This window comes from Ictalurus punctatus, chromosome 19 (assembly GCF_001660625.3).
Source record: "Ictalurus punctatus breed USDA103 chromosome 19, Coco_2.0, whole genome shotgun sequence".
In the NCBI taxonomy this organism is placed as follows: domain Eukaryota; kingdom Metazoa; phylum Chordata; class Actinopteri; order Siluriformes; family Ictaluridae; genus Ictalurus; species Ictalurus punctatus.
The window spans coordinates 6,778,399-6,850,487 of NC_030434.2; the positions used below are offsets into that span (position 1 = coordinate 6,778,399).

A 72,089-nucleotide genomic window follows, 5' to 3' on the forward strand; every position below is an offset into this window, starting at 1 on the left:
TCCAGTGAAAAACAAATATAAATGTTTAAGGGAAAGATCTATAATAATGTATAATGGGGCATGTGACTGTAGTCAGAATGAATCAATCATAATCAATCTCATGTTCAAAAGGAATTATCATACACCTGTCATCTATTAAGTGATTCTGATTAACCCCAAATAAAGATCAGCGGACTCTGTAGGATTTTCTTGACATCTTCTTGGATTCATCAGACTGCTGATTCCATTATTCACAAAGAGGTTGTACTGGATTTAATTGTCGAAAGGTATCAAGCAGAAGAGGGGTACAAAAGAATTTCCAACACATTAGATGTACCATGGGACACTGTGAAGGCCATCATCAACAAGTGGAGAAAATGGAGCACCACAGTGACATCTCAAGCACAGGACGTCTCTCCAAAAACTGATGAAAGAACAAGAAGAAAACTTATCAGGGAGGGTGCGAAGAGACCTACAGCAACATTAAAGGAGCTATAGGAATATCTGGTAAGTGCTGATCACTCCCTGCATGTGACAACAATCTCTCGTATTCTCCACGTGTCTGAGCTATGGGGTAGGGTGACTGGACTGAAGCCCTTTGTCATGAAAAACACATCCATGCCTGCCTAAAACTTATAAACGTATGCAAAAACTAGTCAGCTTATCACCCAGAGAACACCATACCTATGGTGAAGCATGACGGTGGCAGCATCATGCTATTGGTCTGCTTCTCTTCAGCTGGGACTGGAGCTCTAGTCAAGCTAGAGGGAATCATGGATAGCTCCAAATACCAAACTGTTTTGGCACAAAACATGCAGGCCTCTATTAGAAAGCTGAAGATGAACAAAAAATATCATCTTCCAAAACAATAACAACCCAAAGCACAAATCTAAATCAACTAAGGAATGGCTTCATAAGAAGAAGATAACCATTTAGGAATGGTCCAGTTTAAATCCTTTGGAATGACCTAAAGAGGGCTGTGCACAGGAGATCCCCTCACAGTTTGATAGATCTGGAGCTGTTTTTGCAAGAAAAAGAAAAAAAAAACAAAAACAAATTGTGTGGTAGACTCTTACCCAAAAAAGATGCTTTAACAAAGTATTCGTTAAGAGATTTATTTTTTTCTTTTTCTTTCCCCCCAAAATTCTATTTGTTAAATTTTGTTGCTCGCTATATCACATTACAGGTGGGAAAAGATCTAATCTGATTGACCTTGATTTAATTTTTTACATCGCAAAAACCTGACTTCAACAGGGGTGTGTAAACTTTTTATCACCACTGTAAATGGTTTAAGGCAATCTGTCTCCTGAATTGATTCGTGTGAACGTAACTCGGCAGGTTTTACAGTGGAACACTGAAATGTGTTCTGGATGTGATATGAACTCTCTGCTCACTTCGTGTATAGTATGACTGCGCAAAATGTACAACTTGCCTCGCTACACGTGGATACGGAAAACAAACAAACAAAAAAACAATGACAAAATGTTGACACTTAGTCTGATTGGTTTATTGGCTGTAAAGACCACAGAGTCACAGAGTTAGGTATATTATTACCAGTTACAGGACAGTCTGAGTCGGCAATAATTGCCAGTTCTATACACAAGAACACATTTCTCCACATTACAGGCTCTCTATAAAGATAAAAGAGGACTCATAGTGTGAACATACAGTACACAGTACCTCAACATTAGATATTATGGCTTGAATCACGACACAGTCCTGTGTTTTCATTAACAGTAAGTTTTAGTTTAGAATAACGACTTGTTTGTCTTCACAGGGTGAAACAAGTGGACAGTCATGGTGGCTGTACATGACACGTCAAATCTGCAGCACGGGCTTGTCTTATTATGTTTATTACTGTAATAATAGAAAGATTATACAGTATGTACAGATTATACTAGAAATATCTATTGTAGCAGTTCTGCTGGAAAGTTACATGTTTTCCACCACAACGATCATGTGGATTAGCAATAACGAGGGAAAAAAATGTTATTGACAGGTTAATACGAAATAGTGGAAAATAGCTACAAACAGTAAGCCAATGTACACTGACGCAAAACTGTTTCTGACTGACCGGATTTTTCTATGCTACACACATAATCTAATAGAAATTCACAAATATAATTTTTAAAGCCTCTGTATCACAAATAATCAGAATTTCAAAAAAAAAAAAAAAGGACAATACAAAAAAACGTAAGAAATGTTCGTCATTATACAACAATCGTCCTTCCGCCTCTCAAAACTGAACACTTTAGCAGCAAAGTCCTAGTGTAGTTCAGAGACAAGCTGCTGACGTAACTCTAATAGCATTATCATACAATTTCTCCATGATATACCTGTACCTCACTGATCAATTCAGAGCAAACTCATGGATAAAACATGAGTTACTCAAAATGTAAAGAAAGGAAATGGCTTAAAATGTATCATTTGGAGGAAAGATTTGGACTGGGCAAAGGAACTAATTCAAGATGTAATTGAAAGCTATGGGACATTCCATATCAGATCACCTGATCTGTAATACTAAATGTTGCCTTCTTTCACTTACAGGGTATAAGTAAAATATGGTATTTATGCAGGTAAAAAAACAAAACAAACTAGACAAGCGACAGAGTAAAAAGTGAAAAACACAACAAAATGTATTGTATATGAACATCTAAGACAAAATGTATTTAAAAATGTAGGGTGCCTAAGACTTTTGCAAGTATTGCATATCTTAGTCACAGGTTCACAGGTCAAGAAATCAATATAAGGTCTGACAGCATTCATGTAGAAGGGGTGTTCACATTTTCTGAAATTAAAAAAATACACCCAGGAATATAATGGTGCTGGATTCGTGGAGCAGCACGCAACTTCCTGATTCAGTGCAGGAAGTTTACGTAAGCGGGTGTTGGCATTTAGCTAAAAGGCATGGATAAAATGGATTTAGAATGAGCAAAGGGTGGAGCTGTCGCAATGCTTTACATTCCATGGTCATGGTTAAAAAAAATAAAATAAAAAAAATAACAGGGCAGGGGAGGGCTTTCCTAAAATATTGATTCAATTGACAAGTGAGTCCAGGCTCTAAAATGAACCAAATCGCAAAGAAAGGATTTGATGATATTTCATCTCTTTGAACCAAATGATTCAATAAGCCATCGACATTTCCACACACATCACGTTGTAGGAGGAGATTTAACTTTTTTTTTTTATGACATGGACATTTTACTTCCTTTCTTCCTCAAGTCCTTAATATAGATAAATGTATGGATGTTTCCTTATTAAATAGAAAAAAAGAACTCTAAAAATAAAAATATTAAACCAACAGTTATTCAGGGAAGATCGTACAAAAATAATTATCATTTTTTACATATATATTTCAAACTCTGATATTTAAAGTACAATTATGTATATGCGTACTGCACCACTGGCATTATTGAATTGTATTGTATAGTATAACCACCTCTTTTACAAGGGGTATGACAATAAGTGAGCAGTTTTCTGGCGGATGATCAAATATTAAATGTTTTTGTCATCTTGTTGTCGACTTGTTGGTTTGGGCCAAAAAAAATGTACAAATCTGACATTTACATTCATACTGAAATCTTTTTGTAATCTGTTTGTTGGTGTTTATTTGTGTGTGTGTGTGTGTGTGTGTGTGTGTGTGTGTGTGTGTGTGTGTGTGTGTGTGTGTGTGTGTGTGTGTGTGTGTGTGTGTGTGGTTATTATTATTATTATTATTTTTAAATGATTATAGGAATTGATAACACTTATATTCACACATAAGTCCAGCTGATGCGTCTAACAGTCATCAAACACCTTGTGCACATTAACATAGTTATGTGTCTTGAGAAAAGTGTTAATCATAACTATACACATTTTGAATTGAGTACTAGGACCATCAGCCATGACGTGGATCCAAACCTGGAGGTCAGCGGGCAGGTATACTTGTACAGTATATCAAGGTGGACAGAGCGATCACATGAGTGAAGAGCACATCACATCTGCTGAGATCTGTTTCTGAGCGTGTAAGTGCAAGACAGCTTCAAAACAATCCCTTATATTCTAGATTGTCTCCTGGTATGAGAAAGAAAAACTCTTGGACCCTTGAGAGATTGTTCTTCCTAGTAAACTTGAAGTTAAAAAAAAATCCTTGTACCATCTTCATCTTGCCTTCGTTTGTGTTCACTGGCCAGGGTCTGCTGACAGGCGGCCTTCGTAGAGACTCAAGGCGTGGTGGACAAATTCATACTGTTCTCCGGTTTGGATCATTCCACCCCTAAGACACAGGAGTTACTTGGTGTTACTTGGCACTCAACTGCAATTTAGCATTCTTCAGCTTGTCATGGTTTGACTGACTGATTTGAATATGTTACTGTTTCTATAGTAACAGCTCATACATAAGGTCTTATACGCCAGAGGCTCCACATAACCTAATACTAATAATACCCTGCTTTTGAAAAAAAAACGTTAAACATGTAATCGTTGATGTTTGTTACGTCTGGCAATACACAGCTGTATTTGGTCTCGGAAAGTTGTAGAAAGGAATGCATTTTACATTATTTACCTACTGTGCGCTTAAATCAAAGAATATGTGATTTTATTTGCAAATGTTAACATGTTTGTTTCATCTGGTTACATTACATTCAATTATTGACATGGAAACATTTCCTAAGCTCCACATACTGTATTCATGCACTAATGGCCCTCCATTTAGGTTTTTCTCGTTTGTTTTCTGGAACTTTTGGAAGTGCACTGCTTTAACAGAGCATTGCATAGAAAAGCAGTCTTCTTGTAGAGACTGAACATAGAATGCAGAGTGCTTGAGACGTAAAAGCATGTTTAATGATGCCTGTACCTGTCTACTCTCAGCTGGCACACGATGCGTAAAACATCCACCACTCCTTCCAGACGCAGCTGATGACAGCCGATAGTCGTGGCTATGAAACATCCTGTGCGACCAATTCCAGCACTGTAAATCATAAAGAACAGGGTTACAACATGCTAAGAACTGACCAGTGATAATCGATTATCTATATTCTTTTTATTTTCATATACAAATGCAGACGCTTGATGGGTTTGGGCTACGTGTCTCCCATCCACTCTGGCTGCAGCTCTTTCTGATTAGATTAAACATTAAAACTGTACAGACTGTACAAAATGTCTAGTTAACAGAGAGAAAAGGACACATTGAAGAGGTGTGACATCTTGTAGCCTTTTCAAACTGGCTTATTCAAAAAGGCACTGGCCATTTACAGTGGCATGGCTGATATCTATCTACTGCTGTTGCTCATCTAGCCCCGTGAGTCTGCATGGAGCTTTTTTTAATTGTGACTCACTTTCCGGGTGCTAATTAGTGATTGGGAAAGATGGTGATCATTGATTGGTCATTGGGAAAGATAGTGAACAGCAATTGGTTGTAGGGAAACAGTGTTAATCATTGATTAGTCATTGGGAAAAATGGTGATCATTGATTGGTCATTGGGAATGATGGTGATCAGTGTTTAGTCACAAGCGCAACACAGTCAGCTTCCTCTCAAGACATCTAACAAATCTGAATGTATCTTGTTATGTTGAAGTAAATAAAATGTTTAGTAAGTGTCTTCTTTGGAGAAACTGTACACTGAGAACTGTCAGTTGTGGGCTGCTCTTAAGAAGACAGACTCTCATCTTACTAAGAAGCAGGCATGCCAGTCCAATGCCTCAGTAACACAAGTAGTACCTCGGTCACAAGACCACTAGAGATAGTCAATTACTGTTGGAGGCCGTTGCAATGAGTTTCCTGTGCACTCTGTGCTTTGTTAACTGACATTCCTTCTGATACAAACAGAAACACTAACTGGAAGGTTTTGATGGTACAGTATGCCTTGCCTCTCAATCTCAGTTGTCAGTAAAACTGGTAATATCATCATTGCAAGGTCAAGTCTATGCGTCTGTTTGTGTTTTCCAATTTCAATCAACCGAGTAAAATTGTAGCAATGAATCCTTGCAGTCATCCTCTTTGCATCTGTAATGCATAACAGAATGTCTCCTGAGGTTCTCATCCACAGTGTCCATTAAGTTCATGTTCTGATTGTATGTAGTGATTTCTGAAGAGAATAGTGTCCTAGTGAACCATGAGGTTCACTAAGGCACTATTCTCTTCAGAAATCAATAACAGACAATGACACCCAGTTCACTGACAGACTTGTTTTTAGAGGTGATATCTACTCCCTTTCCTCATTATGAGGGGAAGCTCATAAACTGCATTCTTGCGTGATTGGAACGGGTCAACAAAACATCCAACTGTGACCAGGAACTGAGAAAGGACAAATTTAGAATAAAGCCACTTGTTGGAGAACAAGTTCGCTACTGGAGGAACTACTGCAGGAAAGGAGACAGGACATTCACACCATTGCCTTTACACACTGACACATTGGACACATCTCTAAGGAAGCACTTAAACACTTTAAAGGAAGACTCTATTGTGCAGAACAATGATGGCACACACACACACACACACACACAAAGGATGTCAACAAAAGAGAGTGTTTGGTTTTGATCCTTTTGCCTTGTGTTTTGATGTCAACTGTCTTTAAATGCAAATGTGTCACGTGTTCTTTACTACCAGTGTGTCACAAAGTGTCAGTTCAAAGAATGATAAGACTCACTAAGGTCAAAATGGGGGCAACGTAGGGCAGGAAGGCACCGATACTGGGCAAGAAATATATGAAAGGGGGATCCGAAAGAAATCAGAACACTTCAGTATCCTCTCTTCCTTGCCGTAAGGCTGATAAGCCATTATAGCAGATGTCATAATCATCATAGTTACAAAGAAAGGTCTGGCATCATCTATAGAGGTCAGGAAGTCATCATATGGAAAAAAAAGGCAGGGAATAAAAAGAGCCATTTTAGTCAAAAGGATTTCAAATATTTTGCACGTGAGTGTTAATAAACATTTTAGATGTTTAGGAAACACGCACTGCTTTTCATGTGTGAAAGCCTCTCTACTGCTTTTTCTCCAACTTCCCTTTACACTATATCTGTTGTACTATATTGCTTAAAATGGTGTACCTGCAGTGAACAATGACAGGTCCGTGAGACTCGGAAGCCTCTCTGCTTTCCTCTACATCAGTCATGAGCTGCAGCAGAGGTCCTGCGCTGTCTGGGGTTTTATGATCCGGCCATGATGTGTACCAGTAATGCTGGACTTTACGACTTTGGCCAGCTTGCTGAAATTATATAAAATAAAATTTTTAAAAATACACACATACCCATGAGACTTTCCTAAAGAATGTATGATTTCTGTAACAGTTTATTTGAAGGGTACCTTTATAACACATTCATAAAAAAGTGCATAAATATTATGTAAAGCAATGCTGGAGAGTTTATGGAAGGCTTATGTCAAAGATAACATTGGAGGTTTTATGCAACTTTGTCGTCATGACACTTTGAGTAAGTTGGAGAAGGTAAACGTAGTGCTTCGTAAGAATGTTATGTAAATGTATTAAGAGTAAATGTAAATTTGATTAACACTTAAGTTTGAAGGCTGGCATATGGGCTTCATAAAGAAGAATAAGAATTTAACATAAGAAGTAGATACCATAATAAAGTATTGGCAAATATGTCCATCTTATGTGCCATGTTACCTTCTGTGAGGTGTACTTAGAGTATCTATTTCTTATAGGAGCATGGAATTAAGTGCTCAGTGCATCTGTATTATAATGATTACAGAGCTCCATTATAATACAGCTTCTTATTCACGAAGACCATATGCCAGTCAGAGAAATGATTTTAAATGAATTCATAACTCTCTTATGAAGCATGTGTACCTTCTACAACTTTCTCAAAGTGCCATGAATGCTCTGTTAGTAAATACAAGCTAATACCTTGTAAGACATGGATACAAAAACGAGTAGCACACTCTTAATCAGTAAGCTCATAATGATGATGGATTATTGTTTGTTCTTCCATGACTTTTTTGGAATAAGTCTTCCATAAACAAGTTGGACACATTTAATCCCATTAGATACTATGAGATTACAAACCGACACAGAACATGTACTTAATTACTTTAAAAATAAAGGACTGGTGTCGCACACTGCCAAAATGAAATAAGCGTTGGAAATGTAAGAACGATGAACCACTCATTTCAACAATGTCGAGCTTAATAAGAAACAGAATTCCGTACTTTGAGTGTGAGCGTGCGGGCAGTGTAATGCTCACATTCCCTGACACTGTTGATGAGGACCTCGACCTTGCCATAAATCCCTCGTTTTTCAGGCCAGTACAAAACACATTTCTGCAGCAACAAATAGAACATGTTAATCACAAAGTTTTTTTTCCCCCCATTATTCTGTACTAAAGGAAAGAGGCTGAATTGTGTAGCGCATCACCTCGTTCTTCTCTTTCAGCTTGGTGATCATGACGATGACGGGCGAGTCCTCCTGCCAGGCCATCTGCCAGAAGTCATTTACTGTGTTGATCATAGGACCTTGTGTGGCAATGTATGACTTCTCATGTCTGAGGTAACCCTTGGGTATGAGGAACATACAAACATTTCTAATAAGGATATTATTAGAAAGAAAAAAGACCTTGTATCATGGTGGCATTAGGCATGGCCATTTTCAAAATTGTACTTTTTCTACTTATTAAGCAATTACAGGAATATTACAGGAATATATATGGAAATACTCGTGTCTTATTGGCTGACAGCTCGCAGTTCTGGCAAACGCTAGCTCACACAGTCAGTGTGAAGAAAAATGGATATACAGCGATTTATTTATCTTTTTAAACCAGTAAAGGGGTTGAAACACTTACATCCTCTGATGCTGAGCAGGAAAACAAGGTGTGTAAATGTCTGAGTTCCAGTTTACATGAACATGATATGAGCAGAGCATAAAGAAAGATAATGTACTTTGCATGGCACTGTAGCAGCTAAACCCATACAATGCTAGCTTAGCTGTGACTCTTCTCAGCTAGCGACACCAAACTAGCCTAGTTAGAAAAGTTTGATATTTTATCGGTCTGGTCGTCCTACAAACAGTAACAACACCGAGGTAAGTTTTATGATAAATCCAACTTTTTTCTGATCATGTCATACATTGACGCACTAAAATTATTGAAAGAACTATGAGTTTCTCTTTGTAGTGTTGTAGGTTTGATAGGTTTTGAAAGTAACTTGAAAGTAAGTTAAGTAGTAATTAGTAATCTGTAGTTGATTACTTTTTTTGAGTAACTTATCCAACACTGCTACTAGGTTTAAATGTTAGGAATTTTATTGTGGCAGTTGTATACGATGTTTTACTATCCAAAAATCTTTAGTTGTGCTGCCAGTTTTATCTCTGTACCAGTGTTATTGTGTAGAGGTGTGAATTGTTTGTCCAGCAGGGGCCCTAACATTCCTCACTTTTCCGATCGCCCTGCTCACCAGCAGCTAAACACTCTACACACAGAAACCCAACAGTGTCCTGATTAATCTTATAACAGATCAAATAATTCACTAGTTTATACTGATTGCAAATATCCTATAAGTTGATTGTACCGTGTACCAGTGTACTGTAAGAAAAGATTAACCAATGCTGTAGGTGTCATGTCATACGTTCATAAATTAAACATTGTAATCATTGAAAATCGCTGTGGAATAACACACTTCAAAATGAAAATTATGCACTTTCAGGGTGGTAACGGGTCACTCCTTTATAATGTAAAGATTAATTCAGGAAAAACTGCAGCCGAAAGTAAATGTCCTGCTGGTACATATAGCTCTACTGTATGGAAGGCTAAAAGTTCATAAGTTCCTGTTGTACTTATGTCTCTATTCTTTATATGAATGTTCACTACCATTTGTAGTTGGTGACAAAAAGGTACTAAAGGTGAAGAATCATTAACAGAAGAGTAGATTTCTAATCTGTGAGGGGGGAAAATGAGTAAAACTGAAACGCAGCATTAATGTTAATATTAATGACTTACTCGTATGTAATTGGCATTGATGTAACTGCTGAGAGGATCACAGCTATTCTTGTTTTTCAGGAGGACTCTGGAGTGTGGATCTGCAAACAGAGATTATGGTTTAAACATTGTAAAGATTATAACTGTATACCGTTTTTTTGGGCAAAAAAAGCCTCGAAACAATAACTGAGATGCAGTACAATGTAATGGTGGGGACAACATGAAGGTTCAAATACGGGATTTTGAATTAAATAATAAAATATACTGCCAGCTTTATGTAAGTTTATTTTATATTTTATAATGTTATCCATTAAAATTTTGGTACTGAGCATAAACAATTCCACAATTTCTCCTCTGATGTGTAAAAATAAAATACAATAAAATAAACCCCTTTTTTTGTGGACTGATAATAGTAATTAATTAATAGTGTTATATTTATGTATCCAAGTCCAAGTTCAGACTCTCTTGTAACTTGTTTTCAGTAAAACTGCGTTCTCTGGGATCCAGGCCTTTTAATTGCTTTTGCAAGAGAACTACAATCAGAAATCAACATAGAAATGGCTGCCGGACACAAAAAGTTTTGTAATGACCGACTCCACATGGATATGAAATGAACTGAACTGAAGAGGGAAGTCCACATGCAAAAAAGTCTAAGAATATAAAGGAGCCTGAAAAGTGCTACATGGAGGAGTGTTAGAAATGACAGGAAGTGACTCAGTGCTGCTATACTCTCAAATGTAGGAATGAGTATTTAATGTTTGAATAATTCTCTGTTATAAAGCAGAGTGTATCACACACACACACACGCCGATACTCACCAATACAAGGCTATTACGTAGTATTAATAATAGTTTTCACAGTTAGATTCCACAGCCAAACTACTTTTGAACTTCCTTGAGTAGAGTGATATTTCTTTAAACCCTTTTAATGCTTTTCCTACTGTGTAAACAGTTTTTAGTTCACTCCAAAGCCACTTAATCAAGCCTTCTGGATTGCGGAAGGAATACTGCCTTGTATATATTGATAAGGGAACTCCTCCCATGCTTGCTCAGTGAAGAATTTGTTCCCAAAAGAGGAAGCTATTAGCAGCCAAGTGACCTAGAAGGTTACGTAAGGCAACAAATATAATTTTATACAGGAGAGCCTCAGAGAACAAGCTGTTCCTTAGTCTAATTGCTTTGTTCAAGAATGAGATGGGGAAGAGCCTTTTAACCCCATGACCTACACCTTCTCAGCCAACAGGGAGGAACCAGGGCTTCCTCTTTAAATCTGGCTCGGAGATGGGAAGAGCATCGAGGACAATTCACTGTTCAGTACAGTTGAAAAACCAACCTACACTCGTAAGATAAGTTTTATCAGTGACCAAACGGAATGTCACGTCAGCGCAGGAATGAGGTGTAGTGTGTCCCCAGCATTTCCTTATTAAGGTATTAAAATCAAATTTAGCTCCAGTCTTAAAGCCTACCATGGGAGCAACTCATATCTCTGTAAAAAAATTTTAAATGATTGTACGTAGTTGATTTAATCATTTTAAAATACAATTCTGTAATGCAAAGGCCACATCCGGTTGTCCAGTGTGAACAAGAATGTGCAACCGAGTGACTGGCACATGAGCTGAGAAGGACTCAGTGCACTGCATAGCCTCTTTTCCAGAACAAGAGAGGCAGAGAGAAAAGAGTGAACAAGTCAAAGAGGATGAAGAGTCATAAAGGATGAGAAGGTGAAATGAAGTTTCATCACTTTGTGTGTTTGAATAAATATGTTCTCTTTCTCTCTCTCTCTCTCTCTCTCTCTCTCTCTCTCTCTCTCTCTCCCTCTCTCTCTCTCATTTTCTGTGTGTGTGTGTGTGTGTGTGTGCGTGTGTGAATAAGGACTAACATTTGTTGAACTGCTGATATAAATGCCCCTATGGACGAGCCGCCACTGGCCATGAACTCTGCTTGTTTTGTTGGAGGTGGATGTTCTCTGAATACTTAACATTCATTGCCCTTAGGATAGCTAGGACTTGGTTCTCTCTCGCTCTCTTTCTCTCTCTCTCTCAATGAGTGTGGATGGACACACTGATATTCTGTGGCTCTGACATAGTAATGAAAAAGGAAAAACCAGCTTAATCTGATGTGCTGTGCCAATGCAGCAACACTTCTTCTGGCCTAATGAGTAAACACCATGTAGATGATGATTATGATGATGATGATGATGATGATGTAAGATACTATACAAGCTTGGGATTTCGGTGTGGAATACTAACTTGGCAAAATGGTCTTGTATCTGTTTTTGGTCCCAAGACTGGGGATGTCCAGGTCCCTTGGATCAACAAAGTTCATTGGAATTTCCTGGCGAGGGGAAAATATGCACAAGATACATTTTCTTCATCACTGTCAAACATACAATTATACAAATGAAAAACAGTTTATTATGTGAAAAAAGATGTATGAAACTGTACACACACATTAAAAATCATCTCTATATCTCAGGTGAGGAGTACATGTACATGCGTACATAAACACATTGCTTGTCTGTACAGAAGCTCTCGATAATGTTGAAGGAGCGTGACTCACAGCAAACTCAGCATGCAGGGCCCGCGTGTTGACCGTTGCGTCTCTGAGCTGCTGGCGTGTGAGGACTCGACTGCCCGACTGCAGGTACTCCTGAGCCACCCGCTCACGAGGAGTGTTCACTCCACAATTCAGAGGCTCCACAGAGCCGAGCGCACTCATATCCAGCACCAAGGAAACGTTGGAGCCTCGCCTGCAAATAAAAGAATACAGATATATACACACACATGCTGTTAGAGAGAAGAAACTATTCTTCTCTTTTGCCTTTTAAATACATACAAAAAAAAAAAAACTTTTTAATATTTAAATACGCAATAAATCTTTTATTTCAGCTCACGGGTTTTGCCATTAGCCTTACAGTACTATATAAAAATGTATGCAATGCTGATGTGTTTATGTGACTGTGGAATATGTGCTCATAATTAGTGAATAAGATATAAACAGAAATTTGGTATGCTAATGTAACAGCACTTAAAATTGCTTACTATAAATGAAATTACATCGATAGGCAAAGTAGCCTTTTTTCTTTAAAAAAATAAATAAATAAATAAAAACAAAACAATTTTCAAAAATCTAGCTAGCAATTAGCACACAAATAGCCTGTGTTAAAAATAGCCAGTCATTAACGGCGGCCATGTTGCTCTCTGGTTAGCAGCTGGACCACTTTGTCTGTGTAAAACTTTTTTAATATAAGAAAAAACACAAAAACTTTTGCGTATCTCATAAGCCTTACATAAATCATGTAGTATTTCTTTATAAAACATTTATGCAGTGTTTATGTGTTAAGTGTAGCAAGTGCAGGTACACAAAAGCTTTATTTAGAAAACTATCAAACAAATCCAAATCGTGTGGTAAAGTTAAGGTACAGGATCAAAAACCAGAGAGTCCAAGTGTGTGCAATCAGTAAGACGGTTATTGTGAATCAGAATAGTTCAGTAGTCAGGGCACTGATCAGGGAGTTGGCCATTTTAAAGGTTAACTCAATCACAAAGTCCTTCCAGTGCACTGGAATGTTCACTGCCTAAAAAAATCCCACAATGCACCACAAAAACCAGGGAACATCTATGCTCACTATGTTTCCTTACTGGAAATGATGTTGTGTTTTCTGAAGCCTTTCAGCTCGGAAAAAAATGGCGGACAAACTCTCAGCCAACTTCCGGCTACAAATGGAAGTAGCTTGTTATTGTTGCTGTAGCTCTCAAACAATTACTTACTTTACCGATTTTTTACTGTATTTGACGTTCTATTAAGTTCTATAAAGTGTTTACTAATTTCTAAAAAAAAAATTAAAAAAAAAATTCCACAAACTTGCCTATGATTTTGCTTGTACCATGGCTCAAGTACCATGACAGAAATGTCTGTGATTAAGCTAATAATTTATATAACATATGAGACTTTTTTAATTTCATTTTTGGTGACGTTTTACAACGTGAATACATAGTCATGTTGCCAGAAATTGAGTCATCAGTGACCCAATATGTAGTGAGCCAGGGTCCTTACCAGTGCCTGAACTCATGTGCACGATTTACTGATTCACCACCTAGGTAGCTGATCGAGACACAACCTGAATTTTGACGATTACGGAGTATGTGGTAGTCATGTTTGTAGGCCACGTTATGTTCTGGGAAGTGTGAGAGTGTGACACCGATTCCGGCATTGACATTTAGCAGGAACAATGTAGGACCTTTCAAATAAAGTGTAGTGAGATGTTGATCATTACTGTTTAGATTCGTTCATAGCCAATTCGGATAAAACAACTATAAAAATAAAATAATAATAATAATAATAATAATAATAATAATAATAATAATAATAATTTCTTAGATTTATATAACGCTTTTCTAAGCACTCAAACGCTTCACATTGTATGGACGGGGGATCTCCTCTACCACCACCAGTGTGTAGCATCTACCTTGATGATGCGATGGCAACCATAGTGCGCCAGAACAACACCACACACCTGCTATTGGTGGAGAGGAGAGAGTGATGTAGCCAATTCAGGGATGGAAATTATTAGGGGGCCATGATAGATAAGTGCCAATGGGGGAATTTCGCCAGGACACTGGGGTTATACCCCTATTCTAATAATAATAATAATAATAATAATAATAATAATAATAATAATAACCAAAATGAAATAAACATAAATATAAACAGACACTGGTTTGTACTTGGCTGCATCTTCATTTGACACGCAGCTCAAAAATGTGTGATGTGTTTGTTCAGGATCTCAGAGCAAGCTGTGACAAAGCACCTGACACTGATCTCTTCACGCCCCTCTCTCTCCCTCTCTGTCTCTCTCTCCTGCGTGCCTGCTAAATAAGTGAAACGACGCCTGTCTAACTTTCTGCAGCGTGTGAGATTACACAACAGAGTGGGCCTGATTGACTCACAAGCTAAAAGGAAGGAAACCGTTCATCAAGGCAAAAAAAAAAAAAAATACATGGAGGGATATAAAACATTTGGTTCGGCTGCCTGCTGCCTGTTATCATCACTGAGTCAGTAGTCACTGCATCTTCTTCACTTTTTCACAGTGGATATTTCACTTCATCATAGTTAATGCGCTAAAGTGAAATGTAAAATAAATAAAACGTGTGTCGTGGACTGTGTGTGAGTGTATAAATTTACAGGGCAACTTCTCGGTATTTCTGCGCCACAGGAAGTCAGATGCTGCTGCCCTTCTTCTGTGTAGATAAATTAGACCGTAACTAAAATACAGCATATGTGTAGGCGTATGTGTGGGCGCGCATATATGCAGCGGTGCAAACCACTTGAGTAATTGCTCTTCGTTATGATACTTAAGTTGTTACTTGAGTATTAATGAGAGTGAATACTACACAATGTAGTTAACTCTATAACTATCAGTGTGTGTTTGAAGCTGATAATCCACCAGACTGTAGTGCTGAACTTGAGCATGAGTGCTCCTGGCTCTACGTCTGTAAAATGCTTCAGTATGCTGGAGTAAACAAACACTTGTATAAAATGATGTCTTTGCTTTCCCTCCCTTGAAGCCATGAATGCCATATAATTTTTTTTTTTAAAAAGCATGTTGAACATATTACTGTAAGTATCACTAACTTGCTCACGTTAACTGCCTGTATTTAACTAAGTTAGGTTTTTTCTTTGCTAATGCCAGGTTAGACAATATTGATTCCAGTAGCTAATGTAACTGACAGTGTTGCCTGTAACACGTCTCTGTAATTAAATTACTTTTCTCCTGGGAAAAAAAAAAGTAAAGTAAGGGATTACTCTCCATTGTTAAGTAAGTGAATTAGAGTTACTTACTGTATGATGTACTTCTGTTACAATCTGTAAAGACTTTCAACAATTCTGTATAAAACAATATTGAATTTAAAATCTAAATATATCATCCAAAAATAAAATTTGTTTTCTAATTTAACTTGGCCCCTTTAAATTGAAAGACATTAGTTTTGCTAAATGGAAATATTCCTTTTTTTTTTTGGACACATGTAGACAAGAACATTACAAAACATCATAAAATTCACAGTAAGTTATGCCTGGGGGGTGGGGGGGGGGGCACCCGAAGTAGTATCTCTTACAATTAAGCCAGTTTATATAATTTCTTTGCATGTTTGTATTAAAAAAATGGTTTAATAAAGCAATGCTTTACAGACTAAACTATTCCATGTTTAAAGGAAGTGTTTCATTTCTATTGTCCATGTAGTCAAGGTTGATGCTGATTTTAAGAAGTAATTAGTAATGAGTAAAGTAATTACTTTTCAGATACAGCAATTGGTCAGTAATTTAAATACAACATTGATGATGTAATTAGTCATTAGTAATGAATTCCTTTTTTTGAAGTAACTTACCCAACACTGGTAAATAGTAACGTGATTCATGTGATATTTCACTTCTGATTAATTCATTATTAAACTACGTAGCATTAGTTATGAATATGATCATAACTTACATATATAACACAACGAGTATTTAAATGTTGTCTAAATTTTACCATCGTCAATCTTACGCATTACTTAAAGTCCTATATTATATTATAAATGTCTGCTCTTTGCTATAAATGTCTCCGCTTTTTTTAGTTTGGGTAAATTTCTCAAATTATTATTTTTGTTTGTTTTCAATCACGTCGATACTTTAACCATTCTGGTGAATTTATATCGGACTAATAAAAAAAAACAAAGCAGCCAACTAAATTGTGCAATTGATTGTAATCCACAGATATTAGTGCAAGCAAAAAAATCCCATACAAAGAACAAAGATATTTTTCAAGGGCTTCACAGCTCATGAAGCTTTTCCACAAGCACATTTATTATGATCTACTCTGCAGTCCACACGTACTCTCATGGTCACGTCTGACCCCTGTCATTATTTAAGACTATACAGGCCACACTGTTGCCTTCCTGAAATAACAAACACTTATGGAAGATGGAGGATGGCAGTGTGGAAGCTGATATTGTTATATACTGTAACATGGCTTCCACTTATTCCATTCAAGTCAGAGAGAAATTATGTGCTCTTAATTAGTGTGATTTTTGCCTCTGTAAACAACATAAAACTATATTTTTATTTGGGAAGTATTATTAACATTAGTAATCAGAGTAATTTATGTAGACCTTAATGATATGACAGGCATTACATGAAGTCAGAGATATGGCTAGTAACATTTCAGGCCAAACTGCATAGCCAGAAAGTGCGCATTGCAGCTAATAATCAGAATTTAAAATGGCTGCCGTTACAGACCAGCTATTTTTAACACGAGCTATTGGTATGGTAATTTTGCTACCTAGCTTGTTTAAAATAAATAAATAAATAAATAAATAAATAAATAAATAACTGTTTTGTTAGGGTTTGTTTTTATTATTTTGTTTTCTACACTTTAACCCTTTAATTACATTTACATAGAAAAGTTTTTTTTATGAATTAGTTCTAAAGTAAGTACTAAATATATATTTTAAAAATCTATCTATCTGACAATCTATCTATCTTAGGGGAAGTAGTTTTGCAATGGTGGAAAGTATCGTGGACAAATATAACACAATCTGTATGTATTCAAAATACATACAAAAATTTAGATCCAAGCATGTTGTGGGTGAAGTATCTTTTTAATTCAATTGCAAAATGTCAGGAAAAGTAGGGTTAGGGTTAGGGTTAGTTAGGTCTGTAAGTTTTTCTTACTTTGAATGTGAAAAAAATAAATAAATATACTATTAGAGGTGTTTTTTGCTATGTATGCTTGTTTCAATTTATGAATGCACATACCACAGTTCCATTATCGCATGTTGTTGCCATGTGGCAAAAATTAACAGAATACTCAAAATATATAAACTTGTTTAAATGACAAATTCATATTAACTTATTTCAGATTTTTTCTTTAAGATGTTTTGCCTAAATATTGAAAAATTAATAACATTTTGAGAGCCCTCATATGATGAACTTCACCATGCCATGTGACTGCAGAAAAGGAAGTTCAAACAGCACTTCCTGGTCATGTGACATGATATTTTTTGTTATGTGAACGTTAAAGCCTCTTTTACCAATTGTAATGGGTAATGTTGATGTTACTCTGTGACTGTCGTTCTCAGTTGAAGTCATTTAGCCAAATTTCTAAAGTAAATGCTTAAAGTAAATACTTCACTAAATACCAGTTATTTATATTGGTTTACAATCATAATAATTTGTACACACTGTCTGAGTTATTCTCATATTTTGAATAGTTAAGGCAGACCGTGTATTCATCTACATTACATTGTATTGTATAAATTTGGATTCATTCATAATATCTTCTCAATTTACATGATAAATGCTTCCACAGCACAAGTTTTTTTTTTCTTTTTTGAGCTCCACTATCATACATTCTGTTACCTAACATTATGACAAGTATCTAATTAATATCCATATCCATATAAACCATCATGACTGTAGATGCATACGCTTGTAATGATCCCATTATAAAAAATGTAAACCAATAAATAAAACCAAACATACAACTAAACAAATCAAAGCATTTCAACGGTGTATTGAAGGAGCCAGTGGGAATATTTCATTAAAGGTATTCTGATCGCTGGACTGAAAATAGCTTTTGATTCATTTTGGAGCCCCCTTTGAAATTGATTAATGATTGTCTACATATAATTAAAAAGCAGACTGGCCCCTCACCTCTCTTGCAGACCGGCAGCAGGCTTCATCTTGAAGGGCGAAGGGCTGGAGGACAGACAGGGTTTGAACTCAGCCACAGGGGGGCATGGGGTGCACGGTGGGCACTGAAACTCAGAGGTGGGCACAGTGGTGTGTGTGTGGGTTGTGCTGTGGTTGATCTGGGTGGTGGTGGTGTTGTTGCTGTTGGAGGTTGTTGTGCTGGTGGCAGTGGTGCAGGCTGGTTTGGGGGTTGGGCTTGCCTGCACCATGCTGCTGGTGAGGGTCAGGGGTGGCTGGGTGGCATGCACAGACACCGGCGCACCCAACCCCTTCAGCTGCCCGTCTGAATATTCAACCTTCTCCTTGAGTCGGTAAAGCACCTGAGGCAAACAGAGACACACAACTTGAACTTAGACAAGCATCTGAATTCAACATGGCTGCATTCTTGAATCTGATTGGTCAGGAAGTGTGTTATTTTTGTATAACCACACAGTTTGGACAGCATGATAGGTTCATATTAATGCGTTCATTCTAATACGTTACAGTTACTATAGTAACAGCTCATACACAGGGACTTCCAGATGCTCCACATAATCTAAATGGATTTGGAAAATAATGTCTTGTTCTTTAAAAAAGTAAAATGTTTTTTTTTTTTTTATTAAAAAATAAATAAATTAGGAGACATTAAAAAAAAAAAAAAACATTTGTAGAATGAGTCTACAGTGTCAGCACTTTGCAAAGTTTCCCAGCATGTGAAAGTCTTCAGGTCAGAGGACAGAGTTTACACTTTCTGGTTTCTTGGTAACATGATACGTAATGATGGTAAAATGGCAGGCTGCATTTTTTCAGAGAGAGAGAGAGAGAGAGAGAAGGAAAGAGCAAGGAAAGTACTGCTTATTGCAGATATAACATAAGTGAGAAAAGGAACCAACTTGTCTCAGATGTTCTGCAACATTGAGTCTAACTATAAACTGCAACATGTGTTGTGTCACTCATTAATAAATGAAAGATTGTAACTGATGACAAATCGCTGTGGTACAAGCGGAATAACACACTCCAGACTGTGTGGTTATACGCGTTGCATCATGCTATATCACACCGCCCCAGAGTGGATTATTTAAGTATAATATAAAGTATAAAGTATAAGGCCTGGAGTATGTTACTGCGTATAAAGTATAAGGTCTGGAGTATGTTATTGTTTACATAGTCAAGGCTGGCTGTTATAAATATGCTAGCATGGCTAAGCTTTACCTCTTGCTTAATAAAAGCAAATAAACATAAGGTTAAATTTTTGTCATTGTCATTGACATCATCATATTTTCTGTTTGAAGTTGATTATTTTATCATTTTGTGTAACTAAAACATACACAGAATAGTATAGGATTAGACTCAGAGGCTAATTTCTTTCTAGTGCAGACTGTACATTCAGCTTACATGCAGTCATATAAAGTGATTACACTTGGTGAAACCTTCTAGATGTCCTTTGGGGCTAATTTATTTAAGTTGAAATACAGTGGCAGGATATTTTGCACCTGGCTGTAGTTTTGCACCGTACCATGTTGTATTTTGTGCACGTCATCATCACTGACGTTGTTTGTACTGCGTGTTATTTGCTAATGTATAACTTTGTCTAGAGTAGTCGTTACCAACCGTCTTCCTTGAGATCTACCTTCCTACAGGTTTCATCTCCAACCAAAATCTAACACACCTGTTTTAGTTGATCAAGAACTTCTTAAGGCAATGATTATATGGTCACGGAGGCACAATTATGGTTGGGGCTAAAGTGTTCAGGAAGGTGTTCAGGAATCAATCAATCAATCAATCAATCTATCTATCTATCTATCTATCTATCTATGCGTCTATCTGTCTATCTATCTATCTATCTATAGATCCATCCATCCAACCAACTATCTATGAACATAAATGAGGTGAATTATGTTCTCACAGCAAACACTTTCCGGGACGAATGACAGAACCGGAAGTACACACCCGAAGAATCAATGTGATGAAAACTCTACGACTTAAGAAAATGAGGAAGCACTGCTTATTTGTGTTTCAGTGAGTGTGTTCCTGTGTGTATGTGTCATATCATGACTTCATAACAGTAAGCGTGAGTTACTGATGGATAGTAGACATTTTCAGCCATCACCAGACGTCACTGTTTATAGAGTATGCCTTGGCAGCGCTAATAGCTGTTGTATGAGAAGCGTTCTCATGCCATATAACACTTTATGGAACAGTGTCAAGTGGAAGACGTATGAGCAGGAACAAGTGGAACAAACACAAGGTTTAAAGGAAATTTAAAAAAAAACCCTGTTTTCTAAAAGATATGTGATATGAGTCTCTGCCTGTCACCGAGAACAGCACTGTACCTATTTTTAAAAAAATGATTTTTAATCTATCAGTACGTTACAATAAATAGTGTTAAAATATCTAATCATTCCAAATAAATGAAAACAATATACAGAATATTAAAATATCACACAGTTTTGTGATACATGTAAATGTCTGTATGTCCTTTTGATTAATTGTAAAGAGAACCTAAAAGTTATTTGAATAAATTCTTGAACACTTATACTGTATGTGTGTTAATAACGTACTAATCCCGAGTCTTATACCTTCATGCGTGAATCACAACTTCCTTAAGCACGTTAGTACATGTTTGTTAGATAATGTATTAATTAACATGTAAAGAATATGAATTAAACGTGCATCATTTCAAATTGTTTATATCATTTGCCATATGCAGCTGCATACACAAGCACCATTGGATGGCGCTATCCTCTGATCCTCTGATCTTCGTCACTGTACATAGAAAGATGCACTAATAATAAACAGCAATAAATTCATCTCAACACCATCCAATGATGTTTGTGTACACGGCTGCAGGGCAAATTATACAAACAATGTGTAATGATGCATATTTGATTCACAGTCTTTCTTATAGAGCATGTTTGATTTACCCCTACATGTTAATTAATACATTAACTAACAAACGTACGAACATGTACTTCGTGACTCACGCATGAACTCATTAGACTCACGGCGTGGTTAAGGTTAGCTCTTCATTAGTTCATGAATAGTACATGCCTTAACTCATCATTAGTTCATATTTAAGTAAGTATTAATTCATGTATTAGTGCATGATTATTCGTGTACTGTTATTGTAACGTGTGCCTGATTGATAATGAACGAAGGGTAGTAGTATGTTATGAAGCTGCATTTTGGTTTTACAAAACTGAACATTTTTACTTGCAGAAAATCCCTGTGCTTTGGGGGTTTCCTCCAGGTACTCTGGTTTCCTCCCTCAGTCCAAAGACATGTGTTGTAGGCTGACTGGCATCTCTAAATTGTGTGTAATGTGTGAATGTGTGTGCGATTGTGCCTTGTGATGGGTTGGCACCCCACTAAGCGTGTCCCCCCACCTTGTGCCCCGAGTTCCCTAGGATAGGCTCCAGGCTCCCCAGTGTAGGGTAAGTGTTACAGAAAATGGATGGATGGATAGAAGTACTGATCCATGAGAAGTTTAGTCCAAAGTGGTATAACTGTCACCATCTTGTGGCAATGAAAGATATATACAGAACGTTCAATTAAAAAAAAAAAAAAATGTGTTGTATTTTAAATAATAAAGTCAGCCATTTACCCCCCATTAAATTGCATCATTCTCAGTCTTAAATCCAGGCTTGGTATGTAAACTTATATAATTTATTCGATTAGACAAATTTTTGACTAGCTAACTTGATATGGTGCATATTACAACGGGACATTGTATTTAAAATAAAATCCTGAATTAAAAGGTTAAAATAACAATATAAACATAAAAAAATTTTTTAAAAAGATTTTCAAATGAAAATGAATCATAACCACGGAGTAGAAATGCTCATACAACATGACATAGATACTGTAAAGGTAGACTTTCTGAAGCATCATTATCAGTTGGAGTACTGGTGTCGACGTGCGGTCACAGCAAAATCCCCAGCGTACTGATTAATTCTGTCAGAGTTCATTTGTGTCCAACTGGACATGAAGAAATACTGTAGGTGTTAATTCAGCCCTGTGGATTTTACTGTGATGATTTCCTTTATTAGGTTTAGTGGTTGTTGTGTTGTTGTTGTGTTATCAGTCAGCAACCGATCTGGCTTTTTTCAGAAGGAAATAACAAGCAGGTCAGAGTAGATTTTAGTATTTATTTTGTTTGGGGGTTTTATTTTTCATGTATATGATTAGGATATCTTTAATACTGAGATTCTGATATAATGAGCAGCAGTCTTGGCGTTGGATTGTGCTGTTGTTGAATTGTGTCGTGTATTTCTGTGTCTTATGAAACCTATCGTGTCTGTCTGAAACCTGAATGCAACCAGTGCCATACTCTAACTTTAATCCTGCTAATCCTGTTCTTTTTAGTAGAATATAAATTGTCATATTCACTGTTTTCTTCTATTTGATAAGACTGAGATGAATTTGTGTAGATCGCCTGTGTGTTAAGTCATTTCAGCTATAAGTTACAAATCTATCCATCCATTCATCCATTTACCATACCAATTATCCTGGAGCCTATCCCAGGAAACTCGCAGCACAAGGCAGGGGACACCTTGCATGGGGTTCCAACCCATCGCAGGACACAATCGCACACGCACTCATAATACACCATGGACAATTTAGAGATGCCAATCAGCTTACAACGTGTGTCTTTTGACTAGGGGAGGAAAACCCTGAAGAACAGGGAGAGCATGCTCACACAGGAGGCGGGATTTTAACCCCCAAACCGGAAAGTGCGGAGCAAACATGCTAACCACTAAGCCACCGTGCCTCCCAGAAGTCATCATAAACATTAACCACTACATTATGGGCTGAACGACTGTTGTACTCATCACTTTTGCACTATCACTTTTAAACACCAGTTGACGAGTTTAATCCGCTTTCAGTCGAGTTCTTCTACATGTGTTCAAGTAAATGTCCTTTAACGCTTCTAGCTTTCCATTGAGACGCAACGATGAGGCAACACCTGTTGCAAGAATCTAAGAGAAGTGTGTTTTACAAAATGATATCTTAGCCAGTCAGATATCTTGAATGTAGGCAGATTCAACTAATATTTCACTTTAACAGATATAAGCTTATTAAACCTGTTTCTAGATTTTTTAAAAATGAATTTCAAAGAGAATCTAATGCTAGAAAAGTGATTACTGGTGTTATATTTATTATATAATAATCTCATAATGAGAAAAATTTCATAACGCTTCCTTAATTCGAGGCATCTTCGCTCACTAAGAGATTTATTTATTTATTTATTTATTTATTTATTTGCAATGTATGTGTTTAATCATGATAACAGATAACGATTTCTCATCACAGTCCACTTCTTTATTGGCTAGAAAGGCTCCGCACAGTAAGTGAGATGAAATCGTCTGCACTTGTTGAAGACCATAACATTCCTAAGCAATATGTAGGCCTATCAGAGACGTGAGACATGAAAATCTTATCAGGGTTATAGCCTAGCCGGAATGGATTTCTGTTCAGACATCGATTTGTCTTCAAGTAAACAAGCTGTTCAGTGTGTGTGTGTGTGTGTGTGTGTGTGTGTGTGTGTGTGTGTGTGTGTGTGTGTGTGTGTGGGAAACTCAACCATTAATTAGTCCTTACCTGAGTGAACAGCAGTGACCAGAAGTATTCTCTACCGTCAAAATGCAGAAGGAAAAAAAACCCCCACCTGGTCTGTGTTAAGCTTCCAGCTTACTTTTGATTGGCTTACTGATCTCAGCCAATCAGTTGAGCAGGTGAGCTGCTTGACTCTTAAGCCGTCCTACAAGTTCATTATGATGGCATGAAGGCGCGGGAGAGTGGGAAAGTCACAGCATGAGAACGGGAGATGTCACGTCGATCGCAAATGAAGCCGAAAGAAGAGCTTCAGTCACGTCACCACAGAGGCTGAAGGGACACAACCACTAACTTCCTCTCCTTCTCTCTCTCTCAAGTACAACCACACATTTCCTTTTTTCACTTTCTGTTATCTCGCGCAATTCTTTCAGTCTCACACTCTCTCTGCGCCTCCTCTTTCTCCTTCTGAAGCTTTTCCTGTTTGCTCTCTACTCCTTTTGGTACTCAGGTGTATCACTGATGTGTGCATTTTGAGAAAAAGCATGTACGCGCAAACGTGCGTAAATATCAGCGCGTTCCCCTCGGGACATTAATCTGAGATGCGTTTTTAGATTTGAGCTCAAAACCCCTCCAAAACATCGAGCGCCTTCTGAGACAGGCATGTATTATTCATGTGAAGCAGGAAGTGGTAGAGGTGCAAAGCGTGGGTGGATATTCAGCGTCTTAGGCAACGTCTTACTTAAGGCCATGCTACACACACACACACACACACACACACACACTAGCTTCTAGAAGGTGGCCTAATTTTACACAATCCTCAATCCTCATTACGGTGAATCCGTAGTTAAGACTGTGAGAAAGTGAGAATGTGTGTGTGTGTGTGTGTGTGTGTGTGTGTGTGTGTGTGTGTGTGTGTGTAAAAGAAAATGAGACAAACCTACCATTAAACAGGTGACAATGATGATGAAGATTGTGAGGAAGATGACCACCACATAGAAGCCTTCATTGCTCCAAACGTTGTCCCTCTCATGCTGGCCTTGAAGCACATTCTTCTAAAGAAAAGAGGAAAATATTAATGATAACTCCTTTAAACACACATAAACACACACACACACACACACACACACACACATGCTGGCTAAATAACTAATCCTTCAAGCAATCATCTTTGCTCAGCTCACCTCCAACGGCGAGCACGAGCAAGTCTGAAACTTCACCAACCAGTCCAGACACAGGTGGCTCGCCTCAGCCCAGACTTGTACTCACACACTCGCGTGTTTTTGTTGTCTGCCTTTGCAGGTGATTCAAGGAGTAACATGTGCAGCACTCAAGAGACAAATTTCTTCTGACATATGGAGTGAGAGCGGAAGCTCACTCCGCCCCTAGGCCTGCCCACACACCACCCACACACACACACACACACACACACACTCACTCTCTCTCTCACACACACAATTTAACCTGCTCCTAAAACAAACACACACTAACCTGCAAACACACACACACACACACACACACACACACTCTGCACACAGCCCTCTGAAGTTTCCTCTGAACCCCGGAACAGAGCAGGAGAGGAGCATGCGTCCTGTCATGTTCTCGCCCCCTCATCAGGCCACGCCGTCACTGCTGTGCAGCTAACAATCCCGACAAATGACGGCTGTTGTCAGTCTACTCGAAACACACACCAGCAACTACAAAACAGAAACTTTTGATGGTTCTTAAAGCATCACGCTTGTTCATTTTATACTAGAATGTGTCGGACTAATGATGCTAGTCTTAGCTGAATGTTTCCTGAGGTTTTCTGAAGTATGCAATGCAAGAAATGACTTATTAAGTGGAAAATCTTATCAAGTGAAAATATCTTGAATTCAGTCAAATGGATCCATTATATCCTGTTACAGTGGTGCTTGAAAGTTTAGAAAGTTTAGAATTTTCTATTCATCTGCCTAAATATGAACTAAAACATCATCAGATTTTCACACAAGTACTAAAAGTAGATAAAGAGAACCCAATTCAACAAAGGATACAAAAATATTATACTTGGTCATTTATTTATTGAGGAAAATGATCCAATATGACATATCTGTGAGAGGTAAAAGTAAATGCACCTTTGCTTTCAGTATCTGGTGTGACCCCCTTGTGCAGCAATAACTGCAACTAAATTTTTCCGGTAAGTGTTGATCAGTCCTGCATGTCGGCAAAAGTATGTGAATCTCTAGGATTAGCAGTTAATTTGAAGGTGAAATTAGAGTCATGTGTTTTCAATCAATGGTATGAGAATCAGATGTGAGTGATCACCCTGTTTTATTTAAACAGGGATTTATTAAAGTCTGATCTTCACACTTGTTTGTGGAAGTGGTATGAAGAAAGGAGATTTCTGAGGACCTCAGAAAAAGAGTCGTTGACGCTCATCATGCTGGAAAAGGCTACAAAACCATCTCTAAAGAGTTTGGACTCCACCATTATACAGCTAGATAGATTGTGTACAAATGGAGGAAATTTAAGACCATTGTTGCCCTACCCAGGAGTGGAGACCAACAAAGATCACTCCAAGAGCAAGATGTGTAATAGTCCACAAGGTCACAAAGGAGCCAGGGTAACTTCTAAGCAATTAAAGGCCTCTCTCACATTGGCTAATGTTAATGTTCATGAGTCCACCATCAGGAGAACACTGAACATCAATGGCGTGCATGGCAGGGTTGCAAGGCGAAAGCCACTGCTCTCCAAAAAGAACATTGCTGCCCCTCTGCAGTTTGCTAACACTGACGGGAACAAGGCAGAAGGCTGTTGGAAAAATGTTTTGTGTAGGGATGAGAGAAAAAATCCAACTTTTTGGTTTAAATGAGAAGTGTTATTTTTGGAGAAAGGATATCATAAGAACATTATCCCATTTGTGAAACATGGTGGTGGTGGTAGTCTCAGGGTTTGGATCTGTTTTGCTGCATCTGGTCCAGGGCAATTTGCCATCATTGATGTTACAATGAATTCTGAATTACACCAGCGAATTCTAAAGGAAAATGTCAGGTGTATTTGGGGGACACTGTAAATTGGAAAACAGTGATAACCAGTGTAATATGTTTCATTCATGATTTGTTCTTTTTACTAGAAATGTCCAGCATTTCACTTTGAGTTGGTTTATATAACCTCTGCTGATTTACACAATAGTATCTCATTGTAAATTAAAACAAAGTGATATTTGAGTGTGTCTAAACTAAAAAGGAGTATGACACTCCTGTGGTAAATCAAATGATTGTCTCTAGCAAAAAATAAAATAAATAAACTAATTATAATCTGTTTACCAGACTGAGCGAGCATTCACTTCTGGTTTTGTAATGTTAATCGCTAAATGATGCCATCAAAGCAACACAGCCTTTTGCAGAAGGGTGCTTGAACAGACTCTCCTTTTATCTGAAGGATTACTAATTGCTTCATTTAAACCATTCAAGTTCCCACTCTGGAAGACATTTTTCATGTCAGCGCTTCACTGTAGCCCATGAAGGCACATAAAAAATGCATTATTATTAATGTGAGCCTTCAGAATAAGCGCAAAGAAAGATTTGAGATGAGCTGGTTTTGATGAATGACTTGATTAACATGAAAGTGAGATTTTTTTCCCCATCCCTTAATCTCAACGCCCATTTTAAGAATAACAAGAAGTCAGAACATCACAGCCAAAAGCAACTTCCTTCAAGCTCTTTCATTCACGCTGAGTGTAAACGACAAACCTCAGCGGAGACCTCAGTGATGCCGAAAGGACCAAGGCTGCTGTGCAGAGTGTTAATGTTGAGCGAGCGGATCACTTCCTCTGAGGACACTGGCTCCGACGCTCCCGTTCTGTCCGACGACACGTACAACTCAATGCCATTTTTCTGTTCCTGAGAAAACATGAGGAGAAAATCAAGATAATATTAATATAAACTAAAATATTAATACAAGCTAAAATATATATTTAAAAAAATACAGCCGATGGTAGAAATAAAAAAGAAGTGTGTGTGTGTGCATGTAAAAATTCTTGCATTTTTGCCTGCTGAGGTTATTATTTTGTGCACTATTGTGTTACTATTGTACGTTACACTTATTAGACTTTCATGACTTTATCATTTATAGTTTGACAAACAGCTTCATGACTAAAGCTTGGAGCAAACCAGAGCACTAGCATCATCACAGTCAGTCCTCTCTGTTCCTCCAACAACCGTCTTAAATTTGTTTCTGTTTTTTTTTTTTTTTGGACAAATTTTTTGTCTGTATTAATGTCAGCACCTTTAGGAGCTAAATGTCATACATAAATGTCAGTTGTATTTGAAAATTTTTTTTTTTGTATTTGTATAAAACTTGCTATCAAGTGAATAAATACGCATGTAAGTGTGCATGGACGTGTAAAATTGAACTATTAAAAAGGATATATTGCACTCACATTCACATTACACCATGAAACAAATACAGCACTGCTAAAACTGTAAGAAAAAAAATGTCAGAAAATAGGACATCGTATTATTAAAAAAAAAAAAAAAGAACACTACCACAGGAAGAAGAGTAGTTGACATTTAAAACATGTGGTTATTAAATATGTAATTTTTTAACCATCGTATCATATCTATGGTTTTGTAGGCAAACTGATGAATGACTGATGCTGACCCATGGTCCTGGAGAAATAACATTTGATTCCAGTGTATACAAGATATATAGAGGGATGACAATACAAACCCACTGGACTTGAACACAAAAGATCAAAAGAAAAACAGTTACAGAAAGGGAAGGAACAGCAATGACTACAAAACAGCAACTTTTTTTTTTAATCTAAAAAAGAAGATAAAATGTTATCAAAAATAATACAAATGTTAATAAAAAATAATAAGAAGAAATATATCCAAGGAAGAGAAAGTAAAATAAAAAAAACTATTTTATACTATAGAAATGCATATTATAGAAATAAAAGCAGTCTGATGCTACATATCTGATAAGTCTATATATTTCCTTGTGTATCCGTTTTTTTTTCTTCCATATGAACTTGAATAAGTTATGCTTCCAAATACTGAAATATAATGTTTAATATAAACATGAGGAAAAATAGCTTACTCATTTGGTTCATATTAAGACTCAAATGTTAACTTGAATAGAAACTGAATTCTAAAACACTTGAAAGAATGATTTTATATACAGTAATAAACTCGTGATTGTTCATACTCTCGTCTGCAAGGCTGTGAGTTCAACAAGCTAAACGGACGAAGAGCAAGCCCTCAGTCATAAAACTGCTCATTGATTCCTCAGGTCTGTGTTTCACACGTCCGTACTTTCAGACATAAGGTTATGTTAAGTTTCATTATACATATAGACGAGTAGTGTAGAACGGGACCCTACTATCAACAGTGCAAGAAGACGTAAACAAACCACAACAAAGTGCGAGGACTTGAGCATGCAACAGGTAAACAGTAACAAGAGACAGAGTGCAATCATAGAAAATGACAGAGAAAAAGTGGGCTAACTCGGCGTTATGTTCTTACATTCAGACGGTTGATGTGTACTTGTCGTGGTGAAATGTCCAGGGCAGCAGCCACGCCTTCACGGAATGTCCGCAGGAGGCTTACGTTCAACTGCCGAACATCCACCTGTAAAGCCTGAGAGCGAGAGAGAGCGAGCGAGAGAGAGAGAGAGAGAGAGGGAGGGAAGCAGAGAGAGATGCATCACCATGGAAACCAGGCTTACTCGCACCAAATGTCACAAACGGAGAGAGCTGTGTCAGTGTGTGAGGCCTGAAAAGCTGCTGAGAAAAAAAAACACACCACCCACCAGCGTTTTTACCAGTGTGTGTGTGTGTGTGTGTGTGTGTGTGTGTGTGGGTGTGTGTGTGTGTGTGTGAATGTGTCTTACATTTAAACACGTAGCCTTACTACTAGTGTAGCCGGTTAGCATTGTGGAAAAGAGATTGTGCCAGTAGGCCTTACTGTACTACTGTGAACCTCAGACACACAACTTGCTTGTACAGAGTATCGATATATACATACAACTTTAATAGGAACACCTGTCCTGCATTCATACAGTTATTCATGTGTCAGCAGCACAGTGCATAAAATCACGGTCAACAGCTTCAGTTAATGTTCACATCAATCAGAAAGAAAAAAATGTGAACTTTGTGACTTTGCTGGTAGCAGATGGGCTGGTTTGAGTATTTCAGGAACTGATGATCTCCTGGGATTTTAACCCACAACAGTCTCTAGAGATTCCTTTTCTTACTCTCTAGAATGAGAAGAACGAAAATTATCCAGGTCTGTAAAGGAATAACGCCTTGTTGATGAGAGCAGTCTGGGGAGAATGGCCAGAATGGTTGAGGCTGACAGGAAGACTATGATAACACACAAGATGCCAGTGTACAATATGCCAAACATTGCGAATAGGCTACAAAAGCAGAAGAACACATTGGGTTTCAGTCCTGTCAGTCAAGAACAGAAATCTCACCAAAACTGTACAGTTGACAATTGAAAATATTATTTTTGGTATATTCTCATCCAAACGTGATACATTGTTTATGCAACTCCATTTCCAAAATCGCTGGGATGCTGTGTAAAATGTAAATAAAAACAGAATGCAATGATTTGCAAATCATTTAAACCCTTTATTTATATATATATTTTTTAATTATAAAGAAAAAATATAAAATGTTGAAACTGAGAAATTGTACTATTTTTTGAGAAATATATGTTCAAAAATATCATGTTTCAAAAAAGTTGGGACAGGGCAACAAAAAGACTGGAAAACTTGTCAAAACAAAACCAAACAAAAATACAACTAATTAGGTTAATTGGCAACAGGTCAGTGTCAGGTCACATGATGAGTCTTTCAGAAGTAAAGATGGGGAGGGATTCACCACTCTGTGAAAGACTGTATGGTCAAATAGTTAAACAATTTAAGAGTAACATTTCTCAGTGTGAAAATTCCAAATAATTTGGGGATTTTATCATCTACAGTATAAAATATCATTAAAAGATTCAGAGAGTACGCAAGGTACAAGGCCGAAAATCAATACTAAGTGGCTATGATCTTCAGGCCCACAGACGGCACTGCGTTAAAAACAGACACGATTCTGTAGTGGAAATCACTGCATGGGCTCAGTTTGTAGAAGGAGTAGCAGTTTAAAAACAGTTTTTGAAACAATCCAAGATGACGTAAAATCTAATTAGGTGGAAATTGGCGAAAGTGTGTTGATCTCATCTTGACGCAGGGAATCCAGTGATGCTCGGCTTTTAAATTTTGAACACAGGGTTGAAAATGACCATACTTCCAAATTAGCCCCAAATTTGACCCAATGGTGGCGTGAGAGCATTGGTATCACTTGGCCCAAATTTGTTCAGAATGTTCCTTAGACCCTCCCCAATCAGTGTGCCAAATTTAGCAACTTTTTACCAGACTGTTCTATGGGGTACCATAGACAACCAAGCCAGAAGAAGAGGAAGAAGCGGAATTAGACGAAGAGAAGAAAAGGTAGAATAACAATAGGGTGCCTACACACCGTTGGTGCTTGGCCCGCAAACAAGATCCAGAAACACTGCCACCTTCTCTGGACCCGAGCTCATTTAAAATATACTGAGGCAAAGTGGAAAACTGTCCTGTGGTCAAATCAAATTTGAAATTCTTTTTGGAAATCATGTACGCTGCATCCTCCGGGCTAAAGAGGAGAGGGACCATCCGGCTCGTTATCAGCGCACAGTTTAAAAGCCAGCATCCATGATGGTATGGATGTGCAATGGTGCACATGGCATGGGTTACTTGCACATCTGTGAAGGCACCATCAATGAGGAACTACAGTATATACAGCATACAGGTTTTGGAGCATCACACGCTGCCATTTAGATGATGTCTTTTTCAGGGAAGGCCTTACTTATTTCAGCAAGTCAATGCCAGACACCATTCTTCATGTATTACAACAGCATGGCTCCGTAGTAGAAGAGTTCAGGTGCTAAACTGGCCTGCTTGCGGTCCAGACCTGTCACCCATTGAAAACATTTGGCGCATTATAAAACAAACATTTTGACAAAGGGGGCCATGAAGTATTGAGCAGCTGAAAAACTACAGCAATTGATCTCTTCAGTTCCCAAACATTTACAGAATGTTGTTAAAAGGAGTAGTGATGCAACACGTGTTGCTGACATCGAATTCAAAAAGAGCATTTATTTTTCAAAAAACAAATGTTACATTAATTCCCTATTTAAAAAAGAAGGATTGACTGCTCTGAAATTCAAATTCATGTAAGAAAAAGAGCAGCCTCAGAGGCTGGAAAGCACAGGCCGGAGAAGTGAGCACACCAGAGGTCACACAACAGATCTTACTAGCACACACAATCCACCCACACTGCTGTAAGACCTATCACTTAACTTCCCTCACCCTTCTAGGTACCTGTTTTAAAATTCATACCAATCACACACACACACACACACACACACACACACACACACACACACACACACACACACACACACACACACACATACACACACACACGCACAGCTCCAGGGTCGCCAGTTTGATCCTGAGCCCGGGTTTCTGTACGTGTGGAGATTGTGTGCATGTTCATATGTTTTCCACACGTCTGATTGTTTTTTTTTTGTCATCCGGGCTCTCCAGTTTCCTCTGACCTCCCAAAATCATACCAGGAGGTAAATTAACTATGCTAAATTTCCCCTAGGTGAGAATGTGTGTGTGTGTGTGTGTGTGTGTGTGTGTGTGTGTGTGTGCGTGTGTGTGTGTGCATGGTGCCTTGTGACAGACTGGCATCTCATCTACGGTGTATTTCCGCTTCACGCCCAGCATTTCCAGCGGGATACTGCAATTCTGACCAAGATAAAGTGCTTCCTGAAGATGAATGAATAAATGAAAATATACATTTACATTTATTCATTTAGCAGATGCTTTTTATCCATAGCGACTGACAAATGAGGTATGAACTTACTTAAGTTCATACATAAGAATAAACTTATGTTAACTGGTTGTGCTGTGTTTAATAGAACTATAGAAATTCCCATTCATGTCATCATGATCTTTTAACTTTGTGAATGTTAGGACAAATTTCAGGACCTGTCAAAACATCTTAATGGGGTTTAGGTCTGAAAATGCCCTTACAAACTTAATGCAAATGTTATTATAGTATGCCTTTCAAATTATATGCTTCATCTTGGCCTTTTTAAAAATGTTTTCAACTATTTCAGTATGAAGTATATACTGCAATTCTGCTGATACAGCTTTCTGATGTACTGACTCAATGATCTGGCTTTTCAATGCCATTTAATAGTTATTAAATGTCCTCATTTGCACATCCTATAAACCGCCTTGATTTCCAGGAGAATGAATGACCTAAGCAGTCCCAAAAGCCCAAAAGAGGTATGTGTGTGTGTGTGTGTGTGTGTGTGTGTGTGTGTGTGTGTGTGTGTGTGTGTGTGTGTGCACTTGCCTGTTGTAATAGACCCCTGATTGAGACGTCACTCTGACATCAGCCACACCTCCTGGTCACAAAAACATACAGGGAGTCTATAGTGGTTTTTAAGAACAAGCCAAATTTTATTTATTTATTTTTTTAAAAATGCTGCATTGTGATGTTTGTTGTCAGAATCGAAAAAGTGTTCATAAACACATTAATTTTTACCACATACCTATCGAATCAGACATCTCTGAAGTGCCATTTCATCTCTGCTAAGTAAGTAACTACCAAATCAGTGAATTTAGCTAACTAATAAATAATAAATAACTAACTAATAAGTTGCCAACTAATTATTTTACAGGTTGAAAGTTAGCTAAAATGTTTATTTATATTGCTTTAACAAACCTATGTCGCTAAAATCTACATCAAGAAGCTATCTAATAACACTAGATAGCTAGGACATGTTCTTACTAAGGAGTTGCCTATAATGGACTTTTAGCTTGTTTTAACTGAAACTTTCTTCAGCTAACAAAGGAGCTTGTGGTATCTCGTCGGGCAGCAACTCGGCTTTCAGTGCCATGGTGTTATCATGTAATCGTAAAACATTACGTGTTGAACATCAAAGTTGTATGCATCAAGAGACTTGCATACCATCATTTTCTCTCTAGTATAAACGCTCTGAGTTTCTATGCGATGTGTATGTATGTCTGATCACTGCAGGCTAGACCAGCGCTTAGCATCATTTATCCACTGACAGGAAACCAAACTATAAGAATCTTTTGGAGTTACACCATTTGAAAGTGTTCGTTTTGTTGAACCTTGTTGAACACCTTGTTTTTTTTAATGCTAATACATAATAAGTAGATAACCTTTGAGCTAATATCAATCTGATTGCTAAATAAAGTTCTCGGTAGTATTTTCTGTCAGACTATGACTAAGTAGCATCAGGTTGCTGGGCTACAAGGGTCTTTTTTGGAACCAGGATGCTTCTTGTTTATGAACATATAATTCATTATAAACCGGTATAGATTAATTCAATAAAATACAAACAGATATTAAGTTGTAAAAATGTGTATTTTGTGCCACACAATATAACATAAAGACTTCACTCTGGTTTGTTTCGTTACATGTTGAAGGTCAAGCTCCAGTGCATCATTGACACATACCCAAAATTTGCATTCAAAAATGAATAAACTATATGAATCAATGTTTTTTCAGAGAGTTGTGAAACTATGGCATGTTGGAGCTAATAATAAATTTCATATAGATGTATTTTTCCTTTACTCAGTATACATATATAGTTGAAATAATAGAATTATTAATAGAGTTTGAATTACAAAAAATAAATACATTTTCGTAATACATTTAAAACCTTAAAAATAAGGCTAGATAAGTCACAAGAATACTTGACATAAACCTACATCCATTTTTAAAGGGTTAATCCACTAAGTATCACCTTTTTTGAATTGTTCCTGGAAGATACACTTGAACAAGCCACATTTAAATGAAGAGTGTATGTGCTATTTAAATTTTTTTCACTATCCTGACACTCTACGATTGGGTAATTCAGCAAAAAATGGAGAAATTTTCCAGCCCATCTACCTAAACACTGTCTCTAAATAATAAAATAAGTATATATAGTAAATAATATTTAAGAGAGATAGCTAGCTTGTCAGTGTGTTTAACATCGCTGTGCATGAAATCAGTGAACATTTAACATGGAAATCTAATGAACAGGGATGTTTTGGCTCCGATGTGCCGTCTAGTGGATGTCACAGTTAATCCTTCAGCTGTACATAACATGCACAGGTGATTGTGTGAACAATTCCATATCGCGTGGATTATTTTCCTATAATCAATATGGATTATTTTCCTACATTTCCAACACTTTCCACTAGACTGGTAGTACTTGGTACTGGTAGAATCTCCTCAAGTAATCCCACATCACTCCAAAGTTGTGCTCCCAGTGTTCACTTAAAACACTGATGATTGCCTACAAATGATTTAAAACTGTATTATTCTACCGAGGCTACCATGTCAACACTGAAAGGTACTGTTGTGGAAATGGAGCACGCTCTGACCGGTTGCACAGTTGACATAGCTCAAATGAAGACTACTATTGAGTCTCTCACTGCGACGGCGCAATAACGTGAGGATAGTCGGAGTTCCAGAGGGCCCTGACACATGTACAACTGCTGCTGTAGCGGCCTTGTTAAAAGAGACGTTTGGTCTGGAGAAGGAGCCGGTTTTGGACCGGTCCCACCGGACCCTTAAGCCAAAGCCCAAGCCTGGTGAATGACCACAAGCTATTGTGTGCAGATTCCACTATCACAGTGACAGTGATTAAAGTGAGGGATTTGACCATCTCTGTTTTCCCTAACTACACAGCCAAGATAGCCCGGGCCACATTTAACAAGGTTTGGCGTCAACTTTGTGGTATTGAGGGCGCTCACTATGGAATACTTCACCCTATAACGGTGTCCAGAAGGACTTTATTTCAGCGGACGAGCAGGAGACTATGTTAAACTCTTGATATCGGGGTGAACTGCATCACCTGCACAGTGGAGTCTTTTTTGCTCTTCTTTTATTTTTATTTTTTGTACTCGGCTTTCCAGCTCTACAGTATTCTGATTTTTACTGAAGATATCGTCGTTGCATTACTCCGCCTAGATTTTGTGGACTCACTCCTCTTAAATCTACTTTTGTTTTAATGTGCTTCTCTGTTTTGAGTCTCTGACTGGGTTAGAGTTTCTGTTTAATTAATTTTATTAGTGTTTTTTCCTCGGCTTTACGTCCTACACTGTTATATTATTTGTTACAAGTCTTTAAAAGTTAAGGACATTATATTTGTTGTTGTGCGCAGACTGTTTATCAGACTTGAAGTCGGTAGGGGCTTTTTCTCTTACTGGAACTTTTTGTCTTGGTAATTTTTTTGGTTAGTTCAGCTTACTCTCCGAGTTGTTTTCACATTGTGGACAACTTTTGGTTATTGTGGGAAACACTGCTGTCTCATTTGTTTAATGGAGACTTTGGGTGTGTGTGTGTGTGTGTGTGTGTTTGGGGGATTGTGAGAGTAACAAAACATGCCAATGCTTTGAAGGATGTGAACTTTAACCGAGTAATATTAGTCAATTGCGAATCTGTTTTTAGAGGATTTAAGCCCAACATGGTGAACAAATTATATTATAGAATTCAGGCAATTTTACTGGGGTTATCTCATACAGTGTGGCAAGTAATAATCTGGAAAGACCTTTGTAATATCACAGTCTAAAACTGGATTTAAAGAGAAGCAATTCGGTAAATTACATGAATATGAATCACATGAAAATGAATTACATGAAAATGAATCACATGAAAATGAATCACATGTAAATGAATTACATGAAAATGAATCACATGTAAATGAATCATATGAAAATGAATAAATAAATTAAAAGAAAAAAAACAACTGTATTATTCAATACTAAATCTTCCATGCTGGTCCAGCAGCTAAAGATCCCGCTGCCCGGGTTCAATTCCCAGTTAACCAACCCAGCCACTGAGGGGTTGTACGAGCCCGAATAAAATGTATGGGTTGAATCAGGAAGGGCATCCGGCATAAAAACCTGTTCCAAATCAAATATGTGGACCAATGATGTGCTGTGGTGACCCCAAATAGGAGCAGCCGAAAGAACAACATCTCATACTAACCTCTTTCTCACATTTCAACTTTATAGTATTCCAAAACCATAATCTATTTGAACTACCATTAGGTTATGCTTTCCATATAGACGACAAAGAATGCCAGGCATCTGCTAAATGCTATGATTGTAAATGAAGGTCAACAGTATAACACTCACAAATTTAAAGTGTGTTTCAATTGATTATTTATGTGATTTTTTTTTTTTAAATAAATACCTCTGGTAAAGCCATAACACCATAATGACAGAGTTATGCTGATTTTCTCTGACCCTAAATTAGAGCGAGTCTGGTATTAATGTTTATGACACTGATATAACAGAACACTGAGTGATCGCGTTCATGACACAACATAACACATAATCTATAATGCTCAGGTGAACTTGATATCAGAATTGATGTGTCTGTCGGTCAACTGACACCTGTTAGAATAAGCATTTAAATGTTTATGTACATAAATATCAGTGGTCATGAAACCCTATGAACACTACCTTAAGGAAACCCAGCATGATTAATCAATTAAAAAATAAAGTAGCAAAGTATCCCTTGGAAATAGTTTGTTTCCGCAGGACAGACAAATCAAGCAGTAGCATATAGTAGAGTGTGTGTATGTGTGTGTGAGACCAGAGTGAAGAGAATAACAGGAAATTACATTTGGCTGACATTTGTATTATTCAGTACTCTAGATTAGATTATTCATCTCCTTTAATTTGCTTAAATAAAAGGTGAGCTTTTTTGTAAAGATGCAGTTTGCCTTGTCAAAACTGTCAAAAGCATCAGATATTCCTATCCTAGTCGGGACACTTGGTCCGAACCAAGATATAAAAATATGTGCTCTCCACCCCCAAATACACACACACACACACACATACAAGAAGTGTGTGTTCAGTTCAGGAGTAATTCTTGAAATCAACTGAAACATATCATCCAGGTAACATTAGAAAAAAACAGAATGAAATAATTAAGCCCAAAAGATGATTATTAAAGGCAAAAAGAACTGAGATTACCTGTCAACGTCTATAAAAACATCTGGAGACAGTAAGGAACCAAAACACCAAAACTGCAAGCCACAAATGCAAAACTCACAGCACTCACTGGGAGAATGCTCACCTGAGAGATCTGCCAAGAGATGGAGAGACAAGCTGAACCTCCATCCTCTATCATTTTGCCACTTCAGCTAGAAACCAATTCAGGACCAACCCGCTACAACCCCGAAACACATTTTCCGCAAATGTTTGCAGCTGTGCGAGCATTCTCTGGCACTCTCTCCTGCTGTGTACAGCTTTGTGTACAACAGCGGCTGGAAATGTAGAGTAATTACGGTAATAGCATGGAGTGGAGGTAGAGGAGGAGGCGGGTGGGCTAACCGAGCTCTTCTGCCTGAACCTGAGTCCCTCTGAGACTGATTTAGCACAATGACTCACCTACACAAAGGGAGCATCAGGGAAACATTACTGAAATGAAAGTGGCGCCGGTAATGACAACACGAACGCACGAATGTGCACGTACACACAGATGCACAAGGCAATAATACTTTACAAAACAACAAAATGCCTTTTTTTTTAACCTCCTAATACAGATTACATCAGACAAAACATGGACAAATTTCAAAGACAAAGATGCCTATCCGTATGTCTGGGCCGCTCTTGCAAATATTGGCACTCAAAACTATACTACACCAAAACACACTGGCTTAAGATGTCTCCTATGATTTCTATTCGTGATTTTTTTATTCACTGACAGTCCAACATAACCTGATCATTATATAATATAAAACAGCAGCAGAATGCAATAGAGAATATAAACAGAGATATTGTTCTAAGGTGTGCTCTGATTCCCGTCTCTGCCATGTATGCACAGAGTGTGCATGTTCTCCCTGTACTTTGGGGGTTTCCTCCTGGTTGTCTGGTTTCCTACCCCAGTCCAAAGACACGCATTGTAGGCTGACTGGCATCTCTAAATTGGCCGTGGTGTGTGAATGAGTGTGCAATTGTGCCGTGCTATGGGTTGGCACTCCATCCAGGGTGTCCCCTGCCTTGTGCCCTGGGATAGGCTCCAGGCTCCCTGTGGAAGAGAAGCAGTACAGAAAATGGATGGATGGATGGATGGAAGGAAGGATGTTTGGATAACCAAATGAACAGGCTATGCTTTTCGTCACAATGAATCACAATGCCAGTGGTTCACAGCATCCCATACATGACCCTTTCAAAACCAGTCATTCATGTGACCATAGAGTTTAGTTTTTATACAGTTTCTTTAGGATGACTAAAGGAAACAAGTTACTACTGCAATGTAATCACTGCTAGTCTACCAACAAAGCAATATCAAGAGTTTGTAGGGGTTTGGTATGTTCGTGGATGGAAGAGGAGAGAGAAAGAGAGAGAGAGAGACTGGCGGTAAAAGCACAGTCTAGATAACAAAACCCGTATCCAGGCAACTGCTACCTGCTACAAGTGAGAGGGTTCATACTAAGCACAGACAGTAAGCTTCATTGTGAATGAAAGTGATTTTTTTAATGTGTTTGTTTGTCTAATGTGCGTAGGAGGACACAATGACTCAGACATTAATCGCTACTGTGTTTTTGTTACGAAACCCAACTTACAGACTTTAAACACGGATCACGATCGACCGTGCCATTGTGCTCAGTGTCAATCACAGATCACATAACAAAACATCGCTAAAAATACATGTTTATTTAAATGGAGGAAGAAGTGCTTTTCAAAATGATGTTCAGTGGTAAATCATGATTAATCCACACAAGTCCTAATTACTTTTTTTGTTGTAAGGTGAAAAGAAAAGAAAAGTGGAAAACCATGAAACGCATAAAGAGCTACAAAAGAGAGCTGGTAGATAAAGCCTGAAGAAGAAATCAGTCCCAATGTTATCTCACATCTATAAACCTAATCATATTAGGCTCTTTGGACAATTAATATGCTCCACTACTGTTGTTTCCTCCTCTAAAGCTCTGGCTTCACTGAAAATAAGTAAGTACTATATATTATGTTATAGTAAGTACTATATATTATATATTTTTGTTTGTGTGTTTGTTTGTTTTTTGACAATCCCTATTAGCCTTGTCAAGAGATTAGACATAATATTGATACTGATTTTAAAAAAAAAGAAAAGAAAAAAGAATGGGCCCTCCAGTCTTACAAAACTAAACTGAATGTACTACAAGACCAGCACTTCAGTTTGGGTGTTGCTATGTAATTATTAAGAATTAAATATCCTTAGCAATGCTCCATACTACATTGTTCGTATCTGACCTTTTTTAAAGGCACTATTTTAACTTGATTTCATGCAAAATCATTTACGAAAAGTTGAGGAACCCTCACAAAATCCCCCCAAGTAGCTCAGCTGAGACATTTTCAACACAACCATTTAACATCAAAAATATAATAAGCTTTATTAGGAATAAGGAAGCAGAATGAGCTATAATATACATCCAAAATGTATGCACCCAACCAATGCAACCATATGTGCTTGTCAAACCTCCAATTCAAAAAACCTTGGGTATTAATATGGAGTTGGTCCTACCTTTCCTGTTATAATAAGCTTCAGTTTTCTGGGAAGGCTTTCCACTACATTTTGGAGTGTGACTGTGGGGATCATTCAGCTACAAGAACATTAGTGAGATCAGGTACTGAGGAGGTCTGGGGTGCAGTCGGTGTTCCAGTTCATCCCAAAGGGGTTCAGTGGGGTTGAGGTCAGGGCTCTGTGCAGGACACTCGAGCTCTTCCACTCCAAACTTGGCAAACCATGTCTTCATGGAGATTGTTTTGCACACAGGAACATTGTCATGGTGGAACAGGTTTGGGTCTCTTAGTTCCAGTGAAGGGGAATTGTAACGCTACGTCTAAGACATTCTATACAACTGTTTGCTTCCAACTTTGTGGCAAAAGTTTGGGGAAGAACCACTTCGGTGTCCAAATACTTTTGGCCATATAGTGTAGTTAAAAAAAAATCAGGTCTATAAACAACTCCAATAAAAGTAAAACCGACACATCAATAGATATGATGCAATATTGTATGTGGCCCATAATTCACAGCATTTTGTTATAAATGTGTGTGCCTTGCCCTGGTCTGTTACCTAGATTCTCAGTCTGGGACCAAAAGAGAGATTCAACTTTATTGTCATTGTGTACACATACAGAGATAATGAAATGCAAATGAAAACCAACCAGATATACTTATTTACCTTAGATATACTACTCACTTTGGCAATCTTCAGTCAAACTTACAAGTTTTTTTTTTTAAAAAAAAAAGGTCATTAATTGATTGTGTATGATTCTACAATAATCATCTCTATAAAAAGATCAGATTTTCAAGATTTGACTTTCCCAAGTCTCAGTGGTCCTATTTTCCCATCAGACAACATTCATCCTAAATTATTTTCCTGGACACAAAACACAAGAGAACATTGACCGATAAGTGTTGATACCGCGTGGGTAAAGAAAAATCTAAAAGGCACATCTTTTTCTTTTTTGGATTTCAACTGTGTTAAATTTCAGTTTTGCAGGGTGTCGTGTTTACATTCATCAGTGCTCTGTTACAATTCCCAGTATACAATTATCAGGGAATTTTCACCACAAACAAGCATTTATTAGTGGTATAAACTCTGTGAGTCTAAAATACAATGTGAAAACTGAAAGTTGAAGAATGCCTGTGGAGTGCAATGTAGCTAATGTCTTTAATGTTGTTACTGTTTCCTAAGACTGTATAGCTTTGTTACTTCACCTTTCCTTCACACGTCTCTTGACAAGAGAAGTCAGAAGTGAAATGAGGTACTGTAGCTAGCTTTCACTTTTGTGTTTTAATATAATTTTTCAATGCATCCAGAGATATCAACTTGAGCATTGCATTTGAGATATTTGGGTCATTTTTTTAAAATTATTGTTACATGCTTTCCTATTATGTGTTAAATACAGAGAATTGTAATTTTGAGGTCTTACTGTTATTATCAGTGGCACAGCTCTTTTGTGTACCCTGGCTCAAACATGTTCAGTGATATTTGTGAAACTGAAAATGAAAAAAATCCCTCACTGGATATATTTCTGTCATGGTTTCCATCAATTACTGATGTCAAGAAAGTTATAGTCTGTGGTAGTACTAAAATATTCAGCTTCTCCCTGGTGGTAGTTTTGTGCAGTAAGGACAACAACAAACAAAAACCATTTCAAGGTGCTGAAATTTTAAACAGCAGGGCAGGTCCATAAGTATTTGGACAGCGGCACAATTTTCATAATTTTGCCTCTTTACACCACTGCAATGGATTTGAAATGAGCAGTAAACAAAGATGTGATTGTAGTGTAGACTTTCAGCTTTAATTCAAGGGGTTTAACAAAAATATTGCATTACCGTTTAGGAATTACAGCGATTTCAGTGGGAATTTTAGGTTTACAGTCCCTCCATTTTCACAGGCTCAAAAGTAATTGGGCAAATTAATATAATCATAAATATTAGGATTATTTTTTTATACTTGGATGCAAATTCTTTGCAGCCAATGACTGTTTGAAGTCTGGAACCCATGGAGATCACCATATGCTGAGTTTCCTCCCTTCAGATGCTTTGCCAGGCCTTTACTGCAGCCGCCTTCAGTTGCTGCTTGTTTGTGGGTCTTTCTGCCTTCAGTTTTGTCTTCAGTAAATGAAATGCATGTTCAACTGGGTTGAAGTCAAAGTACATTTAAGAAAATTTAATTTATTTGCCTTAAGAATCTATTGGGTTGCTTTTGCAGTAAGTTTTGGGTCATTATCCATCTGTACTGTGAAGTGCTGTAATATCATCGCATGACCTTTTATCTCCGTAATTTGTCATGAAACAACAAGGAAACAGGACACATCTGGCCATGAAACTGCTTATCAGTCGATTGTTCAGTTACTTTTGAGCCTGTGGAAATGGAGGGACTCTGGAAAAAATTACGGTAATTCCTAAACGGTTAATGCAATATTTTTGTTAAACCCCTTGAATTAAAGTTGAAAGTCTACACTTCAAGCACATCTTGATTGCTTCATTTCAAATCCATTGTGGTGGTGTACAGAGGCAAAATGACGAAAATTGTGCCACTGTCCAAATACTTATGGACCCGACTGTATATTTGATGTATACAGTTATGTCACTGGAATGTGTGTTGATAAAATCACGACTAGCGGTTTATAATGCACAGAGAGACAACAATAAAACTCTACAGCTACAGTATCACTGGTGGCATGTATACACAAGTAGGTATAAAGCTGTAGTTAAATCTTATATTTTGGCTGAGGGGTTTTTTGTTTGTTTGTTTTTGTTTATGTTCGTTTAGCTTTTGTTACATTGACATGATGGGTGGATCTCACCAATTACAAGAAACTTACAAAAATATACACAAATATATATATATATATATATATATATATATATATATATATATATATATATATATATATATATATATAAAGTAGAAGATCCATGACCGTTGTTTTTTTTGTGCAACACAGTTTTAATGATTACATTTACATTTTTACTCATTTTCATAACTGACGATGAGCTATACTATAGCCTCTGTGGTGAATTTACCACTAACTACAAAAGGGAGAACCTACGTAACCTCTGAATCTTAACATCAGGTCTATCAATGGACCAACTAGATTTAGCCATCTGTTTACATCAACTCCCATTTTAGCCCAATTACAGAAAGTGATGTAACTTAATTCCTGCTTAGCCCTCCTCTTGAGCAAAACTACACCTAGTTAGAATTTTTTTGTTAACATTTAACTGCACATTTGAGATCATCATCATGATCTCCATTGAGTACTTCATCTAATTAACACATTTTTATAATGCTCATTTCTTACATGTGGACACAGAAAAGACAACAACATTATAAATGGATAAATGCAGCAAAGTTAACCTGATCTTGCCGAGCTTCACTGGCAAAACCCATGACCCTAAACGGTTAATAAGATGCCACTATATGATAGTAAGCAGTTAAATGCCAGGACGGTAAAGCTAATTTTAATCTATTTTATTAAACCGGATGTGACCTGATTATTAAACCTGCTTCTGCATGTTGAAGTTGCATGCTCGGTTGATCAGTTTTAGACAAGCTAGAAGGGGGAAGAAACAATGGTGTGCAAAGAAACCATAATCATATCTGATAATGCAGCTTTCCATGAGCACCATGCACAAAATGCACCATGCAATGTTCATGAGTTAAAATAAGCAATGTAAAAACACAAGCAGCACTCATTGCCACTGAGAAGCACAAGTCATTGCCACAGACTGGGGAGACGACTAACTTGTTGCCAGATTCTGAGTATTTCAGAAACTGATGATCTATCTCCTAAGAGTTTCATGAGTGTCTCACACAAAATGGCCTGAAAAATGATAAACGTCTATTGAGTAGCAATTCTGTAAAGGAATAATGCCTTGTTGATGAGAGAGGACTGAGGAGAATATCCAGACTTGTTCAAGCTGACAGGAAGTATATAGTAACTAAAATAAGTGCTCTTTATAACCAGGGTGAGCAGAAATGCAACTCAGAATGCAAAACATGTCAACCCTTGAGGTGGATGGGCTACAACAGGAGAAGAACTCACTGGGGTCCACTCCCCTCAGCCAAGCACAGGAATCTGAGGCTACCATGAGCACAGACTCAGATTACATTTTACAAATACTAACATTTTGGAGAGTTTGGAGACATAGTATTTCATTATTTATGACTTTATGGACAGAATAGACAGCACTGCATACAGCTGCCCATTGGTCAGTTACCTGATGTTAAACTGGAGATTTAAAACAGAGCAGTGGTCAGTATGGAAAGCCGAGTAGCTTCCTGATAAGGGCAGGTCAGTTTATCCGAACTCGACGAACTATTGTCTATTTGTGGGGTTGAGATTGATAAAAAGGGGGCAACACTATAGGGCTATATGACTACCGGGCCATGACTGAGAGCCATGTTATGGACCAGGCTCTACCACAAAGACCTCAATTCGCTTTTAAGAGCCTTTCAGGTTGGGGAAATCGAATATAATTGGATGACAACAACAGGGTGGCCTGTGCACTGCTCTGAGCTCCAGTGACATTAGACATTAGAGAAAATCCAATTTAGTTCAAACAGCCAGAGTGAGAGAGAGAGAGAGCGCGTGAGAGAGGGAAAGGGAGAGAGAGATTGCCCAGTCGTAGCTAGCCTAAGGGCACTGAATGTTGAATGCTCATCCCCATCCGACAAAACAAGCAGTCTTTTTTGCAGTGATGTTGATTGTGCTTAACTCCATTGTAGAGATGGTGAGGCCAAATATGTATGTCGATGTAAGACATAACCAGCAGCACAAAGCATGTCATGTTCACATTTACACACTGGAAGACAATCTGTATATATTCTTAGGTAATTAGAGCTCTTTAAGGGTTCTTCCAAGGTTTACAAGGTATTGGACGGTCAAACATTCATAGTTTCCTACAGATATTTCTATAAGGGTTCATCACTTTCTATACTTGTAACCCAGTGTGATATGTTCTACATAGAATCTTTAAGGGTTCCTCCAGAGGATTGCTGTCCAATCTTATCCAGAAAGGGCTGGTGTGGGTGCAGGTTTTCATTCTAACCAAGTAAAAACCACACCTCAGTCTTTTGAAAGCCATGATTAACAGATTAAACAGGTGGAATCAGGTGTGCCTCCTGCTTGATTGGAATGAAAACCTGCACCCATACCGGCCCTTTGCGGATAAGGTTGGACACCCCTGCTCCAGAGGGACAACCAACAACTCTGAAGGTCTGTAGATTTGATCTTTTCCCTAAGAGTGTAAAAACTGTAAATAATTTAACTGAGCTATAAGTCTACTTTAAGCCACATATACTAATGTGTGCCTTTCTGTTGATTCCTGCAGATATTACTGAATTTTGAACAGGTTAGAACATTGAGCTCACGTGAAGACATATGTTAGTTACGCAAGTGAACAAAAGCCCTCTGGCAAACTGGTGCACGTAAAGTTGGTCCAGCTGGTATTAGTACACAGTTCACTAAAGAACATGACACAAAACAGTGGGACAGTAAAACATGGATGTTTGTGTTTATCATGGGTACATGGGTTGGTATAATGTTTTTTTGTTTGTTTATTTTTGCCATAGGTGCATGAGAAATGGAGGAAATGAAGAACCTGTGCCCCTACTTTTATTAGAGCGGGATCAAATTTAACTCACACTTTGTATTCGAATAAAAAATGTACTTTAATGAGCATGACTTTAATTAAACATTATGTGTCTTGAATTTTGACGGTGAAATCATACATCCTAGATCATACAATATGAAACCATTGAGTTTTTTTTTTCATTATGTTTATGTTTATATTTTATCTGTAAAATATAGTGTATGCTGTGTAGTTCAACGTTATTTGATGAATTACACACGTTTTTTTAAAAAAATCCTAACGTAAAATTTATTTTTTTAGATAACAGCAAAAGAAATAAGCAGATTTTTCCCTTTTATTCAGAGCATTTACAGCTTTGTTTAAGTGATATTAATGCTCTTCAAAGCACCATATACTGAAATACAGAGCTTTTAAGGTGAAACCAAAAATCCCAATAAGAAACTAGCTAATAGAAAGCCAACTTCAGATGTAAGCGATAATGATTATTAAAAGTTAAAATCATTGCTCAAGGCAACGTTGACTTTACGCCAGTCAAGGAGGTGTGATGAAGTACTTATCTAAATTTCTTTTACATATTATAGAAGTATAGAAGTTGGATGTAAAAATATCTAAAAACATCAACAGCGGAAAGCAAAATCAACATGATGTTAACACAGAATCTGGAGAAAGAAGCAGGTACAGACCTGCACAGATAAATGGAAAAGGTGTGCAGCAGAAAAACCTACAGCAGCAACCCACGCCTGTAATTAAGCTGCTCTTTGGAGAGGTTTCATTAGGTCAAAAATCTATCCCAAAATAAATTAATAATTTTTCTGTTTTGAAGCAGGCTTCAGCAAAATGCCTTGGTCACATTGTTCATGGTAATGAAGCATTTCTTTATTGCATAATTGTTAAAAATTTCTATCTAGAACACCTATAAGATTTCTACCTGCACCTAATGCCCCCACTAATGATTTAAAAACTGTTTTCCCCATATTTTTTTTACCAGAGTATAGAAACAATAATACATTTTCTTGCCATTACCCTGTAATATGCTATTTACATATTACCATCCAGGAATATGCTACTGTACTTCCTTTAACCCTAGCTACATTTTCTAATAATCTGCCATGACATAAGAACAGGAAGTAACCTGAAAACTTATCAGAGGCAAAACATTCCCAGACCTTAGACTTTTAAGGCACATAGCACATTTTGTATCAGACCACCCAGTAGTTTTTGTAGTCGAGCAAAAATATTGGAAAATGTGACTACCAGATGTTTCATGTTACACAGGTATGTCCTGTTAGTTTGATTGTTTAAAGAATAAATAGCTTTGAACATCTACTCTTGGTTTTAGCCTTCAGTTTCACCTGTGAAGACTGCATTTGTTGTTAAAAAGGATAAACCAACATGAAGTCCAGAGAGCTGTCTATGGGAGGAAAGCAAGCCATTTTAAAACTGAGAAAAGACGGAAAATCTATCAGACGCATTGCACAAACATTGGGCATAGTCAATATAACAATTTGGAATGTCCTGAAAAAGAAAGAAACCACTGGAGGTCTGAGCAACAGATACCAAATGGGTCGGCCAAGGAAAACAACAGCTGATGACACGAGCTGTGAAGAAAAACCCAAAAACAACAGTCTGTGACATCACTAACAACCTTCACAGGGCAGGGGTGAAGGTATCACAATCCACCATTCGAAGAAGACTTTGAGAGCAGAAATATAGAGGCCATAACACAAAATGCAACCCAATAATCAGCAAATCAGAAAGTCAGATTGGAATTCCCAAAGAAATACAGAGATGAGCCACAAAAGTGCTGGAACCAAGATGAACCTCTATCAAAGTGATGGAAAGGCCAAAGTGTAGAGAAAGAAAGGATCTGCTCATGATCCAAAACATACAAGCTCATCTGTGAAACATGGTTCCAATAGTTTCTGAGGGGATTGTAATACTCAGTATTGGATTGGTGCATCCTTAGATTATGTACAAACTTGCCATGAGGGTTGATTAATTCAGACCACCGCCATCTTTCACATCTGTATTTTGACTTTTCCAATACAATTTGTATGAAGGGGTCAGAGATCCTGTTGGATGTGTTTAGTTTCAGACGATTGAAAAAGACATTAAGCTCGTTTCAATTTTATGGGTACTAATTACTAACAGCACAGCAGTGCATTCCCCCAGGCATGAATGAAATGACTGCCAGATCAAACATTTACTGTTTAATATTGCATGCAGACATTAAAAAAATTTTAAGTGCTAAGAGGGAATACTAGCATGACTTTATACTGCGATGAGGCAATATGAAACACTGGTGCAGTAAACATTACATTACACAAAGGTGCATGAGATTTTAAACACATGTCGAGTTAAAGGAGAGAAAATATTATTTATTACTTGAATAATAGTATTGTAGGATGTCAAATAACCAAATATTCTAACATTTGCACTGCATTCAATTTGTCACGTAATGTGGGCCTCTTTGAAAATTCAAAGTAAAACTGGATAACATATAATGTTCCCCAAAAGAAAAAAACAAACATGATATCAGTTAGTAGCGCTTTCATATCATGAATTTTTTAACAGATTCCACCCCTAGTGCCTTTCATAGCAGGGATCACTTTGGTTTGAATGAACATCCCGGCTTCCAAACAGTCCATTTCTACCTATCTGTGAGCTGCGTTTTAGTCAATACAAATCGACCCAGAGCGGTAACCCATATTACAGCTCTGAATTATTCAATAGAGGGGTTAGTCTGGGTAAGAACAGAGGGCAAGATGTGTCTTGGCATCTATATCCAGAAACACGCATGATTGCGTGCATGTGGTTTATAAAGCAAAACTAAACAGAAATCATACATCATATCCTCGTTGATATACAACTGCTCAAAAAACAGAGGATATTGCAGGTGATGCAGACAGATACCTCTTTGTAAAAAAAAAAAAAATCTCTACAATATCTGTTTCCTCTCCAGTAAAATCTCCCATCCTCTGTTGGCATCCTTGTTTATTTTGCCTTGGACTTTTATTAACCCCTCTTGCTCTTCACTTCACAAACCATTACATACCAGAACAAGAACAACACATTGAACGACACTCAGCACGTTGCTGCCCAGCGATGTGCAATAATCCTCCCTTCATTTCCTGCTTTGGTAAAGAGATTGTGAGATAGAGAGTACCCCTACCTAAACACACAAACAAACACACACCCAGACACACACACATGCACGCATATACATACGCCTACACACCAAGCAGCATATGTGCACAGGAAAAAGCAGTGAGGACACGCACACACACACACACACACACACACACACACACACACACACACACATACAAAATGTAAAATCTAACAATATTAACTGTTAAAAATACAGATATTTTTACATATCTAAAATATTATTCATGTTCTATTTTTAACATATATCCACTATCATAACGATGTTCTCAACAAGACAGATACAGGGACACGGTGACACTGATGTGCAAAAAATAGCTTGCTTTAAACAGATGTCTGCTACTCTGGAAATATTTGCAAATGAACTGAAATATTCATGAGATTATTTGCTTAATTGATCCTTGTAAATATATGACCCATTTGGTTCGGGCAAAATCTTCCAATGCAGCTAGTTAGTTTAACAAAATCTAGGTTTTGTATGTTTAATGAGAGTTCCGGTGAAAGACCTTAAAACCCTAAAACCCAAACCCACCCACGCAGTCTCTAAATACACTCCATGACTCAGATCTGAGTCTGGTGTCTTTCTAAGCGCTCAGTGGTGCTCAACCTGGTGTCTAACCAGACACATGATGTAGTAGCAGTATATATGTCATAAATCAACTGCATTTTAACTGACATTATTAAACAGAGGTGTTGGCTGCACATCCTGATTTCAGACAGCAAATAGGACAACATATTTATTTATATTTGCTTTGCCTAGCAATAATAAAAGGATAACATTTTTAAACATGCAGGACAGATAAGCAAAAAATACTATCACTGCAGCCTTTCCTATATTTTTATTTAACACCTCAAACCACTCCTATACGCTATCTCACTCTCAAAATAGCCAAAATCGAATCCTAGCATAGTCTTTCAAATATTATCAAATCATAAGCCTTAGTTTAATTGCTGTTCTTCATTCTGCATCAACAAACTAAACCTCTACTCCCCCTACTGTGGCCCCAGAAGGCACTCACCATGGTGACAATATGACGGGCTGATATGAGTGTGTTTTCCATGTGCACCTCATCGTCTGTCTTGGCAAGAAGGCTAAGTTCTGAGCGATCCTGTGGCACCTGCCGGAAACGGGACTCTTGTAACACGGAGGGCATTCGCTTGGCTATGAGAGTGAGGGACCGTGCACGGCTGTAATATTTCAGTGGTTGCTCCTGGTTCAGCGAGGCCATGTGTTGATACAGTGGAGTGGCAGGTGCCAAACGAACATACTGCTGTGACTGGTAGCTTTCATCATCCCCTGAGAAGCCTCCTGAAAGAAAAATGTACAAAGCATAAGACTGAGAATATAGACCTGCTAAATGCTTATTTGATTTTGGAGGCCACAAAGAGGCATTGCTGCAATTTAAAATCTAACAAAAAGGCTAACAGTTTTAAGGTAGATCATAAGCATGCACCAATCCCATCCATCTTATTTCATTTTCTTTGCTGCTCATCCAACACAGGGTTGTGGGGAGCCTGGAGCCTATCACAGGGAACTCAGACAGAAGACGGGATTCAAACCCCCATCCCTGAAGGTGTGAGGCAAACATGTTAACCACTAAGCTGCTGCACCCGCTGCAACAATCCATTTTTTGTCTATTTTCAATACAATACTGATATCGAAGCTTTGAGATGATGCCCAGTACTGACATTCTCTTAGTCAGAGGTTCTTACACTCTTTGCAACCAGGGACCAATAAATAAATAAATAAATAAAATAAAAATATAAATAAATATTAGGCTCATTATTTAAATGTGTACAGTAATATTTTGGGTATCACCTGGAATGTTTCATTCCTAATGATACAATTTGACATTGTTTATAGGGCTCTACTTGTTATTGAGGTTTGGATTAGACCATTTAATACAGTCAATCCAGCTAATACCTATAATAACATAATAATAAACACAACACTGATGATGATGGGTTGTGATTTCCACCACTGTGACAAAAGCCCTGGGAGTTCTTAGAACCCATTTTGAGAACCTCTGCTGTTAATAATGAGCTGCCTCTCTGCAAGCTTCTGTTGTGCAATTTATGTCTGGGGTTCATGTGCAAGATCTACACTATATGGCCAAAACTCATATGTGCTTGTTGAATATCCCATTCCAGACTTATTCCCCTCTTTGCTGTTATAATAAGCTCCACTCTTCTGGGAAGGCTTTCCACTAGATTTTGGAGTGTGGCTGTGGGGATTTGTGATCATTCAGCTACAAGAGTATTAGTGAGATCAGGTAATTAGGAGGTCTTCTGTACAGTCGGTGTTCCAGTTCATCCCAAAGGTGTTCAGTGGGGTTAAGGTCAGCACTCTGTGCAGGAAACTCAAATTCTTCCTCACCAAACTTGACACACCATGTCTTCATGGAGCTCGCTTTGTGCACAGGGTCACTCTCATGCTGGAACAGGTTTGAGTCTTAGTTCCAGTGAAGGGAAATTATAATTCTACAGCAACCAAAGAGATCATATATAACTGTGTTCTTCCAACTTTGTGGCAACAGTTTGAGGAAGAACCACATATGAGTGTGATGGTCAGGTGTCCACATTCTTTTGGTCATATAGAGAACATACATTGGACTGGACAATGTGTCACATCTGATGTAACACAATCCAGCATTTGATCACTATCAGATCTGTACACCCAGGCCATCCAGGTGACCCATTTAGCTTATAGGCCAGTTATATAATTCTAGATGCAATACTCATCACGGAATCATTTGAAAGAACAAAACCTGTTAGTACTAGAGCCCTCATACAGTATACTGTATGAGCCATAATACCATAAAATGATAACGCTGGATATCAAAGAATAAATTAAACAGAATTGTACCACATTTATTGCAGCTTTCCATTAACCCAAAGGTGTAGGGTTAACACAACATAATCCTAAAGGTGCATTAGGTAAGCGTAGTCGTTTTATTATTATTATTATTATTATTATTATTATTATTATCCATACATCTTCTATACCACTTATCCTTTTCAGGGTCACGGGGAAACCTGGAGCCTATCCCAGGGAGCATCGGGCACAAGGCAGGGTACACCCTGGGTAGGGTGCCAGTTATTATTATTATTATTATTATTATTATTATTATTATTATTATTATTATTATTATTATTAATTAAGATTACATCTGTTGGTTTGATGTTTGATTTTTTTTTTTTCCTTGCCCATGTTCACAAATCTCAGGGTCTACAGTGGCCCATAGAGTACAGCGTCTATAAAATGACTGACAGGAGACGCATCCAAACACAAACGAGTTTTCCAGACAGGAAGTCAGTTTCTCAACCACTTAGAATTCATGCACTTGTGCTGAAGTCATGACTTAAACCAAATTTATTTTTTAATCATGATTTTTTTTTTTTTAAACAGCTATTGCACCTTTAACTCTAGTGTTTTTTTTTTATTGTATGTTGTTCAACAGGTAAATAAATAAATAAATAAATATATTTTTTTTAAAAAGTTAAATCTTTGAAAGCATACTATGTCAAGATGACAGGTGACACGTTTTCTCCCCGGCGACGGTTAAAGCCAATCATGTGACTGGGGGCGGAGCCTGAGGACAACATGCCTCCCGTCTTCTTCCCCACACAATACACTATAGACACATCTTCTCATTTGCATACATACAGAATACTTCAAAACACGCCTGTGCTGTGCGTCTGCTGAATTCTTTGCACACCAGACCTGCAGGTCAGCATGCATCCATGCACACAGATGCAACATAACGTTATCATATCATGATCGAGATGTTATTCTTCAGGCTGTCAGCTACACCCCAGGTAGAAAAGAATGGCTTCCTGTCATCCCAGATCGAGTACCGACAATGACTTAGAAAGGTAGTGTAGAAGACGTGTAGCTCCTCACCTGCGATTTCTGCTGCAAGCAGCAAAACAACGAGGAGAGGAACAGCTCTTGGTCCATGCATGGCTGTGCACTCCAGTCACTCCTACCATCTGACAGCCTGCAGTGTCAGTACACTGAGATACGCCTTGTGTAACCTTCCGCCGGGGATGCCAGACGTATCAGTGCGTGCAGAATTAATTTAGGAATACAACAACAACCTATTTCAATGGCAGCAGACGCCCATCCACTTCCGTCCACCGTGAGAGGAAAGAGAGAGAGATGGAAACAGCGCAGGAGGAATGGATACTGGAGGGGGGGGGTGTCTAGTCTATAACACCGGCGCATGTCAGTATAGACTTGCCTAAGAACAAATAAATGACGGTTTACCAGATGATGAATGAAGTTAACAGTATTCCCTGCTGGGGGAAAAGAAAAAAAAAAAAGAAATCCTTATATAATTTGTAATGGTTTTAATGGTTACAGTGGGTATTATATTGGCTTTAATGGTCGCTGTGGGTCTGTATTGGTAATGTGTTGTCTTCGACAGTATTGGTGGCATGTTATAGTGGATGCCATTAAGGACCAGTAATGGTAATGGTAATAGTTTTAATGGTCTAACGGTTTGAAATGGTATTTGTAGTGGAAACCATTGCAATTCATGTGGTGGTTTCTATTGGTTTATTTATTTATTTATTTATTTATTTATTTATTTATTTATGTTCCCAGAAGGGTTTTAACTGACAAAGCGTTCAATATGATGCACAACTATTTAATAATGAAGGTAACATTAGGGTGGGTCTGGCGGCCTTTTGTGTACCACTAATGTTACATTTTTTAATAAAAAAACCAACAACAAAAAAACAAGGTAAAAGACATGTTCGACCTAGGTATCGAGGTCGAGGTACCTAGGTCAGTTCTGAAGTGGTTGTGGAAAGGAGGATATTATGAATGAATGCCTTTTATTGTCACTATACATATGTACAATGAAATTAAGACACTGAATTAAACACTCTGTTATCCATCCTGGAGGATGTACCACATCCCCTCCATGATCTCCATGACCTATTGGTCAAACAGTGCAAAGACACAGCAAACTCCACTGTAGAAAGGAACAGTACAGAAAGTCTTACTTACACCGGCAATCACCCTGTACAACCGTTCATCACTGTGCCAGGATAGTAAAGTGCATTAGAGCCTATTCCTAGAATAAGCTCATTGGACATATGTTACATTTTTGAATGGTGCTCTGCAATGAACTGGTATCCTGACCAGTGTGAATTCTCACACCTTCCACCTAGTGTTCCAGGCAAAGACTCTGGATCCACTGTGACCCTGATTAGAATTAAGTATTATTTTAACATTAAAGTGTGAATCTCATGCTTGAAACATCCTTGTCCATGAGTCATCAATTATAGGTTATGAAAAATTGTTACCTGAACACATTTATCCCTTCAATATATATTTTTAATATTTCACAAGTCACGTGATCACCAGGAAGTTGCATCACCCAAATTTCCTGAAGGTCAAGGGAAGAAGAAAAGTACATTCCTACTTTTTTCCTCTTTATTTTCAAATAGTGTTATAATATAATAGTGTTATAATAGTGTCAAGTTAGCAAAATAATAGATTAAAAATAAAATATAATGATTAAACAAAATATTCATCAGAATATCCTTAATGTCCCCATGATATTACATTGAATGTTAGTTATACCACATTTTATGTATTCGCTTTATATTATGATTTTCAATCCTGTTACTCATTTAAGAGCAAAATGTAGCCACTGTTCGCACAGAAACCTTGTGAAAGGGTTAAATGCATGTATGTTCTTTATGTTTCAATCTTACAGGTATTTGGTTCTCCAAAGAGAGGTAACTTCCTCTCTTCTCCTCTACCAGTGTGAGTGTAGTTTTTACACTTTAAATGATTCTTATTTCATAGAATACCATGGAATTCTAATTAGCTTTAAGCCAGTCTTTCCTCATTATAATTGCTAGTGCTATTAAATATTATTTAACATTGCTGTTTGCTCTCCACAAACCTGCACTGTATACTTTCTGCTCTGTAAGCAGCACTTACCTCTTGTTTTCCTGCTGGGTTAGTTTCTCCCTCACGGTTGTCTGAGCCTGGTCATACAACATGGTATTTGAATTACACTACACAATATATCTAACATTTGAAAGTGCAAAATATTTTTTATCATGATACAAAGGTTACTTAAACAAAAAAATAATCAATCATTTGATTTGATAGTTGTAAAACTATTTGCCTCCTTGAGTCAATACTTGGTAGAACCACTTTGGATACAATTACTTCTGCAAGTATTCTGGGATATGTCTTTATCAGCTTTGCACATCTGGAACCCAATATTTTTGCCCATTTATATGTGCAGAAATAGCCCAAGTGTGCAGTACACAGCCTCCATTAAAGGTAGGTTTCAGGTAGTAATTTTCTGGGCAGTTTTTGTTATCCTATTTAGGATTTTCCCGTCTTGTGCTCCCAATCAGTCATCTGTAAAACTTGAGGATAATGGTGCTTGGACCTTTAACTTTTCTCAGCATCCTTCATAAGAAGTGGTTCAATTCCATTCAATTCAGTTTTATTTGTACAGTGCTTTTAACAACGGACATTGTCACAAGGCAGCTTTACAGAAATATATACATTTTGGATCTAAATTTTAAATTGATAAATTTATCCCTAATGAGCAAGCCAGAGGCTATGCTGGCAAGGAAAAACTCCCTGAGATGATATGAGGAAAAAACCTTGAGAGGAACCAGACTCAAAAGGGAACCCATCCTCATCTGGGTGACACCCGATAGTGTCATTATAAATAATTCCCTTGTATAACTGTGTTCTATATGATAAAACAAAAAGTGCAACTGTGTAATCAGGAAATTCACCACAGTCTCAACATGAAGTCTATTCCTCTGAAGTCATGAACTGTCCACCGATGGAGACCTGAGTGCAAAGTCTGTTTGTGCAATTGTTTGTGGCATTTGCAGTTCCAAAACCATCACCCCAGTCCCAAGACTCCGCACCAAGACTGCCCACATCAATTGCAGTCCAATGCCATCTTCATGGCTTCCAAGTGACGAGAACTCCTGAAGCAGGGCACCAGGATAGCCCAGGCCGGCCCGAAGAGAAGAACGGGTCAGGCCCACTGCTACCCCACGAGCAACACATGTAGAGCTTCTGATTGTGATGATTAGATGTTGGTATCATCCAAAGTCTTTGCAGGCATTGGCATCTTCTGGAATCTTTGTAGCGGCTGGTTCTGAGCTGGAGCTGGCACATTCACAGATTATCTCTGGAAGGGCATTCCAAAGTAGGAACAGGAAACAAATGGAGGATTAGCGTAGCTGCTGTTCATTGCATTTCAGGCAGAGATGACCATGTGCATTTGTTATGATTTTATTAGAGATGACTGGAGTACAAGGATATGAGACGCATTATGTGAATGCTAGACTGAAGAAATGTGTCTTTAATATGGATTTAAACTGAGAGCGCATGTCTGAACCCAGAACATTATCAGGAAGGCTATTCCAGAGTTTAGGAGCTAAGTGTGAAAAAGCTCCTTTAGTAGATGTTGATATCCTCGGTATTATCAAAAGTCCAGAGTTTTGCAACCTTAAAAAGCATGAAGGATTGTAGCATGATAGAAGATTGGTTAAGCTATGATTAGTCCACAAGCGCATGCACATAAACGCATGATGTCAACACCGAACAGCCAATAGCCTTCAACGTTAGAAAAAAGCAGGTGTGCATACTTCTGGTTGAAAAGCAAGAAATTATTTTACGGAAATATGAGGAATTTAAATCTACACTAAACGCAAAAAGCTACACCGTTGCGGCTGCCAAAGCTCGAGAACATTGCTGATTGTGCAAATGTGTACGTTTACTTTTATAAGCTGACAATAAGAATAAATGGATTGAAAGCTTATAACCCCAACTTTAAATTAATTGACATGTAATTTCATTTAATATAAATGTTTTAATATAATATTATATAAATTGTTAGAAGAATTGTAGATAATATCAATTCTTTTAATTAAATGTTTCTCTGCGAAATGCTCCTCTTACACTTTGTGCTGGGGAGTTAGTTGTGTCACATATATGCCAAATTGGTCCAAGTTGGGTTTATGTTCTCTTACATATGGAGTGCAAGTTACTATGGTGATGAACACCGGTAAAAGCCGAGCCACTTTCATGGTACCTAAAACCCAGGTTTGGCACAAACTAAACTGAAACTTACGTGGCTAGCCACCTAAACCAGCTTCATGGTACAGGCCCCCTAGTCAAGGCTTCAGTGACTCATCATTACAACTAACACTAATTAATTATACAGTGTGTTGCTTGTATAAGAGTAGGATTCACAACAGATTCTCTCACCTACACAGACTGTGGCTTTGCCGAGGCACCAGAATACTGTTGTTATTCAAGGCTTTAATTAACTGTTAAAAATAATTCAGTTAATTATTTGTTTGTGTGCTACAGCATCTTGATATGCTGAGCTGTTTGTATCTGGTGCACAGTCGTACTGCCTACTTTAATAATAATAATAACTAATAATCAATTAGTCCCTGTACAACCATTTGCCTTCAGAAGTCATAGTGAATGGAGTTGAATGGAGTCCACCTGTGGTTCATGCTACATCAACATACAGTACACAAAATACATAAATTCCTGGAAGGCTCCAGAGTTAGTTAGAGCACTTACCTAAACAAACAGCATCATGAAGACCACATGAGATCCACTGATAAGATGAGAGAAGCTGTTTACAAGTCATCCCTAACTCGGACACACCACAAAACCGGATGAGTGGTGAGGACTGTGACATTTCATGTTCTCCCGTCATCACCTCCATCATCACAAACACACAACAGCACCTTTTGTGAGATTTCCAAGTGGACCAAAAAAGCTTGTACACAAGCTCTGTACACAAAAGCTTTTACAATACAATCTGCATTTAGAAGGATGTATGGTTACTTTATACACTACAGTCAAAGACCTGGGTGTTATATTAGATAGCAACCTGTCTTTTGAAAATCATATTTCCCATGTAACAAAAACAGCCTTCTTCCACCCTAGAAATATTGGCAAGCTATGTAACATGTTATATGTTCCCTTTCAAAGGGAACTCAACATCACGTGAGCTCCACGCTGTGGGAAGCACCCTCGCGCATGACCGTTATCTGAAGCTTGTGTAGCATCATGCCTATTTATACGTCTGCCGAGATCATGTGACGTGGCAATTAAGCTCATCATGTGATATAAAAACAGCACCTGTGAACCGCACCGTCAACCTTATTATCTTCAGTGAGGCTGCATGTCGGTCATTTGTGTAACACTCGCACAAAGACTCTTCATTCCCCTCTATCTTTTCAAAAAAGAAAGAAAGAAAAATCTCTTTACTTTTCTGTCCCTTTAAAAAAAAAGAGAGAAAAGTTTGAGTGAAAGAGAATTCAGGAAGTATGTTATGCCTTGCTCCTGTTTCATCACGGGGGAAGGATGGATACACTTTCTGTGTTAAATGTCTATTGGTGGAGCACACCAGGGCGGCCCTTGAAAGGTCTGACTGTGCGCATTATGAATGTTTTAACAATTAGGCAGCTTCGCTTGCAGCTCTCTTTCTTCTCGGCTGAAGAGAGTTGGGTTTCAGAGCATCTCGGCTCAGGTCCTGGGTTTTCTGTGGAAAATCATACATAAGCCATATTTATATTATATAACTATATATTTATATTATATATATTATATATGTCAGATTATTCGGCCATCGTGGGGAATGAACAGCACAGTTATTTAGCTATGCTGAAGGTGGAGGAGCTACTCTCTCCATCAACGTGGTACCTTCAGTACCATGGAGCTACTCTCTCCATCGACAGCAGGTAATTTAGGGGGCCGGTTTTGCCATCCAAGCCATATAAGGTCACCTCAGCGCTGGTGAGCAAGGCTTATGTGGCAGTGGGTCTTGCTTGTGGGTCACTGCATACAATGGCAGTATTGCAGGCTTACCAAGCAGACCTGCTGAGTGAGCTCGGCATACGGCAGCATTAAACCAGTTCCTTGCCCATTGTGTTGAGTTTGCTTGGGCATCCATGAGTGGAGCCCGGGCCAGTGCTAGTGTGAGGGAGGCACAGAAGGCGAGTGTGGTGGCCCGCCTTCCCCCCGTGGAGAGCCAGGGGAACCGGGCAGCCACAGTCACAGCCTGCTAATATGCCTGATCTAAGAATCTTCATAAAGGCCAAGCAGACAAAGGAGTGGTCCTAAGGGGCCGCTGGGGGACATATCAGGTGGACATGAGGTTGGTAGGGCAGTTGGCCACCAGTACTACTGTAGGGCCTCCCCCAGCCAAGGCTGTCCCAAGTTTTCAGTTTTCTCTGGTCAGTGAGCTGTCACAAGGCAATGAAAATCTGATGCTTTTCCTCCCATAGAATGTGGAAAAGTTAATACCACTAAAAGACCGTCTGGCAGCGTGGAATCTACTGCCAAATGTGTCTCCAAGGGTTCTGTCAACCACAGAAAAGAGTTACCGTTTCCAGTTCAGAGCTCGACCCCCCATTCAGAGGTTTGCTCTCCACAGAAGTCAGCACAGAGCAGAGCCTGCCGTTAGCGCAGGATGTAGGATCCCTCTTGGACAAAGGGGCCATAGAACATGTGACCCATTCCCTGAGGGAGGGAAGTTTCTATAGCTGTTATTTCCTGGTCTGCAAAAAAGATGGGAGTATGTGGCCAATTTTAGATCTGTGTCATCTGAACCATACTCTTCGGACTTGCTTTTCAAGATGTTGACGCTCAAACTTATCAATCCACGGATTCAGTTCAAGGACTGGTTTGTGATGATAGATCTAAAACGCATATTTCCACACAGAAATATTTCCCTGTCCCAGAAAGTTCCTGAGGTTCATGTTTGGAGGCAATTTGTACCAATAGTGGGTTCTTCCCATCAAGCTAGCTTCCCCTCGCACCTTCAAAAAGTGCATGGATGCTGTTCTGGCTCCCTTGCGACTCCAGGGCAACTGTGTACTAAACTACCTTGACGACTGGTTAATTCTAGCATGATCCAGAGAACTGTAGAATCTACACTGAGATGTTATTCTCACCCACATGAAGAGCTAGGGGCTCAGGTTGAACCTCAAGAAAAGTATGTTTTTTCTCGTGCAGAGGACAACTTTTCAAGGGGTTAAATGGGATTATGCTACGTTAAGGGCATTTCTATCCCCCAACATGTGTAGGGTCAAGCCTATCGACTTAGAGCACGATGAAGCTGGATCTGGGATTCCCGTCCAGTCTGTACAAGAGACTGTTTGGGCATCATACTTTTGGGCCTATTGCACATGAGACCATTTCAGTGGTGGATGAAATGTCGGGGGTTTCCTCAGTGTCACACAGCGATGCCTACGTGCTCTGAAAATTTGGAGGTGTCCCCAGTTTCTAACCTTGGGTCACACTCTAGGGGCATCTCCTTATCGCAAGATGGTAATGACAGACACCTCCCTCATGGGCTGGGGGGTCTTAGATAGCTGTCCAGCTCGCGGTTTTCATCTGGAGTGCCATATAAATCACCTAGAAATGTAGGCCGTATTTCTAGCACTGAAATTCTTTCTTCCTCGATTAAGAGGTTACCATGGGTTAGTTGTGACAGACAACACAGTGGTGGCCTCATATATCAACCACCAGGGAGGGTTACGCTCACACCCCCTGTTCAGCCAGGCACAACTAATTCTTCTCTGGGCAGAGGAAAAGTTCTTCTCAGTGAGTGCAAAATACATTCTGGGCAACTGGAAAGTGTGGGCAGACATCCTGTTGAGGCTGATGCCCGGGGGTTGGAGGCTCCATCCTCAAGTGGTGGAGTCCATATGGCGGAGGTCCAGCCAAGCAGAAGTGGATGTGTTCACCTCTGAGGCGAAAACACACTGTCCGCTGTGGCTCACCCTCATTCCTCCGACACCACTGGGACTGGACGCCATGGTGCACATGTGGCCGAGGTCACACCTGTATGCTTTCCCCCCGATCGCTCTGCTTCCACAAGTTCTAGTGAGAGTTTGACAGGACCATCTATGTCTGCTGCTAGTAGTACCTTATTGGCCAGCTCGAATATAGATAGATAGATAGATGGATAGATGGATGGATGGATGGATAGATAGATAATTTATTTGTTCTCAAAGAGGAAATTTGTTTCAACCGTGGGTGTGTAGAAAAAAAATAGATACAACAACACCATAGATATAATCCATCATAAACAATAACAGGCATAGAGGGGGAAAGGGAACAAAAAGAAAAATCATCAGGATCATACAACAAATGCCAGAGCATAAGATGACATCACAATGGCTGATTACCCATTGGTTTAATGCTCATATAGCCATACAACAAAACTCCTACCATAGCTGGCCTTTCTGCACATGGGTAGTCTATACCTGTGGCCAGAAGGGAGTGGGTTGAAATATTGATAAAGTGGGTGGTCTGGAATATTTAAAATTTTATGTGCCTTCCGGAGCGTATATGAAATGACACAGTCCGATAAATTAGGGGTGGGAATACCAATATTTTTTCTTGCTAAATTAGTTTTCTTCAAGACTTTGTTCTTATTGGTAACTCTTAGCATATGGGAAAAAAAAAAATTATAATGGCACCATACATAAAAACCGGATCAATAATACTTTGATACAGAAAAAGAAGCAGACTAGGCTGACAGATATTTAAGTTTACGAATAACTGTAAGTCTCTGTTGACAGCACTTGTAAATACATAGTGTGTGCTGATTGAGGATGAGATGTTTATCCAATGTAATACCCAGATATCTGACATGCTACACCCTTTCAACCATCTTTCCATTAATGGTAATACTGGAAGGATGGGTCAGTGTTTTGGAAGAGCTAAAAACCAGTTCCTTAGTCTTTGCGATATTAAGGTGGAGATTATCATCACACCATGTACTAAAATGTGCTATGGAGCATTGATAGTCCAGAAAAGAATCATTGTCCTTTTTAAGAAATGCAAGAATGGCAGTATCATCTGCATATTTAAAGTAATGAGTGGAGGTGACTGGACTCTGCAATACTTCTCTTCCACTTATATGCAAATTGGAGGCAATCCAAAAAGGGTGAAACACATGGAAGCATAATGTTTTGAACCATTTTCTCAAAGCATTTCATTATGATTGAAGTTAATGATCCCGGCCTGAAGTGATTTAACTCTGTTGGATGAGGTTTTTTGGGAACAGGAATAACAGCTGATGTTTTAAATGTGACTGGTATTGTTGAAGTACAAATTGATCGAAGAAAAATAGAATGAAGAATGGGGGTTAATTCCAGAGTGCAGTTTTTCAAGACCCGACCTGGAATTTCATCTGGCCTGGGAGCCTTATTCAGTTTGCACATAATAAGCTGGAAATAGACATTCTGCTTAGTTAGAAGGGACTCATAATCCAGCTTTTGAGAAGGCAAAGAATCCAAAAGGCTATCACACTCTGCTGAGAAATCAGAGGAATTAAAATGGGCTAAGATTCACATTAGTCTGTTTAACAGCTTGTCCAGTAAGAGTTCAAAACTATTCCCGTAACCCTGAATTTGTTCAACTAGCTTCATGGTACAGGCCCCAGGATAAAGCAGTAAATGAAGATTAATGAATGAATAATGGTTTAGTAAAGCATGTATTCTGCAGAGTTATTTTGACCACTAAACCGGTATCTCTCCTATATATACAGTGCCCTCCACTAATATTGGCACCATTAGAAGAACCATCAGAAGGTTGTGGAAAATTGTCTTTATTAACCTTTTGATATTTTGTTAAAAACTTGTTAAAAATAGGTGTGCAACAATTATTGGCAACCCTATGAATTCATATGAGAAAAATATATTTGAACAAGTCGCATGATGGCTTAATGGTTAAGCGTTCGCATCGCACTTTGAGAGTTGGGGGTACGATTCCCACCGCAGCCCTGTGTGCGTGGAGTTTGCATGTTCTCCCTGTGCTGCAGGAGTTTCCTCTGGGTACATGGCATACATCGCATCATAGACTCTATCAAATAAACAGATATCAAATGAAAACCTGACTGCCTCTGCTAGAAAGCTTAAAATGGTCCATGGCTGGATCTTACAATCAGCACAATGATCCAAAACATACATCAAAATCAAACGGTTTACTGACCACAAAATCAAGATCCTCCCATGGACATCCCATTCCCCTGACTTGAATCCCATAGAAAACCTGTGAGGTTGACTGAAGAGGAGATTTGGATTCTATACTCTCCAACCTCATCAGGCATTATAGGAGAAGACTCAGAGCTGTTATCGTGGCAAAGGAAGGTAGCACAAAGTATTGACTAAAAGGGTGCCAATAATTGTTGCACACCAATTTTTAACAAAGATATACATTTTTTGATGAATGTGTGTTTTGTTTGCAATTGTTTGATATCCATAAGAGCAGAGAATTTTTCTGAATTTTTTAACAAAAGATCAAAAGGTTAAACAATTGTTCAATGCCTTCTTTGCTCATATTTTTCAAGGGTTCCAATATTAGTGGAGGGCACAGAATTTCTGGATTAGCGGAATCACCAAAGTTCAGCTGTTTTTCCAGACAAATGCTCTATCTCTGTACATATGGTGTTGGAATATTGTGTTGGTGCCACCTGGTGGTGATATGTAAAGCTCACGTCATAATGATTTTTGTGTCCGTTTTATATACCAAGGCAAGTTGTTACGTGACTCACGTGGCAAAGTACCTCAAACTAACATGCATGCTAAGTATGGCTATCTCCCAAGGGTAACTTAATATAGAACTGCAGGTACACATTATTCTCTAAAAAAGTTTATACCTAACAAAGTTTTATTAGATAAAACATGACTTTTTTATTTTATTTTTGAAGGACAGAAGTAATTTTTTTTTAAAAAATGTACTCATCAAATTAAAGTGAACAGAAAACTGACCTGACTGAACATGAAGTCGCATAAGACAGTGATACCATTTCTAAGTTAGCTTTGCTGATGTTAGAGGTATGAACAGGGTGAAAACTTACCTCACTTACCCTACTCTCCCTTACAATAAATATAGGGGAAATATGACTATTTATACAGGAAGCACCAGAAATGTAAGTTAAATACCAGCAGTGTAGAGCTGTGATGTAAAAGTATTTAATTACAGTAATCATTCTTATGAGATAATCAGTTTTATACGTTAATACGCCTTTTTAATTAAATTATGACACATTTATTTAATAATATACTGAATATTTAATCTAATACAATATATACTCTTTGGCAAAAAAAGGGCCAAGCCCAAAAAGGTAAAATATGTGTTTAATGGTCTTAACAAAAAATATTTGTTGTTTGTTTGTTTCATGACAAAGAGCTTCTGTCTAGCAACCCTACCCCATAGTCCAGAATTGTGAAGAATATGAGAAGTTGTTATCATATGCAGAGAGTAATCAATACTTGTCAGATATTCCTGCAGCTCATTTAATGTTGTAGTGGGTCTCTTGGAAGCCTCCATGGTAAGTTTTGTTTTTGGTGATGTCACTGTGGTGCCCCATTTTCTCTACTTGTTGAAAAATGTTCCGTGGTACGATGTTTTGCAAATTCTTTTGTACTCCTTTCCTGATCAGTACCTTTCAACAATTATATCCTTTACATCCTTTGTAAGTTTTTTGGCTTTATTTGGGGTTAATCTGAATAACTTAATTGATGAAAGGTGTATGCTAATTACTTTTAACATGAGTTTTATTGTGATTGGTTCATTCTGAGCACAGTCACATACCCACATAAAAGGGTACGCACACTTATACAACCAGGTTATTTTAAGATGTACATAATACAGGAAATCACATTGCTAAATCTACCTATCTAACATCCAATGTTGTTAGGAAGCTTAGCTGTTTCTACCTGGCAGATTCTGTAATAATTTACTGTCATAATTATCCTAAATACACAGAAAATTATAACGGAGCTAAATAGCTAATTGTGTACATTTCAGTGTCTAAAAGACAACAATGTGTTTTTTGATTACTGAAATTTTTGTCTCAAAGACTAATTGTGTTAGCTTAAACATCATCTAATATACTGTATTTTAAAACAACAAAAAAAAGAAATATTCATACAAATAAAGATGTGAATATTTATGCATAATAATAGACACAGTGCCATATAGTGGTGTGATTTGTTATATCAAAATATATTCATAATTTTATTAGCCTTTAACAGAAAGGAATAATATAACAACACCAGCCAAATATCAAAAGTTAAAAATCTTCAGTAACCTCTATTAATCCTTGTTCAGGGCCATGGTGGATCTGTAGTCACTGGTCAACTGGACATGAGCCAGGAATACACTGTGTGGGAGGCCAGTTCCCATCCACACATTTACACACTCATTCACACCACAACAGTTTTTTGGAAGGTGTCAGGAACCTGAGAATCAAGTTTATTATCATTAACGAAAACTATCACGAAACTACTCATGAAAACTGAAATAAAAACAAAAACTAAACTGCACCTATAACGTCCACCTGCATTGTAAATGAAAACTAGATAGAATTTCAGAGAATAAAATTTTAGTTTTTGCATTATAAATATTGGGTGGTCTGATTTAAGGTACACTATGTAACTTTTTTTATGTTCAAAAAAACTAAATTTAAATAATGTGTAAGTATAAATCCATCTTCCAAACCATGTTTTTGTCTTACTCTGATTGACAAAGCCTGTTATAAGTATCTATATATTAGACCTGTCAGGACGGATTTCATGGGAAATTGTGTACATATGTCATTCACCCATGCATGTCTCATCATATCCATAAACAGAGAAAAATAGCTCCGGATACTATTTGTCACCTGCAAGGTGTGGGAGTTCTGTAGGTAAGCCGTGTCACACTGGAGGATCTCAGCTGTCATTAATGTCAGACTGTACGAACACGATCCCCACTGTAAGCCGTGTCACACTGGAGGATCTCAGCTGTCATTAATGTCAGACTGTACGAACACGATCCCCACTGTAAGCCGTGTCACACTGTAGGATCTTAGCTCTCATTAATGTCAGACTGTATGACAGTCAAAACGCGAAATACGGACGTATGCAAGAAAACTTGTGCGGAGTAGGAGAAGCCACACTACAGGACTGTGCCTCAAATCTTTTGACACTGCCAGAATTAAATTGGAGGAAAATTTATCGAAATGGCCATTATTTGTCTGTTGGGGAACACGTCAAACTAGCAATCAAAGACCACAGATTTTGGCCTAGGATTATAGGAATCTTTTAGGATTCTCAAAATTTGTCTCAGACAAATCGTGGCCAAAATCATACAGTGTGTACCCAGTTTTACTCAACAGGTAAGATATTTTATTGAAACGATAGATAGCCATGTAGCTCTCTAACAGAATTAATTGTAAAGCATTATCTATTGTAAAGGGTGAGTTCTGTAGGGGTTGTTATTGCACAGTGCTGGATTTTATTTTATACAAATTATAAATCTAGTGGGTAGCTAAATTAACAACGTTTTCAGCTGTCTAATTAGTCAGTTTGTGACCCTTTCCATTTAAACTGGTTTTATCTCTTGAGCCTAGTACCAATTGTTTTATGAGCAGTAGGAAAATCACATTTTTTTTTAGTTATGAGAAAGAACAATTCACTTCTACTCCAAGTAAAACACATCTGCCGCCGCCTGTACTACGTTTGACCTAATCAAACTAGCAATTGTTATGTTAACAACTTTTGGAACGTAATTAATTTAAAAATACTTTTTAACACAAAAATAGAAAATATTCACCAGTCACTGTTTGCTTTGAACCAACCCTGTTATTATTATTGTCTCAGTTCTCCTCTACCTCTATCTTTTACTCTCTCCCCTTTTAAACTTCCTACAATAGATCAGGTAACTAAAATTATTCGAAAATCTAAATCCACTACTTGTCAATTAGACCGTCTTCCAACCCACTTAGTCAAAATCTCTCTACCAGTTCTTTCTTCATTAATCACTGATATTATTCATCCTTCAATAATCAGTGGTATTGATCCACATACACTTAAAACTGCTATAATAAATCCTGTACTCAAGAAGCCAGGTGCTGACCCAAATAACTTGTTGGGGTTGTTGAGAGGGCCTCTGTGTTTTTTAGGCCAAACTGATGGCCTCCTGTCATTTTATGTTTTATATCAAGATTAATTTCATAATAATAATATTAGAAAATACAATTTATTATTATTATATTATATTATAATATTATTAGTAGTAGTTCTAGCAGTAGTAGTAATCGTAGTAAAAGTAGTCTATTTATGGGGGTAAAATGATGAGATGTGGATTGTTGTTAGTGTTAAAATATAAAGTTTCAGTCCTGATTCAGGAGATGTACAGCTGAGTGGTGAAGATCTCCTACACTGCACCCAGATGATTCCCCCTGACTAGCTAACATGCTGTCTTGATTGTTTTATATTCTTTATCACACTGTTCTTCTATTTCTGTTTGCCTATTTTACAAATATGATTTGATATCTGTTCAGTGCTACGTCAAAGAAATATGCTTAAATAGCATTTATGTTTCTGTATTGTGTTATATTTTTATGCTAGTAAGTGGTGTTAAAAATTGGTCTAACCATCAATGAGCTGGTGTGTTATGATGGGGAGTGTTGTGGGCCGGGTGTGGTGGTCTGCTCAGGGCCAGAAAGTCCAGTCCACCCGTGATTATTGCTATTATTGCTGAATAATGTATGCTGAAAATATAAATATCGATGTTAAAACACTGAAATGAGGGCCCCATTCCTTTATTTTGTCCCCCAACATTTAGTCCCCCAAATCACTAAATCCACCCCTGCTCACACTGACCAGTTCCACGAACCATATTCATCCGCACAGGTATGCAGAGCTGAAGCACAACCAAGCATAGTGTTCTTCTGCAAAATGCATGCAGTTTTATTTTTTAATAAAATAGGGCCAAAACGTGTATAATGTACTTTTAAGAACAGAGGTTGAAGGAGTGGATCCATCAATGTTCCCAAATCATAAATGACCACTAGAAGGCAGAGTGATATGTATTAGAACTCCTTGGCATGGCAGCTATTTGTATATGAAGAGGTAATTTATTTTGTAATAGTACTGGTATTCCTGTTTGTTTGTTAGTTTGTAATAATAAATCAGATAAATATGCAAAAATAGCCTCAGTTGCACAAGTTGGTATCACCCAACTATTGCATCACAACACAACACATGATTACTGCCATTTGACTGGGAGAGCAGCAGGTAGCTTTGAAGATAAAGTGTTGCCCAGCAAACTAGTTTATATTGCTGGTCAGTGAGGGATTTTAGAATCAAATCTTAGGGCAAATACAAAAAATAATGGTCCATATACAACTGGCTAAAACAGTGTAAAGTAACGACTCAGTAATGTTTCAATTCATTAATCATAAAAAATCAACCATTTTTTTTTGCTTATTTATATCACATTAAAATAGCAAAAGATAAAATTAAAATTTACATAGAAATATAAAAACATCCCTTTTAAAGTGTAACAAAATATATATAATTATTCAATTGACAATGAAGGTTAATTAATGATTATTCAATTAACAGGTCTAAATGAATGAAGACTGAAAGATAAAACATTAAACTGGCAGTAAAATCAATTAAGCAAGATAATTCCACATTTTGGTTGACAAGTAAATAAATGCTTTCTGAAAGTAATGTTCTGGCACCATCAAGCAGTCAGAAAACCATAACAGCTGAAATTAATTTCCAATGAGTAATTCACTAACAGCACAAAAGTGTGATCAATATAGTTTATTCAAGAAAGCTTAAGTAAACATACAAAAATACATCAACAATTCTCTAAATATGCGAACTTTAGAATAAATGGGCATTGTTTTTAAAGCACTGACAGAAGTCAATGACAGCTTGCCTTGCTGAACAGCAATATGTTTCCTATATTTCCTCTACATAAAAAAATCTCAAGAACATTTTGACTATTGATGTCTGTCACCCAGTGTATTGCAAGAAAGGGTTAAACACATGCACAGGTTTAAAGATCTGGATACACTGAGGACTTGTGCATAACTTGAATGTGTCTTAAAAAATAGAAAAAATAAATCACTGTAGTCAACATATGATACACTATATAAAAATAGTGCATTCTTACACTCTCTTGTTTCTGGTAAAGTACAGACAATTCATCCATAATTTCTTGTTAATTTCACCATTAGCTAGAATCAGTGATGAGAGATTAATCTTCTGGTTATATAATAAAGTTTGCCACATCTTCACTCAGTTATGCGACCAGGATTTATTGTAGCACAAACTAAGAAATACAACAGAACACTAAACATACCAAATTGTGAATCATGAGCACATCTGAAGATCAGGAAGTGCGCATTTTAAATTCCAACGCCTTAGAGCAGCTTAGATATTATATACAGAAGATTATATATGTGTGTGTGTGTATATATATATATATATATATATATATATATATATATATATATATATATATGTATATACACACACACACACACAGTATGTATATTGTGTGTGTTTACATAAGAGAAAATCAAAGCATTGTCAAATATATCATAAAGCAATTTATCATAAATCCACTCCAGTCCTACAGACACACTGCCCTACAAAGTACGAAATACTAGCATAAAAAAAATCTAACAAAAGTTTCATCCACATACACCACCTCTGAGTTGTTTGATCATCGCAACAGACATTGTATCCGCCAGACACTACAGAGAGAAAGAAGGCATATGAAAAATGATGGTAAGTTAGAGATAAAGATACAGTTTATTAATTCACATTATTTTGGGAAAAAGTGCTGACCTGTTTATGACAATCATGATCAAATAAGAATAAATTAACAAATATTTACATATGTATTATATATATATATATATATATATATATATATATATATATATATATATATATATATATATATACACACACACACACACAAACACACGCACGTACACACAACCCCAATTCCAAAAAAGTTGGAACACTGTAAAATGTAAATTAAAACAGAATTCAAATCTCATAAATGCAGGTTATTCACAATAGAACATAGAAGACATATCCAATGCTTAAACTGAAACTTCTAAATCTGAGACCATTCCTCTATAGAATCTCTCCAGATCCTTAAGATTTTGAGTTCCATACTGGTGGACTCTCCTCTTCAGTTCACCCCACAGGTTTTCTATGGGTTTATGGGTTTCGAGTCAGGGGACTGGGATGGTCATGGCAGGACCTTGATTTTCTGGTCAGTAAACCATTTTTGTGTTGATATTGATGTACGTTTTGGATCATTGTCCTAATATTGTCATGTATCCTAAATGTCCAGGTCCTCTGGCAGAACAACAGCCCCAAAACATTAAAGAGCCACCACCATATTTAACCGTGGGCATGAGGTACTTTTCCATATGGCTGCCTCTCTGTGTGCGCCAAAACCACCTCTGGTGTTTATTGCCAAAAAGCTTTATTTTGGTTTCGTCTGACCATAGAACCCGATCCCATTTGAAGTTCCAGTAGTGCCTGGCAACCTGAAGACTATAAATTAAGACCTATACCAGAACGTTAATGCATACCACTTAATAACTTTTAATATTTTTAAATACTGCATATCCATGATTCTATGGATGATTTTGTTATGGTTCTCTCTCTCTTATATTGAATTATATACATTAATGTAAAAATGTCAGGGTTACACTTTGCAAAAGAGTAATGCATGCTTGTGCAGGACTGCGGGTAGGCTAATATTACCATCAAATCTTGCTAATTATTCATTGGTGGAAATAGGCAGCCTTTAAAAAGAAACATGTAACAAATTATTCATCACTGTGCAACACACATGCCAAAAGAACTAACACTGCTCGACTTGTTCTTTTGCCACATTGACGCTCTGTGCGCTCAGCGTGGGTGTGACACGTGACATGAGTGACCAAAAGACATGGCAAAGTCATGTCACATAAATACTTAAGCTGTGTCTAAAATAGTTTCTGAGTCGTTCACTCTTCACTATTCCCTATATAGCAAAATACATTTGAGTCCACTATATGGGGAAGAAGTAAATGAAAATGAGTGAGCGAATTCAGACGCTGACGTTATCACAATGGATTGTATCGTACACGTATAGAAATCAAATATACACAAACTGGCAATGACCAGTGAAAACTTGCGGGGGACGAATTTACATTTTATTAAAAGTGATTCTACTCCCCTGCCTGATCATGGTTGAACAAATTCCTGTTCCTGGTCACACAGGTGTACTAAGAAAATGTAAAATATCAGTTGGAATACACTTCAAATATATTTTCTGATATGAATTCATAGGGCTGCCAATAAATGTTGCACAACTATATTTAACAAAGATACAAATTTAGTGATAAACCTGTGTTTTGTTTGCAATTGTTTGATATCCATGACAGCAGAGTATTTTGGTGATTTTTTTTTTAAAAAAAGGTCAAAAGTTTAAACAATAAAAACAAATTTTCGAAAAGATTCAGAATTCGGAGTTCGATGGAGTAGGATGCGAAGTTGGAGGGAAATGCTGATTTCGATTAAAATTGTAATTAATTAGCGCTTTTCAGTCATACAATATATTTCAACTTATTCTACTCTGTTTCCTTGTTTGCAATTTTAACTTTGTGGTACGTTAAAATGTCTGGAAAGAACACGAAAACCCGTGGTAGCATTCAGACACG

General features: G+C 37.7%; 1 protein-coding gene across 1 annotated transcript; it reads right to left on the reverse strand.

Annotated features, from left to right (window-relative positions):
- Positions 1-1,464: 1,464 nt before the first annotated feature.
- On the reverse strand, positions 1,465-53,681 carry ptprr (protein tyrosine phosphatase receptor type R). The gene is made up of 14 exons (XM_017494830.3): positions 53,435-53,681; positions 50,550-50,839; positions 29,654-29,767; positions 27,878-28,027; positions 25,091-25,201; positions 18,576-18,934; positions 12,444-12,633; positions 12,134-12,218; positions 9,907-9,986; positions 8,331-8,468; positions 8,126-8,236; positions 7,009-7,166; positions 4,814-4,927; positions 1,465-4,234 (listed from the first exon to the last, which is right to left on the reverse strand). The coding sequence occupies exons 1-14, from the start codon at positions 53,493-53,495 to the stop codon at positions 4,141-4,143; spliced, it is 2,055 nt and encodes a 684-aa protein (XP_017350319.1). The 5' UTR covers positions 53,496-53,681; the 3' UTR covers positions 1,465-4,140.
- Positions 53,682-72,089: the final 18,408 nt, after the last annotated feature.

What these genes read in the sequence shown, in the direction of transcription:
- ptprr (XM_017494830.3), bottom strand. Translation starts at nt 53,495, where the DNA reads ATGCATGGACCAAGAGCTGTTCCTCTCCTCGTTGTTTTGCTGCTTGCA. An exon ending in TCACTGAGGTCTCCGCTGAG is followed by an intron (nt 25,202 to 27,877) that starts GTTTGTCGTTTA and finishes TCTTTTCTTTAG; the next exon opens with AAGAATGTGCTTCAAGGCCA. An exon ending in CCTGTCATTGTTCACTGCAG is followed by an intron (nt 4,928 to 7,008) that starts GTACACCATTTT and finishes TATGATTTACAG; the next exon opens with TGCTGGAATTGGTCGCACAG.